Source organism: Centroberyx affinis, unplaced genomic scaffold (genome assembly GCF_046629955.1).
Source record: "Centroberyx affinis isolate AG114_WGS23_722 - 3 ecotype Tasmania unplaced genomic scaffold, CSIRO-AGI_Caff_v1 ptg002014l_1, whole genome shotgun sequence".
NCBI lineage: Eukaryota > Metazoa > Chordata > Actinopteri > Beryciformes > Berycidae > Centroberyx > Centroberyx affinis.
In genome coordinates this window covers 1-67500 of record NW_027280356.1, presented here as the reverse complement: position 1 = coordinate 67500, position 67500 = coordinate 1, and the positions used below count along the sequence as shown (strand labels likewise).

The window sequence follows — 67500 nt, the reverse complement described above, 5'->3', positions numbered from 1 at the left end:
TGCAAAGGGATTTTTTTTTTTTTGTCAGAACTGATACCGATATGTAAACTAAGCTGGGATAAGGTTTATAATCAAACATGACTTGATGAAGTGGTGCGGGACAGGTATGGATTTTTACTCGGGGGAAAAGAAAAGGCCTGATCCGACTCAGTCATCAATATTTTGACAGCTCGTCACCACGCGACCTTTCCCCCCTCTCTCTCTCCGTGGCGTTGTCTCATCCAGTCAGATATAATGGAATCACATGGTTAAGTCTGGCTGGAGATGTGAAACGACAAGATTGTTGGGAACTATAAAACTCCACCACATCTCAATCACAGTCACAGTGTAAAGAGAGAGTACAAACCCCATTTCTACACTCAAATCACAAATAATTGAATTACATATATTTGCATAATTGACTGGCTGCCATGTGTTTTTTCTTTTTTTTTGGAGCTACAGTACATGACGTTTTAATTACCGGGAACACGTTACACAGTCTTTCCTCTTGCTCTAGTCAGTTCTGCTCTCTTTTTGCATATTTTCGCTGTGACCTAATTTTGAAATTCGAGCGTAATGCAAACGGGTTTTAAATTCCAAAGCTGTCAGAATAAGAATATGCATTTTAACCAAAAAGACTCAAGACATGCTATTACTTTTCTGTCCACGTCTCATCTTGTCCTTGTTAAATCCGTGTTAAGCAGACAGAGCAGCGATGAGTCTGTATCTGTGAGTTCAGTCTCTAACCTTTAACACCCAGGATGACTGATCAGCTGCCGTGTTCAGCCGCCCAGAACAAAACAATCCTCATCCTACTTATCTTCTCCTTCATCCTCCCTCTCTCTCTCTCCCTGTCTGTCAGTTTCCTCTTCTTCTTCTTTCTCCTCCTGCTGCTCTTTTCCTCCTTCTCTCTTTCTCTGCCTTATTGCATTGTTTTTAGTTCAGTTTGCACAAATGATGTGAATGATCAAACTGTGCAGGTGAGACAAAAAAAAGAAGAGGACCATAAAAAAATCATCTCACCCCAAACGAGAAAGAGGGGAAAAAAAGTCTATCACACGCAAATGACATTAAACTAAACGAGAGGAGGAGAAGAATGGTTTTAAAACGACAAAAGTCATAAATTACATGCAAGGGAATTAAAGTAAGAAAGAGTGTGGTTTTGTCACCATGAGACAAGTGATGCAGCAGCCATCAGAGTATGTCAGATTATGTTTGTCAACTTTTTTTAAAAATACAAATTTAAAAATATAAAAAATTTACAGGTTAAATAGATTTGAAAGTTTTCCTTTTGCCAGACCGTCCAATGTTAGTAGGAAATGGCTCTTACTTGGCCTGCCTGGTTCCAGACGGAAAAAATTAAACAAATTACACTTTGAAACTATTATACACTATAAATTACTGTATCCTAATAAAACATCAAATACTGAAGTCTCAAGTAGAGTTGTGCAGTTAATTATGTCTAATTGTATGTTGTGAATGCCCACTGTAAATGTTAATAGTCAACATGTTGATTTAAGATGCAGTAAAATCATTTTGTTCCTCAGATCATCAGTATAACATGAATAATCGTGATGAATTATTGTAATTAAAATATCTTAAAAAAAATAAGCAAGATTATCATTGTAGCCATAATCCATTACTGTAAAGTCTGTAAGAGAGAGCGGAGTTCACCTAATTCACATTTACACTCAGACCCAGTTTACCATCTTCACTAGTTTGTCTGGAGAGGCTGGTAATCATTGACTGCGTGTGTGTGAGTGTGTGTGTGTGTGTGTGTGTGGCCATGGACCTGCTGTCCATCTCTGTTTAATGTCTGACTGGCTGGGTGGGGGGGGGGGGGGGGGGGGTCGTGAGAACCAGCAGTCACCCTGGGAATCCCACAGAGAAACACACCTTTCTTTGTCTGTTATAAAAGCTTCCTAGAAAACTCCCATCGGCTCGACTTCACCAACTCAGAGGAATTGGTTAATTTGTGGTTGTGCTCATTTAGTGAGGAAATGAGATTAATTACGGCTGGAGTAGAAACGCTGGCAGGGAGCCGCTGCTGAGTTTGAGGGCGAGAGCAACATCAAACATGAAACACGTCTCTCATTGGAGACAATCATTTGACTATTGCCAATACTGTGAGTAAGGCAATAGGCCAATTAAGCCGTTTACACGATTCCAGAATTTGACATCTCCCCATGTGAAAACCTGCAATTTTGGTGATTTTTGTCTTTTCTTTTTGTTTGTTTATTGTTATGCACAAATTGCCGAAGGTGTAAGCCATCTGAAATACTCTGCATTTATATAAGGGTTAAAAGGTGCATCGTTAAACTGGGTTAAATACAACGAATACTACAAATAGAAGAGATAAAAACATTGATTGAGTAAGAATATATAAAACAAAACTAGCAGCTACTGACTCAGGAATGTTCATTTATCAGCTTGGTTCTTTTCACTTCCACTGAAAGATTACATCGTCTTCTAGGGTTGAGAAAATTCTACTTAGAAACATAGAAAACCCTTTCAAACCCCTTTGGATAAACTCCAAAAAAGGCCGTCAAGCTAAAAACAAGCGTGACACAAGTTGACATTTTAGTGATTCAATTTTCGATGATATATCTGCGATTATGTTTGCTCCGACTAAGAGCATAATTGCATTAATCTAATCAGTATGCGGTGTTTACACGGCCTCTGCCTCGCTCACATTACTGTCTTAATCGCATTATAATCACATTTTTGATGTGTGTGTAAACGAGGCCGCTGCCTACTGCGTCCGCCCTGAGGAGGCTGATAGATGGCACTGTTAGCAGACCGCTGGATGGACTGGTTCCAGTTGTAAAACCCTCGCCGCCGCCAGCAGTGATTTCCGTTGCTCAGCTTAAGACACGGCTAACAATGAGCTGAAAAACCACAAGGAGTGGCAGACTGTAACCGGCTCGGAAGTGGGTTTTCATGATCGGACAGTATCGAGTGTTCTTATTGGTCGAGACTTGGGGAGTTGCCAGACGAGCAAAAGTCCATATTGAGTCGATTACAGTGTTTCTGAGGTGTGTGTGTGTGTGTGTGTGCGTGTGTGTGTGTTTAGAAAAGCTGTTTAATTAGTGGGAACGTGAGTGTTTTCTTTTCCCTCTCGCCTGTGCAGAGCCTGAGAGGAGGCAGAAGGCATTATGGGATGGCTCATGATTAATCTTTAACTGGACTGAAGGCTAAAAACGATGTTTAACTGCAGGTTAAAAGAAAAGAGACATCTATTTACAGTGTCAAGTTAATCAAAAAAAGAGAAAAGAACACCCTGTGCGGTCCAGACATCATCAAAAGCGTACTTGTAAAATATTAACTCAAACCAGTAGATAATGGGGAAAGAGTTTTTTTTCCCCAAAGACCACAACTGCAACTGCACTGAATTAAACTGAATCTACACTACCAGTCAAAAGTTTGGACACACCTGATTGAATGTACTATATTTTTCATTCTCTTGAAGCCATTTTGATCTAAAGCCTTATGCTTAAATGCTTGAAATTTGTTTCTTAGACAAATATAAATAGTGAAGTTGATCCTATGTATGAATTTCTTTCCAAAGCCTTTGCCTTTCCATCAAGGCAAAGGGCGGCTACTTTAAAGAATCTAAAATATAAGATAGTTTTGATTTGTTTAACACTTTTCTTTGGTCACCCCACAATTCCATTTGTGTTGTTTCATAGTTTTGATGTCTTTACTAAACTATTCTAAAATGTGAAAAGTAGTAAAAATAAAGAAAAATGCATGTGTCCAAACATTCCCAACCGCTCACCCCCGTCTGAACGACATAATTATGCAACTCTCGGCGAGGAAGTGATGACGTCACCGGGGTCAGGATGCGAGGAGGAAGGAAGTGACCCGCTGTAATCTGCCCATCACTCCACCCCAGTGTATCTGTCCATCCCTCCATCCTGCGCTCAGCAGATCAGATGATGGCAGGGCGGGGCCCCGGGGCCCCTGGCTGTCCGCAGATAAAGAACCACAAGTAGGCCACTGTGGGGCCGGCAGGAACACAACTGGAGATTTTCCCATTTGATAAGTCAGGAGGGGTGGGAGCCATCAGTGGCAACATATATGCACACACACACACACACACGTTTACTCACACAAACACACATACTCGTCTTTCCCTATATGTCAAGGCTTTGTCATTATAGGTTTTTTACGCCAAATAAAATCACTCTACTGTATACATAAAAGACTCTCTCTTCTTCCTTTCTTTATCTTCTCTTCTTTTTCCTTACAGTTGCAATCCTCAAGATCCTCTTTTTTTTTATTTTGGTGACATCTTTGTTGCTAAGCGCTCATCGCTGTGCACTTCCCAGAGATCAGCTGTCAATCAAACAGTGTGGGCTTGGAGGTTCTTTTGATGAAGTTTGGGTTTTTCTGTTGGTGGCTTTTCTCTTTTCTTTGTCTGCTCAGCCATGGTTGCTATCGCTGCTCATGCTAACTACCCAGTTCTTCTTCTTCTTCTGTTTATTCCAAACAAACCGGAAACGTAAAACGCATCACTTCCTTTACACCAGAGGATTTTTTCCCGGGAAAGTCCTACCAGACTCCGTGTGTGTTCGGAACAGAAAATGTAAAAGCTTTCATGAACTGGATATAGGTTGAATCACGGTTGTGTTATAGCATTCAGAGATAGAGAGTAGTAATAGTGTAATAGAAATAGTGGCTCTCTCTCACACACACACACACACACACACACACACACACACACACACACACACACACATAGATCTTCTCCTGTCATTAGGCTGGCCCTGGTTGCTCAGAGGAAACTCTGACTGACTGACCACCTCTCACTCACTCACTCTGTGATGTCTCTATTAAACGTCACGCCTCTATTTTCCCCTCTGCTAGACACATTCTTCAGCTCTTTTCCTACCGACCTACACCAGTGATGCAAACCTCCTCACTGAAAACATCTCTCCCCGCCCGGGTGCGTCCGCCACACAGTAACCTTCAGAGCGTGTGCTGTAGTGCGCCACACACACTGAGGTCAGATGCACTAACATACGGTCTCACACACACACACACACACACAGTTACACACACACTCAAATATGCTTAGACAAGGGTGTGACTGATGTTCACAAGTTTTTGAACACTAATACTGATATTTTTGGTTTGAAGGTGCCAAGCTGATATTTTGTATATTTTGTAATATTCAACATCATTAAATTTGACCATTTTCATGCCAAAAAAGACAAGTATTCAATTTCTTTCTCCAGCATTTTATTCTTGTCAGGGTAGAAAAGCCTCTGAAACAGCATTTAAACCACCATGGGCCACTAAAACTCTCCCAGTATAATGAAATTGTTTTAGTGTTAGCAGCTCTTTAAGGCAGGGAGACTCACCGCACCCATTTAATGTCAGGGGGGAAACTCTGGGAGACATTACTGCCTTTAAATGAAGAATCAATTTCCAAGAAACACCTCGAACAATTAAATGAGTCAATAAAATGTGCAAAGAAAATAAAATTTCCTTGCAGGTTTTATAGACTGTTTTTAGCTGTGTCCAGGGAGAAATCTCTATCATATCAGAGGTGGACAACACTGACTGTCTGATATTTAATAAAAGGCCAATATCTGCAAACCGATACTCTAACAGACACTCAGAGAAATACTTCACCGCTTCCCCTTTTATTGAGCTGCCGCCACCTCCACTGACTTCTAATCAGCCCACCGAAGCTGCTGAAGCCTGTATTTGCCGTCGGGTTAATGACAAGCCTCTCCCCGCAGTCACAGACACAAGCCAGCTTTCACAGGTCTTTGAACGCAACAGGCGCAAGATGTACGGAGGCGCACTCGACCTCTGGCACTTCACACGGGCCTCTGTAGTGGTCACGTATGTCCGTGTGTTTTAATTTTCCCCTCACACACACGTCAAATGTGTTCATAACAGTCTCCCGTTGACGGATACCGTAGACGCCGACCGGGAGGCTTTGAAGAGGTTGAGAGGGAGAGGGGGAAGTAAAGTAGAAAAGGTGGTACAGAGAGCAAGGAGAGGAGTTGACAGGGATGGAGAGAGAGAGAGAGAGGGAAGAAGAAGGGGAAGGGGAAGAAAAAGAGAAAGAAATCCTCAGAGGATGACATGTTGCATTACATGATCCCCCGTGATCCCTGGTGGTCTCACCCTGCGAATCATAACCATCTGCCTCTGACCTTCGGGGTGGAAGAGACCATATCCTCCCAGTGGGGGGGAGGTGAAGGGGGGAGGGGGGAGGGGGGGGTGAGAGAAGGAGGTGGGGGGTGGGGGGTGGGGGGGGGTCGGGGGGGGTCTGGCCCGGGGCCCAGAGTAATGTTGCGCAGAGCCAGTACGGATCACAGCATTCGGAGCCCGAAACCCCGGGACCGGAGGGACACTTCCTAACCCAGAAACACTTCTCTCATCTCCGCCATGGCTCTCTCTCTCTCTCTCTCTCTCTTTCTCTCTCTCTCACACACACACACACACACACAGACACACACACACACACACGCACCCTCATACATGCACACGCACACATACTTAGAACTTCATTGCTCCCAGATGTGAATCCATCCTGTGGTAGTCATGTACAGATGGTTATTGTGTGTACGTGTGCATGTCATGTGTTTGTGTGTGTGTGTGTGTGTGTGTGTGTGTGTGTGTGTGTGTGTGTGTGTGTGTGTGTGTCACAGCAGAAAGCGAGAGAGAGAGAGAGAGAAAGAGAGAGAGAGAGAGAGAGAGAGACAAACAGAGTTGGAAACAGCCAGTGTGTGTGTTCTGGTAGTTTGCTCCCCGGTGGACCAGCGATAATAGCCGCTGTGTTTACAGTACCTGCAGGTGCCCTTTTTACCTTTTTTACACACACACATACACACACACATACACACTAACACACACATTTGAAAAGCATTTTTAATGGGTAAGCCCCTTCATTTAGAGCAGAGATGGAAAACGCTGTGTAAATACTTTCTGTTTGTAAGTAGCCGATCCTCTCCTGTTGTGTTTGTGGGTCAGGACACGCAGCTCGCTCATGTGTCCCCATAGTCAAGTCATAAACAGAAGCCTATTAGTCCTTTAAACAGGGCCTAATAAAGCCTAGCCCACCCACACAGGCACAGAGCACGGTGTGTGTGTGTGTGTGTGAGAGAGTGCCTGCACGCATTTGTGTCCAAAGATAAACGCACATCTGTGTACTTTCAAACCCCGCCGCATTCCTGCTCCAGATGCTAACGCTAAAGGTGTGATGAAAACAAACAGCGCGTCGCTAGGTTTCGCTGACCTCACTTTGGACGGCGTGCACGGCGGCCGGCGGTCAGCAGCACTGCACACACACCACACACACACACACACACACACACACACACACACACACACACACCAACTGGTATCAGATAAAAAGTACAAACACTGTACAGTTGTCTTTCATCTTTATGAGAGAGAGAGAGAGAGATAGCAGCTTCTGATTTGTGGGCTAACGACAGGATTTCTTGACTTTCTTCTTCTCTCCCCCTCCGCCTTCATTTGTCCCACTCTTCCTGTTTTTCTCCTCTTCTTCTCTGTATCTACATCTTTCTCCCTTTCGTTCCTTCTTGCCCCACACACACACACACACACACACACACCACACACACACACACACCCCTGCCCCACTGTGTGGCCTCCTCCTGGGCTTTTTGTTGTAGCCAGGCAGCTCTGTGATTACAGGCTAGTGGTCCAAAATGTAAACATGATGTCAATGGAAGCCCCACTCGGCCTCGCATGGAACACCATGGCTTCCATTAGGCTGATTGGACAAAATTAAACATCCATTTAGTGACACACACATGTACACACACACACACACACACACACTCTCATTATGCTCACTGCCTACAACCACTTCTGAAAGTAACAACAGAGGTGCCAGACTGCTTGGGCTGCCTTGTGCTTTGTGTGTGTGTGTGTGTGTGTGTGTGTGTGTGTGTGTGTGTGTGTGTGTGTGTGTGACAGACAGAAACTTTGTCTATGCCACCCTAAAACACTTGAAAAACAGCTATGTACCTTGCATTTCTGTGTCCACTTTGTCATTTGGTGAAGTTTTCTTATTCTAGTGGATAACTGGCCAAACATAGAAGACATGACATCACAGTCAGATATTTCCAGCAGCTACAATAAAGTCTGATATCAGAAAATGTTTCAGCGATCTAAAACATCAGCGGTAAACGTCAGGTTTTGGTGTCAGTCCCTCAGAATCAAAGAGTGAGGGCTTCTTTCTTTGCACCGAGAGACGTTCAACAATCATACAGGGAGAAATCCATCGTAGAAGAGGAGAGAGAGACCAATTTCTCCACCCACAGGAGCAGGAGAGAGACCAGAATGCAATGCAGCTACAACAGGTTGAGTTTAGAGTAAAGGTTATGAGTCTCTCACTTTTTCTGGACTGGAAAACTCTCACTGTTATTGCCATCGTTATCACCATCGCTCTCTCCTCCAACACATAAAACCCACACATTCTCTGGGGGTCGTCAAAAGGCATTCTGGGAACTGTTGGAAATCACTAACTGATGTAGACGTAGATGAGGCAGGTTGAGAATAACGAACAGATTGATGATATATAACTGAGTAAGAGCAAGGGTGGATTTTTCCTTGAAAGCCAGCGCTGTTAAACTTTCCTTTGGATCCGAGCGAGAAGTTTAGTTTCCTTTTCTGGGACCCAGATTCATAAAAAATATATTGCCGCTCACGTCATGTGGTGACTTCCACCAGAAATAGGCTCGCGATCCCTAGTTTTCAAAACCTCGGCTTTAGAGCGATAGATTGTAGCTTACTTTTTTGGCCCGAAACGCTCATTGTAATATATCACAACGCTCAGACCAGCCATAGAAGCAAAGTATTGTTTTCATAAACTTTTCTCCCGGAGGAATTCGCCTCGTTTTTCCTCTATTCTGCTTTTGCCCCGGCCCTGTAATAGAAGTCAGGGGTCTCTCTTATGAATACCATAAGTTGTGTTTTTGGTGTTACCCTCACAGCTCCGTGCCAGGGGCCACGCCGGACTTGGAGCCGAGTGTGTGTGTTGGATGAGGGAGAGGAACGGAGTCGGCTCCATCACCACACACCAGAGCTCAGAGCCCCATAAGCCCTGCAGTTACAGACCAACCACGAAGACTCAGACCCAACCAAGCGCCACATGCCTACCGAGCGGAGAGAGGGACCGTGGAAATTAGCTGAGGGATCTTTTTCGGAGCCGTTGCAACACTGACATTCCTCAGCGCTTAGATTTCTAAAACACGAACTCAGCCTGAGATCTGAATCTCCTTATTTCTAAACTAAACGAAAAAGGGGGCCGTGTTTTTTGCGTTGGGTTTTTTTTTTTTTTTTTTTAGGAGAGGAAAGTTGGCGGGGTATTTTTTCACGATGGAAGTTATTAGGTTCCGTTTTAGCGTCACAGGAGCTCTTGAATGAAATAAACGAAACGACGAGACAAATAGGTTTTCCTTTCCCTCCCGTTTCCCTCCCCTTTCATATACGATCTGCTCTGGCAGGTTATCAGGACTCCCAGGCAAACGCAGACTTCGGTTAAGGGTTTGTTGAGCCTTCTGAGGTAGCGAGCTCCCTCAGCCTGTGAGTCATCCAAGTAGAGGAACACAGTAAAGATCAAGAGGAAGAGGAGCGCCCAGCCCAGAATACCACAAGCAGTAATGATAATAACAATTACAAGGCCAAAGGCAATAACCAAGCTTTGACTATAGGACACATCACATGGCTGCTGTAAGCTCTTATATAATGAGTACTCGACAAACCTGTTTATGCAATAGGATACTCTTAACTTTTGTCTGTATTTTCTGTTGGCATGACGCTGTTATAATAGTATTTTTACTATTTTTCACATTTTAGAATAATAGTTAAGGCATTAAAACTATGAAATAACACAAATGGAATCATGCAGTGACCAAACAAATCAAAACAAATCAAAAAATCTTATATTTTAGATTCATTAAAGTAGCCGCCCTTTGCCTTGATGGAAAGGCAAAGGCTTTGGAAAGAAATTCATACACAAGCATCAACTTCACTATTTATATTTGTCTAAGAAATAAATTTCAAGCATTTAAGCATAAGCCTTTAGATCAAAATGGCTTTAAGAGAATGAAAAACATCAGGTGTGTCCAAACCTTTGACTGGTAGTGTAAGCTTACTTGGTGGCTTAAGTCAAAATATTCTGTAACTTCACATTAAATCTTCTCATTCTCTCTATTTCAGCTCTATTCTCTCTCTTGATTTGTAAAGAAGCCTCAGTGGAGTGTGAGGTAGAAAGATAAAGAACAAAACATTATTTAGGATTTGTCGTTATTTAAAATCTCACGATAAGGTTCGGCTCGTGGTGACGGTTACCCGCAAATGGGGGGGAAACAAAGAATACAAGGGGGAGTAAAAAAAAAAAAAAAAAAAATGTCATGGCAGCAGCGGCAGAAACTTTTCCAACCCCTGCTGTAAGCCTGCAAATACCAGCGGTATGACAGTAATGCGGTTGTTGTCGCAGCGCTAAAAGGACGTTGTCTCAGCGTGGAGGAGCAGGAGGAGAGGGGGAGTCTGGTGGAGGAGGAGGAGGAGGAGGAGGAGGAGGAGGAGGCGGATGAGAGGAAATTACTTTTCTGAGGTTAATACGGCCTTGTGGTTTTCCTACAGTAGCCGCTCGCAAGACTCCCTCCCCGTCTGGTCCGACATGGTCACTCTGTCAATGCCAGTGGAGGCTAATGTCATGTTTATCTCCCTGTAATCACAGATTTAGCCCACTAATTACAAAGCCGAATCAGAAAGCCTTCAAGGCAAGCGAGGCATCATCAAAGGAATGTTACGAGAATTAGGAGAATATCGAGGGAATGTATTAATGTTTCGTAATATATAAAGGTTATTTTTTTTAATATAGAACATATGTGGGCATTTTCTAAAGCATACTCTCTGTTTAGAGTACAATTTTATTAATAGAAATCTCTCTAAATTGTCTTTCTGTATACACTGGGGCTCAAGGTTGGAACAAACATACTCTACCTAGTAAACAGACTTCATTAAACTCATATGATGTTTCGGTTGACAAAATACTGTCACATGAAATCTACACTCCTTCTAGATTGTGGTAATTTTAGTTGCTCACTTTATACAGAATGTCCTGTAGCATATGTAAGATAATTGCGTTTTAATTTCTACTCTTAATATGTTGTATTAATGTTCATGTATGCTGCCATTCACCTTTACACCATGTCTCTTTTACAACCAAGGACCACAATGGAAACAAGTATTTGACTTTATTGCGTAATCCTTGAAAATGTTCTTTTCTTTTTTCCTTTTACAACTGTTGATATAAACTAAACCAAACTCACTCTCTCTCTCTCCCTCTCTCTCCCTCTCTCTCCCTCTCTCTCTCTCTCTCTCTCTCTCTCTCTCTCTCCAGGAACCTGATGCCTCGTACGCTGGAGGGTCAGATCACCATGGAGAAAACCCCCAGCTACTTCATCACCAAAGAAGCCCCTCGCCGCGTCTTCTCCATGAGCCGCCACACCAAGCTCATCGTGGTGGTGCGCGACCCCGTGACCCGGGCCGTGTCCGACTACACCCAGACCCTGACCAAGTCCCCGGGCCTCCCGTCCTTCCAGAACCTGGCCTTCCGTAACTCCACCACGGGCCTCATCGACACGTCCTGGAGCGCCGTGCGCATCGGCATCTACGCCAAGCACCTGGAGAACTGGCTGCGCTTCTTCCCGCTATCCCGCTTCCTCTTTGTCAGCGGCGAGCGCCTGGTGACGGACCCGGCGGGCGAGATGGGCCGGGTCCAGGACTTCCTGGGGCTCAAGCGCGTGGTGACGGACAAGCACTTCTACTTCAACCAGACCAAAGGTTTCCCCTGCCTGAAGAAGCCGGAGGGGAGCAGCAGGCCTCGCTGCCTGGGGAAGTCGAAGGGCCGGCCCCATCCCCAGATCCCCTCCGAGGTCCTGCTCCGGCTCAGAGACTTCTACAGACCCTTCAACCTCAAGTTCTACCAGATGACGGGACAAGACTTCGGCTGGGACTGAATGGCTGAATCACCAAAGCTCTTAAAAGTTCAACCAGCTGACAAAACTCAATAGGGATATGTTAAGACATTCTGTGTTACCAAAGCTTTTACTGTGTGGAATATGCCTTTTCTTCATGTCCTCTGATCTATAAGCTCTGAAGCTGTTTTCCTTCCAGGTTTTCTACCAAATAACGACGCCCTTATGGTAACAACACTATGCCAACAAAGCTTTTGAGAGCTTCAAGCCCCGGTGTCCACAGCCACTGTAACAAGCAGCGCTAAACAAAAGCTTGTGGGAAGCGCTGGTCGCGGCTCCTCCTCCTCCTGCTGCTGCCGCTGAAAAGCGAAAGCCTCGTTTGAAGCGTGCTGCTTGTTTGCTTAAAGTTGAAATATTTTTAACTTCTAGCACTTGGCGCCCCGAGTGCCAAAAATACGCTAAGCTCTCAGCGCCGTCCAGAACACTCAACAGCACGACCTCTCCATTGAAAATAAAGCCGAAAAAGAAGCCAGCGATGTAAGGAGAGGTTCCTAAAGTTAAACCAAACGACGAGACGTGAGAGTAACGAGCCTTGACAGAAGGGCAAAGCTATGATAAACCAAATGACATATTGGAGCTGTGAGAAGCAGACGGGAACTACAAAAGCAACATAGAAACAGCGAAGACAGCAACAAGCAGAGATCTTTGAATTATGCACAATAGAACAATCAAAATAAAGGAAGTGTAAATATAATGATGTCTATTGTTGAGACAAAACAATTCGTCGTAATCACCACTGAGTATATTTTCTGAATCATTCTTGTTCTTTATATACGTGAAGCCCTTTTTCTCCAGTTCATTCAGTAATGCAAGCTCAAAGTCTTTTCAAGAACTCTTTTTAATTACATAAAAAGATATCTGTATATCTTATTCTGATGCAAAAAAAAAGTACCAGAATTGTAAAAACACAATCTATTATGTGCTGTAAATTTGCTGTTATTTATGTTTTGCCAGTGTAATGCTTTTATGAACTGTTATTGACAGACCATATCTGTATCTGTGATTGTTTTCTACTTCATTTGATTGATCATTGACACTCAACTTCACAAACTGTACTTCTTTTCAACTGTATATTTCTGAAAGCCTAATTTATAAGATGACAAAATATTGTCGAGATGTTTTCTCTGATACTTTTGTATTTGAACATGCCGAGATTCTGACTAAAACTTTTATTCTGAAAAGAAAGTGTTCTGTGTTTACATTCTTCTTCAAAGCGGTAATCCTCTTTTTTTTTTCTTTTCTTTTTTTTTTACATCTTTGGTGCTCAGTGTGTGTTTCTGCACTGCATTTCCCAGAGATCACCTGTGAATCAAACAGTTTTACTTTTACGTGAGATCAAGTTGTTTACTCACAAACCGTATGACTGAAAAGGTCTAAGTCATTAAGGATAAGGAATATTATCCTTTATTTACCTTTACCATAAGTGAGTGGTCAAACAGTTCAGCTGCCCCAACAGGCCCCAGTGGAAGTGTGCAGGGGGGGAATGGGGGGTAGAGTAGAGGAGAGGGGGGTCATGTGGCTGCAGGCCTCCAGGGCTAAATTTGAAGTTAACGCAGGACGCTGGTTTTTCTGATGTGTAAGCAATCAATTCAGTGGGGTGATTGGAAACCTTTTGGGGATGGCAATCTTTGACCTGCTCGCTCCCCCTTGACCTGTGAGCCTGGGCGCCATAAACTGCTGACCGCTACCGCCATACTGCTTAATGGAGTCGCCCTGCATGGGCTATACACTCTCTCACACACACACACACACACACACACACACGCAAACACAAACACACACACACATACAACAACTACCCCCTGATCCATTAATATTGCATTCTCAACCTCTGGGACCTCCACTGAAGGGAGATGGCCTGGATCAATAACTGCCTGTTTAGTTTATAGGCGGCGGGGATATGTGCTCATACGTACCATGTCTCCCTGTCACTTTGATTTAGCTCGGGGGTCGGGCCCAGGTCGCTATCACACATTTGTAAAATATTATTTAACACATGATTTATCTGCCGTACATCTCTAATCGATGCAGCGCCTGAGCAGAAATACACGAGGGCGTATTCGTGTATCCTGGACCTGGATGTGATTTTAATCTTTCCTACATAGACACTATGGGGTTTTATATATTCCATTCAGCTACTCTTTTATTTATGTTGTCGTTAAAGCTCTTATTCCGTTTCATTACAAATCAGCGATGGTATCAGTTTGATTCAATTCCCTTATTACTATTCCTCACCAGGTATATCCAAGGGTCATAAAGGAGGACAATCCCACGAGATGGGGCAAGCAGGAATCAAAATGGCTTCTGGTCTGTTACTCATGGAGAAAATGTACAGGTTTGTGTGTGGAAACGTAATAGGGTTGATGAATTAGAGGAGCAAAAATGAAACCAGCATCAGAACATCAGCAACAGCAACATAGCCTCAGGCCAGGCGAGTAAAGGCCCATTCACATATCACTATAAAGATAACTATAACTATAAAAACATTTAATGGCTTTAAGTAAATAGAAAGTCTCCCATTTCCCACTTCATCCCACTACAATAACTATAAAAACATCCAAAACCATAACAATAACTCATTTTTGGTTCAATAAAGCTGCTGAGGAATTGATCACAGATATCGTTGTAGCGTGAATGCTTGTGCAACAATGTATCATTATAGTTTCTAATTATCTTCATAGTTAGCGTTCTGTTGTGCAACAATGTATCGTTATAGTTTCTAATTATCTTCATAGTTATCATTCTGTATGTGAATGGGCCTTTTACTTTTTTATTCCAGAACTCATCAGCCACTTTCACTAATATATCAGCTGACCAGATTTTCAGAATAGAAAAGACTCTCAAAATGATGACTAGTTATTTTGCCACAGCCCAAAATTTTACTAGCATTTGAGTGGCGGCTGGTGTTAATTTTCCACCCTTCGTACTCTTCGGTCGTAGAATTTCTTGAAGTCACACAACCCCATTCATGGATGAGGAGTGCGTAAAGGGAATCAGCCAGCTATGTCGTTGAGTTTCCCCCTGGTGAAAAGTTCCCTTTATGCCTCTCTCTCTCTGCACCAGAGAGTCCTGAGACCTGAGACAGCAGCAAATCTTTCATTCATCAGCTGACTGCAGTCATTCAGGCTTGAAGGTATTGATATGCAAACAAGACGGTTCAGCCGTAGGTCTGCAGGACAGGCCTTTATCCCAAAGCCCTGGCTCCGCTCCTGATACATTTCTGTGTCGCTCGCACAATGACCCTCCTGTCAGTGGCCCGTATGAGCGTCTGGCTCCGCGAGATCCAAACACGCATGGATTAGACCGAACCCGGATACGGGGGTGAATGGGTGGATGCCACCCCTTCGGATCCTTACACCCCTAATGAAAGTGGTTGGTGACCCTTGCTGAGGAGGTCAAGTATCCTCATTCAGAGGGGAACGGCTACTTCAGGACGGCCTGCCAGTCTGCCAGCCTGCTCACATGGCACTGCGTGGGTTAAATCAGGCATGGAACAGCTGCTGGATAGGGAAGAAGTTTACTATCAGAAACCAAAACAATGACCAGGCAGTAACCCTGAATTTCCCTAAGGGGATCAATAAAGAGCTATCTTATCTTGTCTTATCTTAACTGCACTTATTGGCAATATACATGCCTATATATGCCTACTGAGAGACGCAATCAGGAATTTCTTTATATACCTCACCATTATTGATCATTAACTTGAGCATTGGCCATTATGCAGATACAGTGAATCCAAGAATAAAACACCACACTTTCACCTGCCACATCTACACATATCAAAAATGTGATTATAATGTGATTCAGGCGATTATGTGAGTAAAGCGGAGCCTATGTAAACACTGATTATATTCATGTGCTTATGCTCTTAGAGTAAGCAAAATCGCAGTAACATGAGGTATGTGGAGTCTCCAATTCTACTCGCATTAACTGAGACCAGACAGAACATGGATACACTTTAATCGCATTCCTTTAATTATGATCAAGTTGTGCGTGTGCAGTTGGTGGTGGAGTTCATCTGTCAGGGGCACCTATCACTCAAAAAGCCATTAGACGCAACAACCGCATGTTACAGCAATAAACTGGATTATTAGGGGAGGTGTCACTTGGTACAATCATGCAGACAGCTTATTTGCACTATATATATTCTTACCCAGACTAGTGGTAATAGTCGCATTATTGAGCGCATGTAAACATAGCCAATGAGAGAATACAAGTCTACTGTTCCCATTAGCAGAGCAGCCACACACAGTCCACCTCTCGTCCACATTCCCATCTAATGACTGGAACAACATCTCCTCTCTCTCCTGAAGTGACTTGAACAACTGTCCCTGCTTCCCGGTCTGCTCCGCTGCTGGGGGTCAGGATCAGCCCCGGCCACCCCAGAGGTCAGAGGTCAAAGTGCATTCCACCACCAGGGGTCACCTACGGTCATCTGACCCTTATATACCGAAGGTTATTCTCAGACTGATGAGGGGAAAGTGATTAATCTGTTACGGCCGTCATGTAATGGACTCATTTACTGTGAATGATAGAGCTAAATTGCTCATTATTGAGGAAATTGCACAGGGTGAAACCTCTCTGTGTGACATTATTATGTATGATCCCTTATGTTTTTCTGGATGGCTGCTGAGCAGGACTGTACGATGGCTTCTCTGTGGGTGGTATCACTTCAATCAGCTACAAAATAATACATCAATCTGAAATCTAGGTCGCACGATCTAGTATAAACCTCAAATGAGGCGTAGATTTAATGAAATAACTGCCTATCAGACAGATTAAACTGTTGATCATCCTGTCTCTGTAGGTGGGGTGTGTCCTGGAGGTCATGTGATAGAGGAGTCATCTGTTGCCCTTTGACCCCGGGGCAGGGGAAGTGTGAGGAGCAGGGAGAGTGTCCTGTCAGCCAGACATACCTGAGTCTGACGCTTCAACTCTATCTCTGTCTCTCAACATTCAGCCCTTTATTAACATGTAACAGCCATTTTGTCTCTATTCTTTATAATGGTAATGACATGTTTGGCTCTAAGCGCTCATTGCTGTGGTGTTTCTGCACTGCTCTTCCCAGAGATCACCTGTCAATCAAACAGTGTGGGCGGGACTGTGACGTCTGTTTCCTTGGATTTTCTGTTGATGCAGTTTGAGTTTCTCTTTTCTTTGTCTGTTCAGTCATGGCGGCTATTGCTGCGCATGCTAACTACCCAGTTCTTCTTCTGTTTATTCCAAACAAACCGGAAACTTAACGCATCACTTCCTGTGTGCCAGAGGATTTTTCCCAGGAAAGACCTACCAGACACTGGGTGTTTAGAACAGCAAATGTAAAAGCTTTCATGACTTGGGTATAGGCTGAATCGCTTTTGTGTCTATCTTTGATAGAGTAGCAAAATTTCTATTTCTATTTCTATGAACATTTCACAGATTATTACTTTAAGACAATCTACCTCTGTCACAATTCATTGGCTACCTAACCAGTGTAATTACTGAGCTAAAATCACGCATAACACAAAACACACATATCTGTTACTATGTCACTTTTAGCACAAGAGAGGCGTCATAATATGGAAAATCCAGCTCAGTTGCTACTAATCAACTGTGACACACAAAGAGATACAAGTGTACCTTGAGGTCCTGTGTTGGCTGTAAATACACAGCAAGTGAATTCAAAGCATGGTGCAGTTCTTGAGTGAAAGACTGGGGAATCTCGCTCTCCCCCTGCGAACTCAAACTTGGTCAAGTCAAAAGGGAATTGGAATCAAAGACATCAAAAAACATAAAAAAAAAATTGTCCTCCAAACTCTCAGTACTGCTGTTGTCTGTTTATCATAACAAGAGTTTGTATGAATTGATGCCAAATCATAGAGGCTATGATTGGTTTAATATGAGGCCTCGCTCTGCAGCGACGAGCCGGTCTCAAATTAAGAGAAAACACTCGGCTCTGGCTGCAAGAGCTGCATTCCTCCAGCGAAGCGGAGAGGATTTGCACCCGTGTTTCCTCTCTAATTAGCAGATCAAGGGAGGAACACAGACATGTACCATACATTAATTACAAATCACTGGGAGTAAACCCAAGATCCTGTGTTACTTGCTGGTATATTGCTGGTATTTTCCATTTGAAGGGCCTCCTGATGACAGTTTGCTTAATGAATAGGCACTCTCATTGATTCCACCATATGTTCAGCAGAGCCAGTTCAATGAGGTTTTATATTGTTTCAGATCCAAGATGTTTGGTGGTTCGCTCATTTAAGGTTTCAGAGGGAGGAAGCACTGAAGGAAGAGGGACAGAAAAAGGGGGGGGGCAGCCGGATGAACAGATTAAAGAGCTGGATTTGCTTTGTTAATGATGATAGGGAACAGGTTATCCTTTAATATGTCGAGAAAGGAGGTTGAGTAAGGAAAAGAGGGGAAAGCACAGCCGACAACTCGCCCTTGGGATCGTCATTAACACTTAATGAAGCTGACCCCACAGTGGATATCTATGGACGACCTTTGACCCTCAAAGTGCATGTCAATGATCTGCTGTCCAAATGACCAAACTCCTCAACCTGCCAAATGCTTAGAGACAAGCTAGTTGTTCTACTGGGGATATGCAGTTATTATAGATAATGAACTATGAATAAAACTCAGACTGAAACTACTGTAGGCATGAAAAAGACATCTTAGTTTAATGAAATTCTAAATTAAATGTGTGAAAAACAAAACTACTGAAATGATGCAACTGTCTCTGCTTTGAAAACTAACTGAAATATCATTAAGAATTATTTTCACTGTTAGTTTTTTGGCCAAAATGTGAGTGGAGTATAGGAGAGAACCATTTAGATAAGTAATTAGTAATTAGTAATAAGTCTCATGTGCTTCTGCATTTCCCATTTGACACTGAAACATTAAAAAACCTGAACTTGACTAAATCAGCTCAGCCAAGACAATCAACGTAGAAAAACATATAAAACATGAATAAATAAATAAAAAATAGAAAACCTTTAAAATAATGAAGCTTAACTAAAAGTTATTACCCTAAATTCAAAAGCAATTCAAAGTTGAAAATAACACCATAGTTGTTGTGAATATTTTATTTTATTTTATTTTTTAAGCACTTTTGTATTGTTACTTTTCTTCAACAAAATCACAAATGATTGTAAATTAAAAGGAACAAAACAAACACTTCACAAAAAAGAAAAAACAAAAACATAAATAAAATCAGCTCTAATAGAATCAAAGTGCCTATGTGAGTCTTCTGCAGGTAACATGAGAACCCAGGAAGACCAAACCCCCCACTACGCCTTACTAGCTTTACTTTCCTATAGTTAACTCTCCTACAGTGTTAATTAGCCTGCTGTGTGTTTGTGTGTGTGTGTGTGTGTGTGTGTGTGTGTGTGTGTGTGTGTGTGTGTGTGTGTGTGTGTGTGTGTGTGTGTGTGTGTGTGGGAGCGGCCATCACACAGCTGTTTCTGAAGCTTTACAAGTTTACTTCACACAGACCAGAGGAGACTCTTCAGTTTGAGTTTCTGTAGGTGGCTAGGATCGCTGCTCATGCTAACTACCCAGTTCTTCTTCTGTTGATTCAGAAACAAAGCAGAAACGCATCACTTCCTGTGCGCCAGAGGATTTTTCCCGGGAAAGACCGACCAGACTCCGGGTGTTTAGAACAGCAAATGGAAAAAGCTTTCATGAATTGGATATAGGTTTAATCACTGTTGTGTTATATCAACTGACAATAGTGAGCAGCAAAACTGACATTTATTTATATGAAAATGTCACAGACTATTACTTTAACTCAGATGTTTGTGCATGTGTAGGCAGTAGCAACACACACACACACACACACACACACACACACATACACACACACACACACACACCTCTATTCCCCATTCCCAGCCCCTCATTCTATCCCTCCCCTCCCCCTCCCTCCCTCCTGTCCTCCTCTCCTCTGCACCGAAAGGTAAATTAGATGCCATTCCACATAACAGATGTCTGGGGAGTCGGGTCTCCTCCTGTGTGCTGGAGTCCTTCTCTAAAGACTCACTTAGGTCTGGGTCAGATGGAGTTTCCTCTGGCTCCTGCTGAGGAGGAGGAGGAGGAGGAGGAGGAGGAGGAGGAGGAGTGGCGTCTTCGGGGACACGATCGTCTTTCAACTGCTCAGGTTCATCTAAAGGGGATGATGCAGAGAGACAAAGGAAAACTCCTGGTGATATTCAAAGGAGAACAAACATCTAGTTATTATTGTTTTACTGTAGTTGTTTGAATTTCCTTATGATATAAAGCAAACTGTTAAGTACTACAACTTGTTGGCAATGAATGATACTTCATACTAGGGTTAGACCAAGATACCTGCTTGCATATTGCATGTTGCATATTTCATATTAAATATCAGATATCGGCCAGTCATGTCGTCCATTGTTGATATGATAGAGGTTCCTCCCTGATCACAGAAAACAGTCTGCAAATTGTATTTTCTTTGCACATTTTATGCATTCATTTGTTCAATTTTGGGTTTTTGTAAATTAATTCTTCCTTTTAAAGCCTAATTTATCCCACATTTTAGGCGGGTTGGGTCAGCCTGCCTTAAAGAGCTGCTATCCCAAAAAGAATTTCATTAGTCTTCATTAGTTCAGTGGAGAGTTTTAGTGTCCCATGATGGTCTAAATGCTGTTTCAGAGGCTTTTCCACACTGACTAGAATAACATTCTGGGGGGGAAACGCTAAATCCATGTAATTTTGCCGTGAAAATTGTTTTAAATAAATTAAAAAGTTTAAATATTGAATATCAACTTTTGGCAGCTTCCATCCATGTAATCTTTGGGATTTTTTTGACATGAAAAAAGTCAAACTTAAAGATACTGAATAGCAGCTATCAGCAGCTTCAATTCTGGGGGATGACTGAATACTACATTTTGTCATGAAAACGGTCAAATTTAAAGATAATGAATATCGACATATTGACTATCGGTGACTTCAGTCTAAAGATATCTGTAAGGCTATCGGCCTTCAAACCCCACATCAGTCTAACCCGACTTCAGACCGTCTCATGCTGACTCATTGTTGTTCTCATTGAGCGTCAGCCGCTAAGTCTAAGCAAATGTTATGCTTCGGTATGAGGAGGGATCATCAGACTGTATTATCTCCAGTGATTACCGGAGCAGATCGGAGACAACGTCCTCTTCCTGTGGACTGGTGGGAGCCAGGCTGCATTTAATTCCCACATCGGAGTCCGAGATGGGAACAATATCGCATCTCAGCCCTCGGGGGCCTGACAGAGGACCGGATCACCTCCCCGACTCTCATTATTTAATATCAGAGCGCTTTGCTGAGAGGCTGCGAGGAGGTCAGAGATTTATGGTCAGCGTTCAATAAGAACCATGTCACACACACACACACACACACACACACACACACACACACACAAACATGAATACACACAATTAACAGAGGACACAAGCTTTGGAGAGAGTGCCAGCAAGAGGCAGTCAGCATTTTCTATAAAGAGTTCTCAAATGTGGCCCAACTGAAATAAATTAAAATAAAATAAAAAAGACATTGAGGTTTTTCATAAAAATGTTAAAAGCTGGCTGAAGCAAAATCAGAGCTGTATGCATGACTTGATGATATTATTGTTATTTGTTGTTATTTGTTGTTGTTTCATCTTTCCTTCCTAAATTATGCTTCATAATTGTATGTAACCTTGATATTTTCTTTCCTTTTTTCTTCTTTCTTTCTTAAGAAAAGCCTAACTAGGGACAGGAGTTGGAAACTAATAGCCATAATCTCTGTATGCAGAACATCAATTGCATCAACTTGTTTGTAACTAATTGAAGTGGCACTATGTTAAATTGCATTGTCCCTATTAAATAAACTATATAAATAAAATAGGGAGGGAGCAAAGGAAAGCGAGAGAAAGATTGATGCAGATTCAGAGACGGAGGAAGGGTTAAATGCGACAGAGAAAGAGAGGAAGAGATGGCAAGAGGAGAGAGAGAGAGCGATTAGACAAGGATGGAGAGAGAGGGAACGGGTCCAGTGTCCAGGTCAAGCCATCAGCACTGGAGAGAGAAATGAGACGGGAAGGCCCAAGAAAAACAGAGAGACTTTTCATCTTTCCTCTCCCTTCCCCTCATGATAGGAAACGCACAATCTGAGACAAAGACAGAAGATCACGCGCTGTAACTGCTAACAGATGTGATTATCATTCACAATTTGCATCATCAATAAAAAATTATATGATATCATTGCACTGACAATGTAATTATAATTATTGTTCACCCACTCCAAAATATCACATTGTTTTCCGACCGCGATGGCCATACACTATAGTTTTGATATTTATGTCACTCTGAGGCAGATGCTCTGACATCAAATTGACATTCTAGGGTTTTGGGGGATAAGACAAACCAGAAATTTAAAAAGAAAAAAATACGTATACATATTATTTTTGCCATTAATCCCAATGACTTTAAGTATCAGTCAGCAGATGCTGAAGAGGTTGGAAAGACAAACATTACCACTGATATCACCATTTTCTAGATTATATGAAACTGCAGGCCTACTGTGCTATCTAGAAATATGGCCCTGTACTCATACTGTACTCAAGCTTTTTAAATAGCAGAAATATAATAGTGATGTTGGTTTAGTAGTTAGGTTACGCAGCCGTACAAGTTTCACGATAAATTTAAAGGTTGATATTTATATTCTACGATAACTTATCCATCTTAAAGTGAACTCTCTGCGAACTCTACACTTCACTTCTTGGACACAAATAAGCCATACTCCATACCAAAGTTATAGACTGATATACCAAGCTGATATACAAAGCATTTTAATAAAAAAGCCAATCATGTTGCCCCCTGCCAATATGATATAAGCGAAGATATGAGTTTACTCAACATGTTCAGAGGTGGAAGTCTGTAAAACCTACATTTAAACCTGGCTCAGCCTGCCTTAAAGAGTTGCTAATCTTAAAAGAATGTCATTAGTCTGGGATTCAGTGGAGAGTTTTAGTGTCCCATGATGGTCTAAATGCTGTTTCAGAGGCTTTTCCACCCTGACTAGAGGAAAATTCTGGAGGAAACACTAAATCCATGTAATTTTAGCGTGAAAATCGCCAAGTTTAAATATTGAATATCAACTTTTGGCAGTTTCAATCCAAAAAATCTCACTATTATCAGCCTTTAAAAGTCTATACCAGTCCTCCACACACTCTATACAGGCAGCCTTAATGTACCTCCATATGCCATAAGCAGGCATCCATCTGCACCAGAGACACTTCACACTCCCAGGAATCAATGGGCAGCCTGGATGGCCATAATCCCCCCCTCTGTCTGACAGACTGACACTAAGACACAGGTAATAGAGCACATCGTAACCGGCACATGAACAGCCTCTACAGGCGTGATCAATACGGAGCTAAAAGAACAGGTAATATGATATTGATGGACTCAGAGGGTGAGCAGATGTATGTGTTTCTATGTCTCTCTGTGTGTGTGTGTGTGCCTCTGCGACTGCCCATGCATGCATGTGTGTCTGAGTTAATGTATCTTTTTACTACACAAATGTATCTTCACCCAACATGACATGCCATTGCATTTGTAGCAGCCACTTGCCCAGCTACAGCTTCACTGTGTTGATCAATCTGAGGCACTGGTGTAGTCATGGGGCCTAACGGAAATCAATGACATGGAGAATATGTTGTTAATATGAGAACTACACTGGCACTTATTCATAAATGGGTCTCAACAGATATATCAGGATGTGAATATTGTAACGATTTGTTGTTGAAAAAGGGAAATTTCCCAAATGATCTTTAAAACCTAAATTAGTTTCCCAGTCACTAATATGAGGAACAAATGCCTATTTTTTTTTCCATTTCCATCACAATATTCTGCAGATAAATAAGCCATCAGTGACTTTTACTGTTAATTCTCAATATCGTTATAGCACTGAGGGGCTTCCAGGGGGTCCCCAGTAAATTGATGAATTGTTAAACTTCAGCATTATTTCATTTACAAGACGTTAACACAATTAGAGAATGTAGAAGAATGACTGTTTTGATCATAGTTTCACTGTTAACTCTCTAGCTACAATATCATTGTCATGGTTCTGGACAAAATCATATCTAACAATAAAAATATTCTCAGATTTGGGTCAGAGATTTTGGTCCAAATCTCATCAAAAGGCTCTAATATGGACTAAATTAGGGGTCGTTGATATGAAAAAGGTGGAGAATCACTGGTCTAGCCTTTGTCTTGATCAAACCAGCTGACAGGACCGAGCAACAGTAAGTCATGTTTAATTCAAAGACCGTTCTCATAAAAATCTCTCTAGATGTAATTATTCTACACAGTTATGTGAGCCAAAGGCCAGAGTGAAACACCAGAAGTCCAACTTTGGTGGTCCAAAGTATAACGTCATTGACAGCGAAGGGGAAAGTGTCTCAAAGGTCGAAGTAAAAGTCCCAAAGAGAGACAGAGAGACCGAGCAAATTAGGTTAGGTGGTCTCTATTAATCCAAATATAACAGACCCATTTTAAAGTCAGACACAGACAGAGACGGTGAGTTGGCATGGAGGTCAGTATCAAGTGACCAAACATAACCCCTTACACAGCAAGCGGGTGAAGGAGAGGGCGGTGAAATTGTCAGATTTAAGCTCCCAAATAACTTGACACACAGACAGAGAGCGGCCAGATATAATGCTGCGGCCTTCGCAGACTTAAAAATCAGCAGCAGCGACTGAAACGGCGACATAAAGGTCGGATTCAGGAGGCCAAATATAACATAACAGACAGCGCACTTGTCCTGATGGAGCCATTAGGATTCCCTCCATGCTGTAGGTCTAAACTAACCTGTCAGCCCCTGTGCTGGCAGCTGATTTAGGGACAGACATGTCACTGCATACAGAGCCAGGGGTTAGGGTCTGTCCTGCCCACCCATGAAGCCCCGACACCCCACTTCCACTGCCAACGCTCTGCTCTGCTATCTTCATCTGCTCTGTCGCTCCCTTAATTGAGCTTGATTGAGTTTTAGCAACAGTATTAATGTAGGTTGACAAGGAGAAATACGGGAGCTAACTGTCCTTAACGATGATCCACACTGAGGATTGAAATCCAAGGTGGTCTCGTGGGGTTGAGACCCCCATGAGAGCTGAAATGTCAGGGTGAGGATCCCTAGAAGTGTCAAAGACAACGACGCAAAAAAAAAACCCCAAGGAGTCTGTGCATCAGGATCAGAGCCATTATTAAGGAATTAAGGAAACAGAATGTGAAGTGAATTGGAATGACAGTAAATTGAATTCCATGAAATTCCACCTCTAAGAGAGTTTGTCTTGACTTTCTAAACATTTTAGAAATCAAACATTATGAATCAAATAAAAAACAGATAAAAAACAAATCAAATACATTCAATCATCATCAAATACCACCTGAATGGTTCCATAAACATTTTAGGATATTCAGTATTGATGTGATGCATATCCTGGTTTGACAAATACAATGTCTCTTCTTTATTCATTTGATAATCATCAGTGAGATCCGTATTTTGTTTTCTCTCTCTCTCTTTGTTGCTCAGCGCTCATTGCTGTGATGTTTCTGCTCTGTACTTCCTAGAGATCACCTGTCAATCAAACAGTGTGGGTGGGACTGTGACGTCTTTTCACTGGGATTTTCTGTTGATGAAGTTTGAGTTTCTGGCTGAATCACTACCGTGTTATATCAATCGGTGATAGAGGGTAGCAAAACGTAGATTTATTTAAGTACTTTAAGTCACTAACTCGATCAATCAGTCAGTCAGCGAGTCAATCAGGCATCAAAGGCTGTTTTTTGTGTCCTTTTTCCCCAACAAATAACTATATACTCTTTCTAGTCTCTAGTTAAACACATCTGTAGCATCTTTCTGTCTTCCCGTCTCCCTCGGCTGCGTCTTCACCGTTTAATCTCCAGAGACTCCCTGTGCTCCCATTCACTCGCTCATTTAGCTGAGCACAAAATTCTCTGCTTCCATTTTAATCAGGATTCAGCCGAACATCTTTTGTCAAACTGCTGTTGACGTTCCCACTCCCTCTGGCAGGGCTTGGCTCGGCGATGCCTGCAGACTCATTCTCTCTCTGTGTGTTCTCCTCCTCCACCACAGCATCGAACCCCAAGAGCCCCGACTGGTTATTACTGGGAAGCCTGGCTCTTCCCAGTCACATTCCCCCTTCTCTCTCTGTCATTCCTCCCAGTCTCTGCTGGTCTGGAATGGCTGCCGAGGCCACGCTAATGCACTGCAGTACATGATGGCCTGGCTGGGATGGGGCCATAATTCGTTCCATTCCTTTTTATTAAACCCGTAGCCACACTGTTATTAGTGCTTGGTGAAGAGGGTTGCTCTGTAACAGCGTGATGTCTTCCATATGTGATGTTACTGCCATCCCAGAGAGAGAGAGAGAGAGCGGGGAGAGACAGATGAGACGGAGCCTGTTCCTCTAATAGCAGAGTTTGGTTTGAATAAGGCCTAAGTGACGTTGAGTAGGATATGGTCTCATAGCGGCATGGAAGAAGAGTCTAATGCATCAGTGCAGGACTTCAAGAACAGAACATTTCTCATTCTCATCACGACCATATCTGCAGCGGCAGCAATTGTAGAAGCCCTCTTTTAATGCATTTATTCTGTGTCTATTCTGAAGTAGTACTGGATACAATTTGTACTCCCATACTATACAGTTGAACCAAAATAGTCTACACTGCCAGTCAAGTTTGGACAAGCCACATTTTTCTTTATTTTTACTATTTTTCACATTTTAGAATAATAGTAAAGACATCAAAACTATGAAATAACACAAGTGGACTTATGCAGTGACCAAAAAAAGTGTTACACAAATCAAAACTATGAATGCTTTGTATGTTTTGAATATAAAAAAAGATGCAATCATTTCAAGTTTTGTTTTTGCTCTGCTATAAAATTGGAAAATGTCACTTACACCCCCTTTTGTTCTTTAACCCTCATGTTGTCCCTGTACTGTGTGTGTGTGTGTATGTAAACTACTAGTCAAGTTTGGACACACATTTCTCTTTATTTTAGAATAATAGTAAAGACATGAAACATGAAATAACACAAATGGAATTATGCAGTGACCAAAAAAGTGTTAAACAAATCAAATCGATCTTATATTTTAGATTCTTTAAAGTAGCCGCCCTTTGCCTTGATGGAAAGACAAAGGCTTTGGAAAGAAATTCATACATAGGATCAACTTCACTATTTATATTTGTCTAACAAACTAATTTGAAGCATTTAAGCAGAAGCCTTTAGATCAAAATGAAAGAGAATGAAAAATATATAACATTCAATCAGGTGTTTCCAAACTTTTGACTGGTAGTGTATTTTAACCCAAAACTATAGTGTCTCTCAAACAACACCACGTCGTTCCTTGTAGGATCTGGTGGCTTCAAAGATAGCAAATCTTTTTTTTCCAACCAGCTACTCTTGGAGATGGAGTGCAAGTGCAGCAGCAGTTCTTCAAGCTTGCAGTAAAAAAAGTAGGACTTTGACAGTGACATCTGTACCTGTATGTGCTTCCTCTCCTTCCCTTTGGTAGAAATCATGTTCTATTCTGAACGCTTGTTATATCCCCATGGTATTTCAGCACACTGGCAACCTTTTGATGGGTCACCGGAGCCTCGAGCGGATAATCTCAAAAATACAAATCAGCTTCATACAGGCTGTGATGTCTCCTGTAGATTAATGGGCTCTCTGACTGGTGTGATACATCAACCTGAGCTACAGAGAAAACCTAATGACTCTCCTCCACAACCTGTGAGGAGTGGCGTATATCGTATGCAGCCCTGACAGTAGAGAAGTCTTGCAAATGGGCAGAAATAACCGGGGAGTCTCTGTTCATGTCTGAGACACACGACGCTGCAGAAGTCAGAATATTAATGGATTCAGTTCTCTCAGCCTCTTATTTACAGCCTCAGTATTTTTAACTTCTGAGTGAATTGATCATTGCTGTGACAGTGCATCAGCGAACGCGTGAGCTAATCAAGGGGTTTGTTCCTGAATATTGCATTTTGAAAAAAATAAATGTTGGAAGTCTTGATTCACTATTTCAAAAATAAAGATAATGACAAGGGAGAGAAAACCAGAGATGCTCCACACAATAAACATAAAAAAAGGGGAGATGCACACAAACACAGAACTGTAATTCATGTTTTTTGTGTTACATTTTTAATACGAACGAGTCAGACTCACTTCTGACCGTAACACCAGTAAATTAGTGCAAAAATGTGTGTCTGTTTATCCCAGTTCAGTTTCAGTTTGTTATAAAAAACTACAGATGATTCATCAAAGCTGGTACTCGTTTGAGCGCAAAAGTCTTATGACAGTTAATAAGTCCAATAATACACCATAATGAGTTTTATTTTCAAACCATGAGTACGCATTTAACAAGACTTGATGCCATTGTTTTACAAATGGTACATATTTCATTTTATAATTAAACTCTTCTCATTTTACATGCCTTTATAAATAATAGAAAAGCAGCATAGGTCTATATGGTTTTATGTTGAGGCCACACAGTCGATACTTTGTCGTGCACTGAAAGTCAATCCCGCATTCACATACACATACCATATAAAATCAGCACATAAACAAAGCATCACTGAAATAATTTAACAATCAGCTCATGAATGACATTATTGTTATATAGCGTGAAACTGCGTGCCGCTTCGTTCCCTTCTTTCGAGGCGATGCTCCAGAATATAATGAATTCATTGTTCGGTGGAACACATGCAGAGGAGAAATGAAAGCTTCTGTTTCATATATCACTCAGCAATAATTGAACAAATGTGTTTCCCCTCTTATTTGGAGGGGGGTTGAAAAAAGCTTCAAAGGCTTCTTTTTTAATTTGGAGGGGAAAAAAAAGAAATTTGGGGTCAAATTCAGAGCAAGATATTTCTGTCAGGGCTTGTCAGAGGGGAACAACCTAAACATTCGACGTTGCGAAGACATTTCTGATAGACTGGGACAGCAGGGCGGGCTTTGATGTTGCTGAAATACGGCTCTGGGTCTTTCCACAGTAAAGATGACGAATGGATGAAAATTTCTCTGGGTAACGTTAAACTGACAGTGGCTGTATATCAAGCTGGGTTTTTGTACGAGTGGATAAAAAGTTAGAACTGAGCGATGCAAGTGCTGTCTGACTGGATACTAAAAGCTGGGCACCCACAAACACACACACACACACACACACACACACACACACACACACACACACACACATTTAAAAACACACACACACACATGCACAAACGCACACCCTCGCCACAAGTCACACACCATGCACACACGCACGCACACTGAATCAAATTCAGGATGAGTAAAACAATACCCTACTGTTGTCCATACTAAAATATCTCATACCAAACAACTTGGGATATCACACTGTCATTATAAGAGACAGGCTAACATTTCAGCATTGATTGTAGGGCTGAAACTGTATGGAATTTTCCAAATTCAGATCAGAGAGTAATGTAATATGGGGAGCTGAGGGGGGCTATTGGGCTGTTAAAAATGTAAAGTAGCCTATTATCCTTGTGAATGAGCTGTATCGATTTGAATAAAATACTTTCCTTTCTTTCCAAGTCCTGCAGCTTCTTTTCTACTGCAACCATTTTATCTGTAGCCCTGTTATGTTCAGTATGAGGTTATTTATTGCTGGCATCATAAAGCCTTGAGGCCGAACCAAATGTCCCAGAAGGCTTTCAGGTGACATAACCGCACCCTGTGGCGGCCATATTGGAGGACCTCAGCTCTTGGGCAACAGTGGCTGTGAACGGCTGATGGCATTTCCTAACTTGTCAGTCTCAACAGAATTCAATAGTCATAGTTAATTCCTGTGCTGTTTTTGACTGGGAACTGATCATTTCATCACTGATTCATCTGATAGATTTTGTGTTTAGATAATACCAGCTTGTTAGCGAGCTAATCAGCTATCAGTCCTGTTGTTAACTCATCTGATTTTCATCTTACACTCATCTGAGATCTAGTCTAGCCTTAGTAGTGGCCGGTAGTCACATGTTAACACTATCAGTTGTTTTGCTAAATTAGCACACTGGATAGTTAGCTAACTAACGATGCCAAAAACGAACTGTTTGTCCACTGAGCTGCTGCTTTTCAAGCTACAACTTGAAAAGACAAGACAGTTTATTGTGCCACCTAAATTTGGAAACGAATCTACCGCATCAGATTAGTCACTTCTACTTATAACATTACTGAACTGACCTAAACCCACATTACAACATCTTCAACCATTTTCAGGTATCTCTCGTTTTCCTTTCCTGGTTGTTACATATTTAGCCATTATTTGCACACAGCTCTTTGGACCTCCATGATGGCAGCAGATGTGGTAACTATAGGAGATTTGTGACGCAACTGCAAAGCCTCTATAACTGAACATAGTCCAGCATAGGCTTAATGAATTTTGCTGCCCATCCCCCATTACATAGTACGATCTGACTTGTGTATGTGTGGTTGTGTGCACCGCAAATTTGGAGAGAGGCCATAGCAGAGCAAGCCAGACAGTAGGAAGACAGAAAACATGCCTGGCTGGGTGTGAAGGTGGTAGTACCTGTTTTGTGTAGACGCTGACATAAAATTTCCTCCATCACAAACATCACAGCATTCATTCTCCTATTCACTCGCAGTATGGCAATGGTCAAACGTGTACAACTGAAAAGAATTTTTTTAGTCTTGTTCCAGTTAGAAAGTCAGGGAGAAATGCCACTTTCAGTTTTCCCTTTAGCTTTTAATTTTAATTTGAGCTGTAATATAATGTTTCCTGCCTAATTTTAGTCTTAGATACCTGGAAAAGAGAGAAAAACAAACTCGAAAACAGTAAAAGACGCATGAAACGGCAGTCATGGCAATACCACCACAACATGCCGCCTTATTACCTCAATACTGGGCTGTATAATTGATGGGAGGGATAGGCTGACATCATGGCGTGGCGAGGTCCCTGATTTCTTTATCCGCGCTGCTTTTCAACAGCACATTATTAACATCATTTAAGGTTTCCTCCGCAGTCGTACCCCCATCTCTCTGGACATGGGGGGGGACGGAGAGACAGGGAGCATTGTTCTACCAAAAGAGCCCCAGCTGGATCCAATGGCTTCAAGCAGACCCGGCGGTGCGGCAGCTAGCGAGTCCGTCACACAGGTGGCAGGGAAATTACAGTGTACACATACTTCTAAGTTTGGACGCCTTCCACTTCTGGAAGTCAATAAAGACTGTGGCGGCTGCTGCCAACAACTGCAAAAGCTATAGTTGAATGTTGAAGTTTGGTCCATGCCAAGATATTGCTCACTGCTCACAGAGGACAATATGTTTTAATGATCTGATTCAATAAAAAAAAAAAAATTATTCTGATTGGTTCCATTAGATCCTCACAGAATATCACGTCTTCTAGGAGGTGCAGCACTGAAGCAATGAGTTTTATTTCTAACAATAGGGCCATTGTCTCTCTCTCTCTCTCTCTCTCTGTGTGTGTGTGTGTGTGTGTGTGTTTCACCAGTAACCGAGCACCTACTGTATACTCCCTCCTGAATGACAAATTACAACACTGTACATCGCTGCCTCTTTATTACATTTTTAAAAGTAAACATAAATTCTTAGACTCCCTGATTGCACCTTTAGAGGAAACCATACAGCTCTAAATCTCAGCTCTGTTTTTAACAAAGAACACACAAACACACACACACACACACACACACACACACACACACAAAACTATACAAAACAAATGTGTAGCTGTCCCATCCTGTCAGTCCTTGTGTAAAGGACTGGGCTTGGCTTTGTGCTCTCTGAACAGTCATTGGTGTCTTTACTCCCTCTTCTATTATCATGTTTTATAGAGGCTTTGTTGTTATTTGGCTTCTTCTAGTTAGCTAGCGCGCTAATTAGATGTGTTAACACAACAGTGGTGGATAAATCAGTGGTGAAAGGATCAGTTCCCAGTCAAAAACAACACAGAAATTAACCATGTCTATTGAATCTGTTGAGAGGGCGAAGTCGTACCTTTAGAAACACAATCAGCCGTTTACAGCCACTGCTACCCGAAAGCTGAGGGTGTGTTATGCCACCTGAAAGCCCTCTGTTGTGCCAGTATCACATCACCAATCATTACAATTGATTGCAGATATTTTGCCTCATTTTACATCACAATTACATGTAATTTACTCTGGATAAACTGCGCCTGGTATCACTACCACACAGTGACCATGGTAGTGTGTCATGGCCGCTCAGGAGAACATCACACAAACAACACAGACGCATATCAGCCGTGTATTTGCACACACTTGCATCACACATGTACACAAAACAACACACACACACACACACACAAATGATTGATTATCAGCTGAGGAGCGGTCAGACCCTGCAGGCCCTCCGGGGAGCCGACCCCAGGCGGAGAGGCCACCCAATCACAGCACATTCCTTCACTGACTCTGTTTGCCGCCCGAGGCCGTACACTTCCTGCTTGACTTTGAAGAAAGTCATGTCATCAGAAGTGATGAACCAGGCTGTTTTGTGACTGCCACACATACAGAAACTCAGATGGGTATTCAAATCGCTTCAAAGACACAGTGTGTAGATAGAAACAAATTAAAATACGGGATCAAATTATGATTGATGACTGATTAACTGAGGCTATGAATTCATTATGAATAAATCATTGAACCAAAAGTAAGTTTCACTTGATTTATCAGATGTTGCTTTACTGCACTGTGATTAATGGACTCACAAACTGTAGTCTGAAAAACCTAATGAAATTAGAATTTGAAATTTTTTCCATTTGAATAGCTATAGCCACCGCTGCAAATAACAAATCGATTCCTCTGCGTAGCTAAATGTTCAATCTATTTAATCAGTCCTGTTTTACATTATACAACATTATACAAACCCCATCGATATATTGATGATACATTACACATCAGGCAGTCTGATGAGAAATAATCTCACCATGCTGAGTTCCTGTTATGAGTCACACGTGTCTGCTGAGTAAAGTGCATTTAAAACGCTTCCTACCGTTTTTTATCATAAGTTAAAACACATTGAGCGTAGAATCACATCAACAGAATTATTATTGCGTGAAAATCAACATTAGTCACAGGGATGAGATCCGATCCAAACACCCAACCACCAGGATTAGTCACTGTATAACAGGAACAAGACTGTCTAAAGCTGAATGAGGGGCTCCGGTTACACCTTTTGATTCCTGCTCAGGTGTGTATGACAGTGTCACGTGTCGGCTATACAGCTTTGTGCCATCAAACTGCCTCTGAGCAGCTGGTGAGGCGAGAAGCTGTCAAATCTGTCTCAGTAGCTGTCTGGGAGCAAATCCCTGCTGTGTATGATGAGCAGGATGGATTATCAAGGCAGTATCAAAGTCTGAGGTGCAGTTTCAGTGTGTGTGTGTGTGTGTGTGTGAGTGTGTGTGTGTGTGTGTGTGCCTCCAGTCCATCAGCTGCATTGTTCAGTCCCATTTCGCTCCATGTTTGCTCAGCTGTATAGATGTTCACTGTATTGAATGTGTGTTGATTTGTAGATTTCATGCTAGGCAACATGATGTAAAGTCTAAAAAAAAAAACATTGGGTGACTAATAGACACAGGTCTGGTTTTATTACAGTCTGCTTTAAAAATAGATGCGTTCTGTTCATGCCATAGTCGATCTCAGTTACAGGTAATAAAATCTTTTGGGGAACAAATTTGGGAGAAGTTGGTGAATATTTTATATTTTAAATGAGGAATCAGAGGATGCAAAGAAGTGGAGGTTTAGCCTAGTTCACTTGTTCGAATTGCGGAAAAATGAGAATTAGGGTCACATTATAGCCTACATTTTTTTCATGGAGGATAAAAAAAATGGATGTTTTAAAGTAGAAAATAGATAGACAGACAGACAGAGAGACAGACAGATAGATAGATAGATAGATAGATAGATAGATAGATAGATAGAATAAAAACAGGAAGAAGACAAAAAAGGGAAAATATTAAATGGCTTTCCGGTGTCTAACTCATAGACACAGGAATTTATATAGCTCCACTACCACTTCCATACTTGGGGACTCTTGCTTGTAAATGACCGGGTAGAGTAAGGGGAGGCAGACTGCAGAAACACACACATATACTCATACCATGCATGAATATACACACTCATAAATGCTAGATATAGTAACAACTGGTTTTCTTTCCTTATTTTTCCATATTAGTGCTTCGCTTTTTCATAAACGGCATCTGGTAAAGAAATATAACCCAATAAAATCTAATCTGTAAAGTTATTTCTTGGACGGCTGAATAGATAAGCTTGGGTGGCTGTAGGTATATATTGCTCGCACGCGCGCTTTTGCTGCTTTCAGGTGCCTCTCGTAAATTTCTTATTCCGAGTTCCTAATAGGCGATTTTTGGTCGGAAATAATAAGAAAGTCGAACCTGTAACAACGTAGTTTTTAATAAATGCTTCGGAGCAACTTGCAATGTGCAGACTCTGCTTTTCTTTTGTGCATTGTATTCTGTCAGCATTTGGGATGTACATTTTTTTTATTGTTTTATTTTAGAAATCAAGCACAGAACTGACAGAATGGCAAAATGAGGGGGCGAAATCCGCATCAGGCGTGTGATTGATAGGCTATTTTAATTAATTAATTTGTCCAAAGTTGTTATATTTTTGCTCTGCTAGATTTAACATCTACACTTTAAACAACGAGTGAAAATGGAACATACAATCCCATGTATTTGCACAGAAAACATAGATAACCAATACCGCTTGGTTGGGTTGTTCAAGTACGCTCAATCGTTAATTCTGATGTTTCCGACAGCACCTGAAGGCAGCATTTCCGCGGCAGTCTCGCGGAACTGCTTTGCCGCGAAAAACAAAGAATAAACTGCAAGGAAAACGTCCCAGGTAAAACGGCGAAAATTACAGTATGGTATCTGACATTAGCTTGTGTTAAATATATAATTAAGCTATATTTAACTCGATAACCAGATAAAATACCATAATATAACAGGAAAGACTCACCTGAGGTCAGTTGAGGCGTGATGATGGGGGACAGTTTAGCTAGCCTGAGTTAAATCATTAATCAACGGTAACATTTTTTTATTAGATAATAACGGCTGTCCCGGTGAATTCATAATCCTAGCCAATGTTAACTGTCTGTGTTACATTTCTCCACCTCACAGAGTCTTTAACTATCAACTGGAATAACGGTCAGACTGTGAGTAAACAACATGGCTGCCCAGAGCTATGTCGCCATCTCTGAGCTGCACCCCAACTTTTCACATCCAGTGAGTTAAGATGAGTTTCATTTCATAAACCAGCGATTTCATCTCATTTTCATCTCACAACAGGCCATAAAACACAGCATCAGAGTCTGATAGCCTTGAATATTTTTTCAAACGTAGTTATGTGCTACTCTGGCAATTTAGGCCTATGGTTCGGCATTGCTTTATGCCCAGTTTATGTAATTGGTTGCTGTTTAACATTGAATCCAGATGAGTCAATACATTACCATTGCTCTTTTGTTTTGTTTTTTCAGACGGTGGCTGGTGTCATCATTGGAAAAACTGATGTCAGGAGCTTCCCTGACAGAAAAAGTTAGTTTCAATGACATCTTTCATATTACTGCACTTAAGACTACAATTCTTTTCAAATATAAAAGGCAAATTCTTGAACCCAGCATTGCAGCACCGTGTCTTGTAACGCTACCGCCCTCTGCTGGCGAGGAGCTGAACTGCAACCCTCCATCCAAGTTTCTGTCTTTCTTCTTCTTTGGCATAGTTATCTTCAGCAGACCTAGAAAACAAAGTAAAAAAAAAAGACACATTCCTGACCCAGACACAAACTAAACCCATACATCTGGATTTCAGATGTTGGTTTTGACAGATTCACCTTCGGCTTCACCATCAAGGACTCGCCAGACTACTTCATCAACGTGACAGCCTGGGGAAACGATGGGTACATCAACGGGCTCTCCGGCAGCTTCAGCATCGGAGACTACGGTGAGGAAGTCTTTCTTGAATATCCTTTAAAGTTTATGGATTTGGGAAAAATAAAAGAAGGCCTTAATTTATTCATCAGCATGCCTCAGTCCAATGGATATTTGTGTTGAAACAGCAGCACTTTAAAATGAATGATTTTACCAGGATTTCTTGAATTGGCAAGATCATGAGCAAAAAAAAATAGGCCTCTGTGGTGTCTAATTTTGATTTTGTCATGTCTTACCACCAAATGTACCAATTTTAAGTCCTTGAATTTCAACAACAAGGTCTTGAACAAGTTATCGAAAATCCCTTAAATTTGATATCCAAGCGACTGTGGGAACCCTGCTCTCTGTTTTGAAAGCACTGGTGTCTTGTTTTGTTAAACTGGCATTTGGTGATGTATTTTTTGACTTGTATTATACACACCATCTTCACTTACTGTCTTTTTCAGTCACCATTGACAATCCTTTAGTTGTCACTAAAGACCCAGAGAAAGAGGACAGATTCTGCCCTGCAACACCAAGGTAATAAACACTTCTAATGCAGGTGTTGTAGTTTTCTGCTTTCCTGTGTGAATCGTTGCGTTCGCCCTGCATTGCTTGTAGACAGCTAGAGGGAACTGAGGAAATGTTATGTATTTGGTGATGTAATGCGGTGTAATGCCAAAGATGACAGTGTAAAGGGCTGGCTGGTTCAAAAAGGCCCGTATCCTCTCTGCTATCTCAGCTTCTTCAGGCTGCTGGTGACGGAGGCTCATTCCCAGGTGCGTCTGTGTGCTGACATGGATACCATCAACCGGCTGCTGCCTCTGATCCACCTGCCAGTGAAGGACTCCAGGGATTTCTACTCTCTGGGAGACATCGTGGCCAACGGGCAGAGCCTGGACGGCAACGTGATAAACATACTGGCTGCAGTCAGATCGGTACGGCGAGATCTGGGTTGTGTCAGATTCTTTCAGTATTAAAGGAAAAATTCAATTGTTACACTGTTAGATAGCATCAATCTGGGATTTTCAGTGTATTCCAGGAGTTATTTTGCGATGTAGTATTGTAATTCACTTTTCTGGTGAACCCACTTTCCCTCAACCTGCCTCGTCTACTTCTGCTTCAGTTAGTGATTTCCTACATCTCCCAGAATGACTTTCAACAACACTGTATACGTCTTGGTGGAGAGATTGATAGCAATAGTGATAGCGCAGTAAGTTTTTCCTGTTAAGAAAAAGTGGACAGAGAACAATGCTGTGGTTTGCCATGCACGGCCATCAAAGAGTATGTTGTATTTTACACACTACAGTAGGGCTGCAACTAACGATTATTTTCATTGTCGATTAATCTGTATTTTCTTGATTAATCGATTAGTTGTTTGGTCTATAAAATGGTGAAAAATGTCGATCAGTGTTTCCCAAAGCCCAAGATGACGTCCTCAAATGTCTTGTTTTGTCCACAACTCAAAGATATTCAGTTTACTGTCATAGAGGAGTAAAGAAACCAGAAAATATTCACATTTAAGAAGCTGGAATCAGAGAATTTTGACTTATTTTTCTTAAAAAATTACTCAAACCGATTCATCGATTATCAAAATAGTTGGCGATTAATTTAATAGTTGACAACTAAACGATTAATCGATTAATTGTTGCAGCTCTACACTACAGACGACAAATCCGCAAAGATGCAATCTGTGGCTGCATTGCATTCTGGTTAATTTTCCGCTACTGTGGATGGAGAAATTGGTCTCTCTCTCCTCTTCTACGATGGATTTCTCCCTGTATGACTGTTGAACGTCTCTTGGTGCAAAATGGCGGCTCTAGAAAGAAGAAGCCCTCGCTCTTTGATTCTGAGGGACTGACACCAAAACCTGACGTTTACCGCTGATGTTTTAGATCGCTGAAACATTTTCTGCTGTCAAACTCCATTGTAGCTGCTGGAAATGTTTGGAAATGACGTCAGATTGTCGACGTTTGGCCAGTTATCCACAGGAATAAGAAAAATACACCACCGAACAACAAAATGTTTGTCTCAAAAGTTTTAGGGGTGTTTTAGGGTGGATTTTTCCTTTAAGAGCTTGTGACTCAACGATCATTGGTTTGAAACATGGGTGGGTCAGTTGGCCAAGAGTAGAGGATTGTGGTAGTAATGGACACTTCCAAGATAAGTTTTTGTTGCTGAATCAGCCAGTCAAGGTTCCCACTGGATTATCATTTTTGAGAGGTGTATTTGAGACAGGGAAAGTCAGGGCGTTTGATAAATTCTCTGGGGAAGTCAGGGAATTTCGGGGAATTTTTCAAATGGATCGCTTTACAGGAATATACCAGAATGTATTTTCCAACTTGTTTCACACACTGATTGCATTAGTTGGTGGTTTTCAGTGTTTTTTTCCTCCACATCAAGCTCAACTGTAGTGGAAACCAGACTGATCAACTTTTCTGAGCTGAAAAACAAAATTAACAAACCGGGGAGGAATAAAGTTTTTAGGTCATGGAAGCGCTTTTATGTTATAAAAGTCGTGGAAAAGTCAAGGAATCTTCCATCAGGGTCCATGGTGGGAACGCTGATAAGCATGAAGCAGGGCGTTGTTGAGCATATATGATTAACAAATCTTCCTTGTCTAAGAAAAAGTAAAAAAAAAAAAAAGGTAAAGGTTAGTTTACTTCATATTAACACATATTATTACTTCACAAATCAAATTAAATCACCTACAAGAGTATTTTGTGTCCATATTGTTTAGTGTGGTTATAATAAAATAATAATAATAATGATAATAATGATAAGCTTTATTTATATAGCACTTTTTAAACAGAGTTACAAAGTGCTTTACAGTCAAAATAAAAGAAAGAGAGAGAAAAAGTAAAATAACAACAATAAGATGGAACAATAAAAGACAAGAACAGCATAAAACTAACATAATAAAAGGCAAAAACATCATAAAAAAAGGATTACACAGTTTTATGGTCATTGGTCTTTGTTTGCCTGTAACACATTAATGCAAAGTCCTGCCATAAGGGCCTAAAGAAACGCCTCAGAGTTCAGAATGAGGCCGGATCCTGCACTTAATGTCACTACAGTTTTTAACAGGAAAAGGAAAGATATTGTGATAGGAACTTCAGATAATTGTGTTTACGTTTTTTTCAGATTGCCGAGCCGAAGCAGTTCACCACTTCAGACGGACGCAAAGGGCAGAGGCTGGAAGTGAAGCTCTTTGATGACTCTGTCACTTCCTTCTCCTTAGTCTGGTGAGTCATTGGCATTTATTAATTTGGAAAATGAATAAAGAATCATTATTTTTTTGCCTTTGTGCCATATTCCATCTTTTGGCCCCTTGGATCGCTGCCCTGTAACTTTAGGTTACCACAAATTTAGTTTGGTGACATCCAGCTTTAGGTTGACCCCCTGAACCTCTGTACCGCATGTGTGTTTGATTTTCACCATGTTCTCCCTGGAGTAACTCCCTGACCTCTCCATCACACACAGCTGGGACAGAGAGGCCATTCAGCTCGTACAAACCCTGATACCAAAGGAGACGGGTAGGTTAACAGTGGCTGCTCCTTCTCAGCCGCAAACTGAATCTTTACTTAACCTTTATTCCTTTCTGTCATGTCCCATTAAGACAGCAAACTCTTTTTCAAGAGAAATATGCAAGTGGAAATTCGAGATTAACGTTGTGTTTATATTTGGGAAATCTTACAGTCGTTTTGCCTTTTATTCTTCACTCAAAGTGCTCTTCATCGCGGATGCAAAGATTGGTTTTGACAGCTTTCGCAACTGTATGGCAGCAACGGTTAACTCCAAAACCATTATCACTGTCAACCCTGGTAAGGAAATCACAGCGACATTTACAAATGCATAGGATCTGATGTAACTCTCCCTTGTGCTATTAAGCGAGGATAAGCTGGAAAGGTGGAAAATGATCCCAGTTAAGTTTGCCTACTCTACCTGTCACTTTGGAAGTTTACTAACCTTTGTGTGTAGGTCCCTTATTTTCATTCAAAAAATTTGATTTTTAGAACGAATTCTGGCCAACCACAGCCCACACTAGTCATGGTGTACAACAGAAGAAAAAATATCAGTTTTCTTGCCCTGGAATTAACATACATTATATTCAATGAGACGTATTCTTTGTTGCTGTCAACGTCAATTATAATCTGATCTCAGACACCAAGGAAGCCAGCCTGCTGTTCAGCTATGCCAAGCAGGTTTCTGAGTCCGGGGCTCTGGATGAAGATGAGAAGCCTGAAAATGTGCCTGGTAGGAAACAGTGAAGACTACATCATATCTTTATCCCTTGCAAAATCAATGCGGAAAAAGCGTCTTTGAAATTTTCATCATTTTAACCAATTAGTTGATTGATTTGAGTATTTTAAAATGTCCTTCATCGATCATCATTGAAGCTCTTTTGTTAAGCATTGAATTAATTCCCTGTGGCAACACGTACAGTTTTGCCATTTTGTCATTTCAATGTGATTCATGAGATCTGATAATGAAGATCAGATGACATGAGGTCACATCACTGTGTGCCAACACACGGCCCGAAAATGTCTGTTCTGCATCTCCCATTGTTCTATTAATTTAAATATGTGTCCGCATTACTTTTCCCCTCTGCCTCTCCATCTCTTTATGTTACTCATATTCACATTGTGGTTTGCTTGCATCCGTAGTATGTAGATTTTTTTCCTCTTTGACTCATTCTAATACTGTAAGTTCTTATCTTGAAGTTAAAAAAAATCCCTTGTATGTCTCATCTTAACATCTTATTTTTCTTATTTCTTTTCCTAGCATTTCTTTCACACACAATCATTCCTGGGTCACAAGAATATAGTCAGTGCACTATGGCTCTGATTTGCACTCCTTACCATTTGTTTCTTGTAATGCTAATGATCTAGGAATGGAAGTTATTCTGCTGTCAGCTGAATGCCCAAAATGTAAAATGTAGATGTAGAATTTGGATAACAATACAAGCAGGATCACTTCCATGTCTGGTTTGAAGATCTGTGGGCAATGAGCAAAAACAGAATGAGTAAAATCAGATTTTTGTGCATCCAGTCCTATCACTTAATGTTTCCCGAAGTGAAAAATTTTCAGATGGCGAAAATACTGAAATGACAAGTGCTGCCCGTCTCATAGCCTGCCTCGTCTTGACTCAGAGTTTGATAAATACAAAGCTGCAGACATCAACATGTGGTGTTGTTTTTGTCCAGTGGATTCCATCAGTGATGTTTACACAGTGAGCCAGCTGAAGAAGAAGGCCCAGGAGAGTCCTGAGGCTTTCTTTGGCATCACTTACAGCTTCATCTCCAAGCTGGACCTCGATACTTCTCTCTCAAAAGTCATCAGGACCCGCTGGTAAGTTCATCAAGAGTGGATGCATTATCAAATAGTTACTATATTAACCTCTTACACCCATTACAAATGCATGTTACAAGCCAAAGCTTTGTTCAAACCCACAGAACTTTATTTTAAATTCTAGTCAAGATCCAAAGGTTTCCAAAGATTTGACCAAATATGTCATGCTGAATTACAGGGAAATGGGTATAAAATGATGCATAAGACATCTAAATTTTTTCCATTTGATGTAATGGCACAGCCATAAAAAAATGGCATCTTGGGTTTGAATATTTCACTCAGTATGAGCGTGCTGTAACTTCAGTGACGCATTGGAACAAGCAGATTCAGAATATGTATTTGTATGTGACATTGTCATACAGTAGGGGAAAAAATCTGACTTTGAAGCTACTTAAGGGGAAATTTAAAGGGAAATCAGGGTGCAAGGGGTTAAATAAAATCATTTATATCAAAACTTTCTAATCTACTCTCGATCATGATTCAAGGTTGTGCTTAAAACAACCTCAAACACTCAAACACTGGATTTCATTTTATATAACTAGGGAGGAGAAACACAATGTGAAATTGATGTGATTTAGGAGGAGAATGGGAGGTGTTGGCAAAGGAAAGTAGATCTCTAGTAGAATCTCTCCTCTTGATCACTCGTCATAACCTCCAGCTACTAAACAATCCTTCGATCAGTCTCTTTCCTCTGCTCTCCCAGCTCCAGGTGTAAGTACCAGGTGACCGAGGACCTGCAGAGCTGCACCAACTCTCTGTGTCCGGGCGGGGAGCAGGGCGTGTCGGCGAGCACGGGCTTCGACCTGCTGGTGGACTTCACCGATCACACCGGCACCCTGCAGGCCTGCTCCCTCCGAAGCCCCGTCGCCGAGAAGACGCTCGGCTGCACTGTCAGTACACCTGCCGCACACACAGACAACTCTTTAGATATAAGTAGATAGTAACTCTTAAAAAGCACCAACCCGCTGAGCACTAGACATCATTTCAACGTTGCATCTATACTTTAGCTCTCATACAGCCCAGGATCTGTTTGGGTATGTACAGCCCAGCTTTAGACCAAATAGTAATTACATTATTACATATTTAAACAATGCATAAACACCTGTAAATATAAAAATATGCACCAGAGAAGTCCATATGTACAAGATAATGCTTTAGTTCTTGTCATTTACCCCAGAAGTCTAATATGTAAAAGTCTATACTAAACTTTCACTTTTAAACCCTCTGTAGCCTAATTTTAGCCCAGATGTCTATAACCATTTGGACATCTTTTAAACAGCTAATCAACATAAAATCACTGTGTGTTATGGGTTCAGGTGTAAGGAGTGGACAAAAGGGATTATGATTATGGTTTTGAATCATCAGTTGTCTATGCAAATATTTACAGTACATATATATATATATATATATATAGACAGAGAGCAGTATAGATCCTGACTTGTGATCACAGGATGCATAGGGCAAGATCTCTCAAAAGCCCAGCTAAGAGGCCACATGTCTGTTTTGTCACTATAGCAGTAATACTTAATTCTTCTCCCACAGCTGTATTGACTATTTACCTTTAACTCTTATATGTAAAAATGTAGGAGTGTCTGCCAAGTGCCAAGTTCAGATCTGTGCAGGTTTGGAAAGTCTGGGAAATGATTGACATGAAGAAGTGAATTTGATAATATCCAGGTCTCAATGGGTTTGGGAATAACAGAGAAATCTGGGAAATTATAAAGAAAGAATTATTTGATGTTCAGTCCTGATATACATGTGACTATATGTACATAGAATAACCTTCAGGTATAAAGTGATAAGTCCAGGAATATTGCCCAGCCACTGTCAGCATACATCATATCGAATGCTGTACAATATCTTCAAATCCAGTTAAAAACAACTGTCTTGGAACAAGTATGGAATTTTAAAATGTGTGTGTGGATATGGAAAGGTTTGTTAAACAGCATTTCCATTTCATCCGTTGTAGATAGAGGAGTTTACCAGTTTGACCGAGGAGGGGCGGACTGCAATGAAGTGGAAATTTCTTTTGGAGAGATGCAAAATATATGTGAAGGTGGGTTTCTATTCTCTACTGTACAGTTTAGCTAGAAAAAAAAAAAAAACGTTCAAAATAATACAAAATGATCATAATATTTTCTAGATCCTCCCTTCTACCAAGATGAGGACTGGGATCAAGGGGGCGGTTGTGGCTTGCTCATTGGCCGACCCAGGGGAAGTGAAACAACACATGTCCGCCCTGCTGTGATCAGAAGAAAGTAGAAAGAAGTAGAGCAGAGACCGAACAGGCAAGCAGATATGTTGTGGTTATAGTTGCCCTCTTCAACTGCTGTGATGGGGAAGAATACAAGCCTGACTGCTGAGAGCGACTGAAAAGCTGTTTCTGAAACGTTATGGTTGAGATGCACTAGCACTTGTGCCCAGGGGAATAGATTAGTCTTGATTTGGGCATATTTGTGGATAGATGTTTCTACATTTTCTGCATTATTTATTTACCTTTATTTATTCAAAAAATGTGTACTGTTAACTTGTTTGATTTTTTTTATTGTCTTTAATAAACTCTAATATATATCCATTTATAAACAGTTCAATTGTTTATTTATTAGTAGATAACAGTGGACTAAGTGACTGTCCAGATCCTGCTATAATAAAACAAGACAGTAGGTGGCGGCAGCGCACCGTTTACCGAAACGGAACTTTTGAAAACGCATCGCTCTGTTGCAAACGGACACATTACAGGGACGGACGCCACTGGTTTGTCATCAACATCCAAAGGTAATCAAAACCGTTTTTCGTCGGGTTTGCTGTGTTCTTCGATATTCTCGTAAATTATATCATACAGTGCAATATTGTTAAAGTTATGATGTGTTTTGTCACGTTAGCTTGTAAGGTAGAAGCGTTACTTGTGACAGGCCTCCATAATAGCTAGCAAGCTAACTAGCTACGTCTACAGTAGCAAGTTTATCACACAAGTTTATCACTTTTATTCCCACAGTACGCTGTTCAATAACTATATAATAATAAATAATGTCCGTCAGAAAACTACAGCAGCTGACTTTATTCAATTTCATACCTTACATATTGCATGCAGTGACATGTGTGTCTCCATCTGTCTGTTGACAGCAATCAGTCAAGCATGAATGTGAACCAGGGGACGGTGGGCAGCGACCCGGTCATTCTGGCTACGGCTGGATACGATCATACTGTCCGCTTCTGGCAGGCCCACAGCGGGATCTGCACCAGGACGGTCCAGCACCAGGACTCCGTATCCTTACTGTGTTTAACACACACTGTACACCAAGGGCCAGATTGACAAAAACCTTAATAATGGGTACAAAAACCTTTGCAATGTTCAAAGTTAGCACTAAGACTTGTGATAGGTGCAAACCCAGTGGCATAATTCAAAGGAGTTATGTCACTGGTTTTGCACATGCTAAATGTTTTTAGATGTTAATGGGATATAACTTGTTATTGATCTTCTGAAATTAGCACTTAGCCTACATAAACTACATCATTCACTTTCTTAACATATGCCCTCAGCAAGTAAATTCACTTGAAGTCACGCCTGACCGGAGTATGATTGCTGCTGCAGGTTGGCTCACAATTGTTTCTTCCTCCTTTTCCTGCTCCTGCTCCTCATCTACAACATCAGCATCATGCTAGTGACACAGTTGCGGTTGTGAAATTGATCAAAGCTGTTATACCTCATCACTGTAAGTCTTCTCTCTGCATTGCAGGCTACCAGCACATTCGCATGTATGACCTGAACTCCAACAACCCCAACCCGGTGATCAATTACGATGGCGTCAGCAAGAACATCACATCTGTGGGGTTCCATGAAGACGGACGCTGGATGTACACAGGAGGAGAGGACTGCATGGCTCGCATCTGGGACCTGAGGTACAGCATAGCAGCCTCTACAGTACATGACTGTCTGTCCATCTTTTCTCTCTGTGCGTGTTTTGTACACGTTCACTCTGATGCGTTCAACAAACCAATCTTTGACTGCTTCTGCTCCTTCTAGGTCAAGAAATCTGCAGTGTCAGAGGATCTTCCAGGTCAACGCTCCAATCAACTGCGTGTGCCTGCATCCCAACCAGGTGAGACATTAAGCCAATTCACACTATGTCTTGCAGCATTAGGTAAATGAAAAAAAAAACAGTGTTGCTAAGTTTTAAAATCATGTTACTTCACCTCTCCCACCCCCCTTAATCTCATCCCGCCCCCTTCCATGTCTTCCTCCTCTGCTCACTCTAATATGGTCTTGTCTTAAAGAAAACCCTTTCTACCTCTTTCTATTATTTCCTACCATTTCTCTGTCGTACATGATAGGGCCACAGGAATGTTATGTTACATCTGCTGTCAGAGTTTTCGGCTGATTCTAATGTCACAGTCCTTGTAAGTCAGTTTGGTGCCTAAAAATGTAAATAAACTGTTAACGTTTTATCTTTTCCAGGCAGAGCTGATTGTCGGAGACCAGAGTGGAGTGATTCATATCTGGGATCTGAAGACTGACCACAATGAACAGCTGATTCCTGAGCCAGAGGTCTCCATCAACTCAGTCCACATTGACCCAGATGCAAGTTACATGGCAGCGGTCAACAGCTCGGTCAGTACCCAGAGGCCAGGAAGGGGTGTGTCTTAGAGCAGCTTTAGTTCACTTTGTTTGGGCAGGTGAGAACAATGCCATTCAAACTGTGATCGCACCAAATAACCACACTGAGACACCTGAAAATGTCAGTCTCAGTCTTCTTCCAAGCGAACTGCGGTGCAGCTTGTTAGGACTGAGAATTTAATCCAACTACAGGAAACAACCCCGAAACACAAGGTGTTATGGGAATATAAGGAGACAGATGCTGACATCTGATAGCCAGCAGTGCCTCAGGCTTGGAGAGATTAGCGTGACTGAGGGCAAACTGCAGTCTGGACTGACTCATATTCAGCTCTTTCTTCATGTCTTCTTAACTGGTATGAACACCAGAGAAGGTAAATTACAGCAAAGTGCGCAGACAAGTCCATCATGATTAGCTAAAGTTACAGGAACTGGAATTGGATTTGTTTTTGAAAATCTCTAACTTGGCAGGATGACATGTTTCTAAAACTCTGTCTTTTTTTGACAAGGTGAGTTTGTGTGCAATTTGGCACTGTGACCCTAAATGAACCAAATGCAAAAATGGAACAAATTCAACTTTTCGGAAACGGAGCTATAGGTGTGACTGCATCCTTAGGAAATTCTTGATGAAGGAAATGTGCCAGTAGTGGCCAGACCCCACACACTAATGCAAAGCTAATGCCAGTAAAAGTTCAAATGAAAGAGTCACTTCAGTTAAAATGGCTATATATGTAATATAGATATATTTGGTCCTGTAAGAGGTTTTATGTTTCATTGTCTTAATCTAATGGTTCAGAATCGAACAATAGAACACAGTGGGACCTTAGGTCATTTCATCAAGCCAGCTGAGTCAATATTATCATGTTATTGCATTACTTCTGATTGGTGGAGCTTATGACAGCCTTGACGCTCGTGTTACATTACAGCTGCCTACAGGCTCTTGGCACGTGCAAAATGCCACCAATGTGACTTCAGGCCGCAGTTTTGGAACAAACAACAAATGCTGCATTCATTTCTTATACATATCAGTGATCAGCAAACCGCAGTCATGACGCAAGGAAAAGAAGGACAATCAGATTTACTATTTGTAGTATTTCTTTGCACGTGTTGTGTAAACCTGGTGCATGAATTGGGGTCTGCCAATGAATCTCAGTAGTGATAACTTTGTTTAAATGTAATGAATATTACCTGACTGAATCTTGTCTCCTCGCAGGGTAACTGTTATGTGTGGAACCTAGCTGGAGGCATCGGAGATGAGGTGACACAACTCATTCCCAAAACCAAGATTCCTGCACACAAACGCTACTCCCTACGCTGCAAGTTCAGCCCCGATTCCACGTGAGTGTCTTCCTCCTCTCCGTACTATAATTCATCGTCTGACTGTGAATTTTCTAATAGCAAATGATGATAATCAGTGATACATATCAAGAGAAACCATTGAGCACAAACAATCGATTCCAGAGCAACTTGCAAATTTATTAGATTGTCTTGTGAACGTTAATTTATCTCATTAATGGTGAGATTATCCAACGTTTAGCATGCCAGGTTTGACAACATCTGTAATGTGGTGAAAATTCCAATTAATATTATGGATAAGATAATTTGATGATGATCAGGGTTGGAAACTTAACACCAGTCACCCGACAAATGCAGATACATTTTGACTGGCTGGTAGGTTTGTCTATTCAATCAGCTACTTTGGCGAAATGGTATTCTATTTTAAAAGTCTAGTTGGCTAAAATAGTGAAAGTGGCGGCTGAATTTGGAGATCTACTAGCCACTGTTGCTGAAAAACAAAAAGGTTAGTTTCCTGTCATGATGATGATGATGATGATGATGATGATGATGATGATGATGTTGCTTCATCTCCAGCCTGTTGGCCACCTGCTCAGCAGACCAGACCTGTAAGATCTGGCGGACGTCCAACTTCTCGCTGATGACCGAGCTGAGCATCAAGAGCAACAACCCAGGAGAGACCTCTAGAGGCTGGATGTGGGACTGTGCTTTCTCTGGCGACTCCCAGTATATCGTCACCGGTCAGTACATTGTCAATACACCTTCATATGACACATATGACCACACATTTCCTATAGTTAGAGACCCACTGTCATTTCATATTATGATATTTGTTGTGAAGAATAATCTTGAGTGTGATGGCCTTCGTTATCAAGCTACTGTCAGGATCCATCATTTTAAACACCAACCAAAAAGTATGTAATTTTAAAATAGATTCATTCATTCAGTTGCAGATTAAGTGACTTTTAGACAATAGCAGGTGTGATAACTTATGCATGATGAAATTTAACTTTAATTGTAATACATGACTGTGGTTGTTTCTGTCTCCCAGCCTCCTCTGACAACCTGGCTCGTCTGTGGTGTGTGGAGACGGGGGAGATCAAGAGGGAGTACAGTGGCCACCAGAAGGCCGTGGTCTGTCTGGCCTTCAACGACAGCGTGCTCGGCTGAGGAAGAGGAGCAAAGAGAAGAAGAAGAGCAGCAGCAGCAGTGGAATATGGATGGAAAAAAACGATGGACTCTTTGGAGGAGATTGGCTGGTTAGCACAAAAGAAACTGAATTCCCAGAAGGGGCGCGTCCATTGGCGTCAACGGGAATTGTCCCATCTTTTATGTGGGTGATTATCATCTTCAGAAAGTGGAGGCTTGTGTCTGCTTCGGCTTAGCCTCCCTGTGTTGAGACACATTACAGTGAAGCTCAGTTGTTTGTCCCAGGTATCAAACTCTTGTGGTCTTGTCTAGAGATGCACCGATTGCAATTTTCTTGGCCGATTTCCGATTTTTTAAAAGTCTGACCTGCCGATTCTGATTTTGGCCGATTCCGATTTTCTTTCTAAGAACTATAATTGACAGCACACGCAAACATTTTTGTAACTTTTCTTTAATGGAAAATTAAAATTCAATTGTATGTTCATAATAAAACATTGACTATTAATAACTTACATTTTCTCCAAAACTGCACCAGGTTACAGGACCTTCTCTCACTCTCACTCTCACTCAAACAAATCTCAAAATAAAAAAGTGCTCAATAGCGGAGTTTTTACCGTTGTCTTAAATTTGACCGGCACAGAATCGGATATATGAGACTGATCGGCCGGTCACCGGTCATGGCCGATCAGCTGAAAACCGGCCGATTCCGGTCACCGGCCGATCGATCGGTGCATCTCTAGTCTTGTCTCCTCTGAGTTAAATACTCTGCATAGCAAGATGTGTATTCTTAATAGAGAAATCCACCCTTAAACACTTTAACACTGTTATAAAACAGCTATTGGTGATGTATCTTGCATTTCTGGGTAGATTTTGTTGTTTTTATTAATCCTGTGGATAACTGGACAAACATACGTAGATGACATTACATCATGTTAGATATTCCCAGCAGCTACAATGGAGTTTGATAGCAGAAAATGTTTCAGCGATCTAAAACATCAGCGGTAAACGTCAGGTTTTGGTGTCAGTCCCTCAGAATCAAAGGGCGAGGGCTTCTTTCTAGAGCCAATCTGCACCAAGAGACTTTCAGCCATCATACAGGGAGAAATCCATCGTAGAAGAGGAGAGAGACCAATTTCTCCACCGACAGTAGAGACCAGTAAATAGACCAGAATGCAGTGCAACCACAAGACATATTGTGTTTTGAGTAAATGGTGCGACTCCCACTTTTTCTCAGCTGGAAAAACTCGCTCTCTTTCTGCCATTGCTCTCCACCTACATGTATTAAAAGCAACAGGTTCAGGCCCGTTCTCTGGGGTTTGTCGAAATGCATTCTGGAAATGTGGGAAATCACCAACTGAATTAGAAGTAGACGAGGCAGGGTGAAGTGGGTTCACCAAAAAAATGACAACACTTCATCATGAAATAACCTCTGGAATCACAGATTGATGAGACACACATAACAATGTACAAGTATCTTTGGGTGGATTTTTCTTTTAACAACAATGCAGTCGACCTGTAATAATCCCATCACTCTCTTTTATAAACTGCACCACATATGATTAATCAGTCTGTGTCACAGTTTCAGGATGTGTGATGCAGCAGATGCATGGTAGCATTCATTCACTAGTTTGGTTTTTAACTTAGTCACTCTCTGCACACAATGGGAGATGCTTTTCAAATCTCTTTATGGCAACGTCATTTTTAATTTCCCCATCAGTAGTGATGGTGCCACCAAGAGGGATCAGGAAAAGCTTTGCTTTTATACTATATTTATCAAAAGGACCATATTATTCACATCAGCCTTGGGATGCAGCTTGTATGTGCCATGAAATGATTATCTCTTATGTGTGATATATGTATGATTTCTATTCCTAATCAAAGTTAAAAGGTTTAAGGTGATCTCTTTGAATGGTCACATTGTCGATAGAGGACTGTACAGAAAATACCTCCCCAGTAAAGACTTGTGTGCAACACTGTAGTGAAATTTATACAAATCCTCTCTGGCCTTGAGTCTTGGCAGTACCTTCCCCTCTTTCAATCTACTGAAAACAAAACAGCCCAAAATACCCAACAAGACTTTTTTTTTTTTTTATTGGACAGATCAAAACACTCCATCGCAACAGGAACGGTTACACATAATTGCTCTTCAGCAGTGCGGGGTTACAGGAAATACAACAAGAGGTGCATACAAAAAAACAAAAATGGGATCTTTCTTTTATAATCTCTGAAGTGTGCCACCAGAGAGGCTATTACACATGAAGAGAGTGACGATGGGGCTTTGGCGATAACCGTGACAGCCTGTCTCCATCTCTTCTCTCTCGGAAGGAAGGAAGGGAGGAAGGGAGGAAATGTACTAGGAGGGTTGGCTGGTTCGTTGGCTTACTGGCGGCTTTATGGCACAAGGGAAACAGTCAAAGGTGGCTTCTGTTCTGACCCCCCCGAAGGTGTGTTTTTTTGTTTTTTTTTCTAATTTTTTTTAGGGAGCGCTTGGCTTAGCGGGGAGATGAGAAGGACGGCTCTGTTTCCCTGCTGATCTTGGCCGGTGCGGGGTTAGGAGGAGAGAAGAAGAATACCTGTTCACTCGGGTAGGTAGTAGAAACACACAGACACACAGATGTTGCTGGGAAAGCAGATGTCGATGCAGAAGTAGACCAGTCTCTGTTTCCCCGGGCCTGGAGAGAGAGAGAGAGAGAGAGAGAGACACATGGACATGGAGATTACCAGACCATCGTGACTGAGTAAAAAAATCCTTGACAAGATACAGACTCTGTGAACACCGCCTGGCCATAGAAACAGGCTTTCAACTGTCGAGTGAGGCCAATATGTCAAGGATTGCTTTGGATTAATGCAAGCTTTGAGAATAAAAATAAATAAATAAAATGAACAGGCTTTCGTAGGCAGTGCTCCCAAAGAGAGGTGGAGACAGAGCGGCACTTCCTATTGTAATGTAGTAACTGTGAAGAAAGAATGGAAACCGCCCTAAATTCAAAATAGTATGTCGAAATTTTGAAAAACCTTCCCCAAATGAAAAATTACAATATTAGGAGAAAAACCCTAGTGTGCCACACTTTAAAATATGTATTTATCTGTCACAACCTCAGACAGGAAAGACATTAATAATGAAAAACAGATGCATATTGTTTGTCCTTGGATTAATTTGTCTATTGATTTAGTGATCAAATCTGGTTATAATCTGTTATTTGTTGTTTTTGCTTTGGCAGTAAGTACTAATGTATTTCATGCAAGTAAAACACATTTGAATTGAATTGGGAGAGACGGAGTCAGTCACAAAAAGATGTTGCTCACAGAGACATGATTCAAATTTTCTGCATTTACATGTTACATTTACAATTTAAATGTATATAGCTGTCTTATCAAGTCTTATCTAGAGCAGCTTGATCAGTCTGTGATATGCATCCTACTTCAGTATGGTGAGTATCTGCTGTCAGTTAACATGGTCGGAGTTTCAGCCTGTCGAAAGGTCACTGTGAGTCATAGTTTAGGATCAGGTTCCTGCCTAACGTTGCTTCTTTAAAGAGCTGCTAGCCGACTGATTTTAAAAACTACTCTCCCTCAGTCTGTGGCAGCACTAACAAATACATCCATATCTCTCCTGGGATTAATTATGACCATGTGTGTATTCTCAATTTGTAGCATAACACGTTTTTATCCAAATTGCCATATATTACCATGGGTGCCTACAGTTGGAGTGGGTTCCCCAGTGTGAAACAAGCCCTTAACCCTAACAGTGTCTAACCAAAGACAGAGACAAACAGACCACTTTGCGTGCCACAGGACCAACTTGTGTGCTATAATGTGTGAAAATCATCCACACTGTGTGCCTGGGTGTGAAAAATGTGACACCATTTCATTTCCTATCTTTTAAAGTGTCACAAAGCAGAAGCTAAAACCATGCAAAAACCCAAACTAAGGATGGGTATACACTGTGAAATTCCAACTACATTGATCCCGAATTAGATCATCAAACACAAATATACTGCTGTTGTCTTGTGAAAACCTCGTAACTCCAGTTTTTTTCTTTTGGGTTTTCGTGTTTTGGCTGCAATTGAATGATTATATATGCGGCCATCTAAGAGTTGAGGAAATTCTGCCACTCTTGTGCTTATGAAACCACTTCAAAACCAACTGGATGAACTCAAAAATACATGGTGATCAAGCTAAAACCACGTCTGTTTTTATTTTCACCTGACAGTGACAACATTTTTCTCACAGACTGTCACTTGATGTTTATATCAAAGCACTTCACTACAGTCGATGCCCACTGAGAATTTGTCTGCTCTCACCGTCGGCCCTCCTGGTCCAGTGGACGGAGCTGTCCCGGCACAGAGCCTGGAGCGGCTCCTCCAGCGTGGACACATCCACCTGACTTGCTCCCAGCACCCCCAGGAACTCCGTCTGCCTCTGGGTCTCGTTCCCAGACAGCTGGAACTGGCTCTGCTGAGGACAGAGAGAGGGAAGAGACATGTCCGGCCTGTTGGGTATCATCACATCTTGACAGAAATCCACAGAGAGGAGCAGTCTTGTTTTCAGCAGGAGAGAATGGAAACTCCTAAGCAGCGGTGTTATTCAATAAGTGTGAGAAGTCATATTCCAGTCATAATGACGAGATAAAATGACAGCAAATTGGAGTCATAACAGGGAAGATATGATGACCGAGATGACAAGCAGTCAAAATGAAACCGAGATTGCGATTGACCTGAAACTTAAGCTGCTATTAGGCTGATATCTTTTCCTATGAGGTCAGCAAGGTTGCCTATTTGCGCTCTTATTTACCACAAAGGCTGTGTGTAATTGCCCCACTTACACTGGTGATGAGCTCTGATAGTGGACCACTTAAAGTTCTGTTATGCTTGAGTGGGTCATGTAACAATCTGTTTTCCTCTGCTCTAAAAGACCCAAAAAGACTATTGTGCTGACGGGCAAAACCTCACCTCACATCTCCCCTGCACCCATACGGGCCTATCCCACCTCTCAAAGATTAAATGAGCACAATCGACGGCTAGGTTTGAATACTGAGGACTTGTCTCTATGAGATATGTGACACCATGAGAGACAGGACTCTCACGCGTCACAAAAACACTCTGAGACTCTCAACTGTTGCTTTTGTTGTGTGGAAATGGGGTATTGCACAAACAGATGATAAGACAGGGGGAACAGAACTCCCTCTCAGTTTAGCCTCCATGGTCTCACATCACTTCTCCAGTCTCGATTTACCCCATAGCCTTCGCCATTCATCTGCTCATATTGTCAAATCACAATTAAGATTGTAGATCCCACACAAATCATACCCCAGGGTAACTACTCAATTCAGAACCGACTGAGCACTTAAGCCAAGCTTTAAGAGTATGGACATCAATCATCGGACTACAAATTTAGAGATGGCAGAGATTTGGTTGTGTCCTGTCACTGTGCGGTCCAGGTATCTGCCATCGAGCGTGCAGGCCCGTCCCTGACTACCCAACGGATCAGGCTGTACTTTAATCCAACAGAGGAGCCTTAAAAGCTAAAAAGCCCTCAGACAGAGTGTCCATTGTGCGGGCTCCAGGGCTCAGGCTTGCTGCTGTAGCCTCCTGTAAGAAGATCCTGGGCACGGAGAGGGGGCTGGGAGGATCAGATGTGCTGAGGAATTCAGCCATGGAGGAGAGAGAGAGCGGGAGAGAGACTATAGGGCCCTTCAAGGTCCTGTCTGCTTCACTGCTACTACCCCTTCCTTTGTGCGGCGCGGCAGAGGAGTGAGGAAGTCATGCAAAACATATGAAATCCAGCAGGTCGTGGCTGAGTGGAGGCAGTGCTTTGGGGATAAGCTGTGAGTCACACTCAGAAACCACTAATGCCAGTTCACACATTAGTGAGTCTGACAACACAGGGGGTTTTAGAGGAGCCTGGCAAAGCTAAAAGGGCAACCCCGACTTTCTTCTGCTTAATTTGGCCAACTGCATTTTGTTGTTACACTATGTAGTCTCGAATATCCTGCACGCAGGGAGGGAGATCCTATTGTATAACATCACTTCTCACGTGTTGAAATGTCGTTGCGTTATTACCTTGTGTGCTGACTCACGGAGGAGGGAGTGCACGTTTTCATAGTCGGACTTCTCCATCTTACGCAGGAAGCAGCTCTCCTGATCGACAGGCTTGTAACATATCAAACCCTATGAAACACAACAGCAGACATTGAGACTTCTCTCCCAAAATCCACTTGTAGACCTACTAGTTTCTTTCAGCTATTACATCAATCACATTATTTCTGAACTCACTGTAAAGAAACCACATAAGACCTCACGGGGATGTGGAACACCGAAGTACAACAACACAGATGACCTGTACTCACATGTTTGATATCAAAGAGCACGGTGGACGTGTGATTTGCTGGTGAGGTCACAGAAAAGGTCACCAGGTCGTTCTGCTGGTCCACAACCGCCGACTGGTTGATCAGAGTCCCGGTCTGATCTGGAACTGTGATTCGGACAATCTGTAAAGACTACAGCAACAGGGACAGATTTAATGGACGCACTTCAGATGAATGTAATTGATTATGTCGAAAGCTTCTTGATGCAGGACAGATTTCAGATCAGAATATCAGGCGGGGCAGTCGACAGGGTAAATCGGTTGATGTTTAGCGTGCTGGATGAGGCGCGTCTCTCACCTGCGAGCGGAGCGGCGGCAGCCCAAGATGCCCCGTCAAACCGAGGGCAACGATGACCAGGAGCAGAGAGGCTGAGAGGCTGACCCAGAATGCCTTGTGTGGGAACCGGCTGGACACCGCTGGGCCCCCATCCTGACGAGACAGTATCACAGAAGAACCATCGCTCAAACTATGGCGATATATATTTGACATCCTATTGTAGTATGTATACATCAACCTCTACCAGGATAGGAAATTAACACCAGCCACCAGCCAAATTATGGTAAATTTTGACTGTGGCTGCTAGGGATGGGTCGATGTATTGAAATTCAATATGTCGCAATACAAAAATGTGACAATACGTATCGTGGGGAAGAAAAATTTATTGTGATATTAGCTCCACTTTATTCTGCTGTACTAGTAGACAATTTCACAAGCTTTACATCAAAATTAAATTATTTGCACTTTGTAATGACATTTTTAAGTTGTTTACATTCTAGCAAGACAATGTCATCGCTAGAAAGATTTGTCTCAGAAATAAACATAATTCTGCACAGTCAGACTTTGTTGTCGTTGAACTTTTATTTATTACATCGTATCGTGGTTGTATTGAATCGTGAACCCCATATCGCGTATCGACTCATATTGAGAGATAAGCGGATCGTCCCATCCCTAGTGGCGGTAACTCTAACTAACTATCTTTTGGAGGTCCATCTTATACAAATCTAGTTGGCTGGTAAAATAGAGAAAGTGGCTGGTGAATTTTTGGTAGACACTCCGACCTGTAACCAAAAAAATGTAGCTTCCAGCTCCAACTTTCCAGAGTCGATTAGCTGCTGAGCTGTGCAGAGGCATTAAAAGACACTTGCTTACCGTGCATTGCGCTTCCTCCAAACTGTTGTCTGAATGTTTCCAGCACCTCACCATCCTGTGTCCCGTGACGGCTCCTCACTCGGTCTGCTCCCTTCTCACAGCTACCGGCATGGAGCTGTGGTCATGACCAGCACTGACTGAGGCTCTGCAGTACACCTGGCCGGCTCTTCTTTGTCTCTGCGGACCTCAGACCATCCCTCCCTCCTCCTCCTCCTCCTCCACCCCCTCCTCCACCCATGGTCTCTCAGCTTCCCTCCCAAAACAGGCACCCCTTCACACAAAACTTCATCAATCTTGCCAAATTCAATTTGCAAGCTTTTGTGTCCCTGCCATCCCCTCCTACTGTGTCCCTCCCCTGCTTAAGATGGCAGCTGCTCCTCTAACCTTCTACCTGTTTCCACTGCCCCTGCGCCCACACTACTCAAACACACACACACGTGCGCGCACACACACACATACACACGTGACGGCAATTGGCCGGCTAGCCCGACCCGGACAATGGACAAAGGGGTGAGACAGGCGCAGCGTGGACGGCCTCTGTCATCACGGGAGAGGTGATACGAGGTCCTGACTGCTGCTGCGTCCAGCCGCTGACAGACCAAGGTGACTTTAAGACTTGGTGGGAAAAGGTGCTTGTGTTCACTTTAGACGTAACGCCACAGAGAGTAGACTCTGATTTAGTAAAAGTATATGTTTTATTATGATTTCACCAGTGTTTTCAGTGTTTTTGGGTCAAGAGGAATACTGTTGCCAAGGACCAAGGACAGGTTAGGAACAGTGGATGGTAAAAAAAAGAAGATTGCATTGCCCTTTAAAATGTGAATATTCTGTTAGGGATGGGCGATATAACGAAATTCAATACATCGCAATACAAAAATGTGACGATAAGTATCGTGGGGCAGAAAAATGAATCGCAATATTTTATTCTGCAATCACAAATTTGTAATGACAAATTTCATAGGCTCGCCATTGAAATTCTATTATTTGCACTAGCAGCCAATGCCATTGCTAGAAAGATTTGTGGTTCAGAAATAAATATAATTCTGCACAGTCAGACTTTGTTGTCATTGAACTTTTATTTATTATATTGTATTGTGTTTGTATCGAATCGTGAACCCCATATTGCGTATCAAATTTTGTCATGCAATAAGCAGATCGTCCCATCCCTACATTCTGTTAATGGCTGATTCAACAAGGATAACTGACATTACATAGACATAAACAACAAAAAACAAAACCGGGTATCATTGCACCAACCCATGGAGCTGAGTGTAAATACCAGCATTACACGCTGAGGGTTATAAGTAAACTGTATCAGACATAAAGACACACAAGTAAATCCTGTGTAAAGAGCTTGATGCTATATAGCTGACACTATATAGTTATTTCCTGATGAGGTATTGTCAGACCGGTCCAGTGCATCTCATCCCATTTCCCTGCCTGTTATTTACAAATACAGAAATAGAACTGTAAAGCTGAACACATGTATTACCAAATCGTTGACATTTCTTTTGCATGCTCCCCCCAGTGTTTGACTTCATTGCTTAAGGGGGCGATTGCATCACAGACAGGATAAGGGCCTTTTAAGTACACACACCTCCCTCCTTTAACCCTCCTCCTACTAACTCAAACAGTTTTAAAAGCACATTTAATCAATACTGGAAATCATTGTTCTTACATACTGAGGAGCCAATCATTCATACCGTGTCGTAATAAACGGGTTTTAATAGTGATTTAATTAATAAAGTTTTAGTTTTCTAGTCTCTGTTCCACCTTAAACCCAACAGTAAAAGACAAAGTTGATGATAAAACCTGGATAGTCTCTCTTAGAGTTCAGAGTCTTTGTCTCATCAGACAGCCACACCAGTCGGTTAAGAGTCTAGTGCTGCTCGGTTCTGACTCTTAGATGATTTTAATAAAGCTAATCTCTTTTAAAAGACAATGGAAGAGACAATGGACCCTGGCTTGCGATAGGCTAGCCAATCCTCGGGTTTATTTCAACTCGGCTACAGTCTGGATGGATTTATCCCTGCAGAGCTGGAAGCAGGTCGGCGATGCTCTCCACGTAGTAATCCGGCACCATCCCCTGCCTCTCCGCACTGCCGCTCTTCTGGTGGGCCTCGGCGTCCGCCACGGTGCTGACCCCCGTGAGCGTGAGCAGGGTCTTCAGGCCGCAGTTGGAGCCCAGCATGATGTCGGTGTCGAGGCGGTCGCCGACCATCAGGCAGCGGCTGCGGTCCAGGCCGAACCGGGACGCCACGCAGTCGAACATGAAGTGGTTGGGCTTGCCCACCGTCTGAGCCTGGCGCTGGGCCGCCGTCTCCACCGCCCGCAGCAGGCAGCCGGTACCTGGGAGGGGGAGGGGGGTGGGGGGTGGGGGGGGTCAGAAGGTGAGGAGAGCTTCATCAGTATCATCAGTTCATCATCATCATGGCTGTCTGGACCTCTCTTCATCTAGGATCAACACTTTACACTTTAAACCCTGTGCTGGATATTTGCACTGATATAGCACCCGTGTTCAGCTTTAAAATGAATGATTTCACCATTGTTTCTTGACTTGACGAGAACATAACTCAAGAAAGAGGCCTATATGATATCTAATTTTGACCAGTCATGTCTGACCCTAAAATATGCTCTCTTTGAGTCCTTGAATTTCACCAAACAAGACCTTGAAAGTCATTGAGAAGTCTTTGAATTTGATGTGGAAGTGAGTGTGGGAACACTTGTAAATTCTAATCCACTGAATTCAGTACTAAAGTATCTAGAAGTAGGGCTGCAATTAAGGATTATTTTCGTTATGGATTAGTCTATTGATTATTTTTTCAATTAATCCATTAATTGTTTAGTCTATAAAATGTCAAAAAATAATGACAAATGCCCATCACAAGTTATGAGTGCCCAAAGTGATTTTTGATTGCTTATTTATTCTGGCCAGCAGCCAAAAACAACGTATTCGTTTTATAATGATATAAAATGGATGAAAGCAGCAATTGTTTGGTATTTTTGCTTCATTAATGACTAAATTATTTATCGATTATCAAGATTATGATCGGTTACGTTTCTGTAGATCGAATAATCGTTTCAGCACTAGAAGTCCTATTAACTCTGGTGAACAGGTGTTGTACTATGATAATCTGCTTTAAACAACCAACTGTGTGATGGCACACTGTGTGTCCCTACCTGGGACAGCCTTGCCCCCCTCCAGCGGCAGCCTGGTGTCGGTGTTGGTTCCCACAAACAGGCAGCCGGGCTGGGTCAGGTACTGCAGCGCCCTGTTCATCTTCATGTAGCTGAAGTGCTCGTCAAACCCGACCAGCACCGCCTTCACCTCGGGGTCCAGGGGCACGTTGGCCCAGTCGATCTGCCCCCCTGATATGTGGTCCGGTCCCACCCCGGTCTGCTGGATCCCCACCGCCTCCAGCTCCTGCTTCAGCGCGTTGCTCCCTATGAGGTACACCTTCCCGTCCAGCTTGCACACCGTCTTCAGGTACACGGCGGAGCAGTACGCCGTCCCGAACACTTCGTCCTCCGTCACGTTGAATCCCATGCGGGCCATTTTGTCCGCGTACATCTTTCTCGTCTTGGTGCTGTTGTTGGTGACGAAAAACACCTTCTTGCCGTTCTCTTTGAGGAGGTTGATGACCTCGGCGGCCCCCGGGACGGCCTGGTCCCCTCGCCAGATGACCCCGTCGCAGTCAAACAGGACGCTGTCCACGGTGTCCAGCAGCTGTTTGACCAGCGCGCCGCTCAGCCGGGTGCATTTCGATCCAGCCATCCGGGAAGACTCGTACTGTCTGGTTCAAAAATAAATAGCTGCGGTGCTCTCTGGCTCGTGCTGCACTTTTCTTCCGTTACCGAGCAAACTCACGACAATCATAAACAATCCAGTAAACACGCCCTGCTTCAGCTTCGTGGCCAGCAACTGATTCAAGCGGCTAGCGTGGTTTTACACTTGACTAAGTACTGAAATTCAACGAGTAAAAAAAAAAACCTGACCTTCCACCACAGTTGCATCAATTCTACTGATACTTCCGCACCGGCTTAAAGGGACAGCGACACAGAGGGGACAAACAGTGCGTTCACGTGCCGGAGACAAACTCCGACATCCGGGGAACGATTTGGAATTGAAACCGATAATTGTGTATTTTGTGATGATACTGAAACTACTGATCATTTATTTTTCCGATGTATGTATTCTGAAGCTTTATGGCTTGATGTACATGACTGGCTTTACCCAAAGGCTTTTTCAACTTGAAAACTTTTCTCAAAAGGACATTGTTTATGGACTTGTCATGGACAATAGAAAAGATGACTTTCTGGTTAATAACATTCTTATTCTTGGAAAATTTTATATACACAAATCGAATTATATGAAAGTGAAAGCTAAGTTTAGTGTATTTCATTATGAGTTTCTTTCTTACATAAAAGCCCTTAAAGTCATGGAAAATAAAAATGCAATGGAACTTTTTAGTATAATAGAAGAATATGATTTACAAAAAAACCCCTAGCCCTTTAAGTTCTTCATTTTTCTTTTTGTTATACTAATATTATTCAATCTCTTGTCTGTTTTGAATTGTCTTTTTCTGTCTTTTTGGTATGCATCTGATCCTATTGGTATATTGTGAAGATTTCTAAGCCATGATGTTTGTACATGGAAATTGTTCAATAAAAAAAACAAAAAAAAAAAACTCCGGCTCAAACTCAAGCCGGCTGCTAAACCGCGAGCGTTACATAATTTTACAGCAGCAAATAAGTGATTCCAGATCCCGCCCCCCTTTCAGTCGTGACGTGAAAATGAATAAGGGTGAAAAATGATGTGTTTTGGAAAGATAGGGAGAGCTTGAATTTAGTGAAACTGTTTTAAATTTATTGACAATTAACTTAATTTTATTTATTTTTTTCTTTTGTTATCTTGATAGAATCCGAAAGCGCCAAAATGATGCAAAACACCTGAGAGGAAAAATACATTTGAGTGATATTTTGTTGGAAAGTCAAACCCAGAAGACAAACCATGAACCAACATGGAGGCTGCAGCTTAACCAGCTAATAACGAACTTGATTTAAACATATGTTCGTTATGACAGTCTGCATCTGAATACACAAAATGACACAAAACTTTTTAGATTTTCCAGCATGTTGAGAAGGTTAAAGCCCAGCAAGCCAAATTACGTCATGATAACGTTGTGATGAAGTCTTTCAGTGACGCCCAGGACTAGGCCAGATCACAGCCGATATGGGGATGATTTAGACGTCATCACCAGGATGTCATCTCGACGACTTTTTAGTGACCTAAAACAGCCTGTTCTACGGCCGGTTAGGGTCATTAAAAAGTCGTCGAGATGACGTCCTGGTGACAACGTCCTGGAAATGACGTCTAAATCATCCCCATATCGGCTGTGATCTGGCCTAGTCCTGGACATCACTGAAAGACTTCATCACAACGTCATCATGACGTAATCTGCTTGGTGCCTTGCTCCCTTTTACTAATTTGCCTTGCTAGATTAATTTATACATTACTTTAAATCCAGAGCGAGACTGAGGTGGAAAAAGTGCACTATTAACTTTGGCATTTTGCAAAAACTGGCACTGTCTAAAAATACAAGGGCAATAAATATGTGATCACAAATATAGACAACTTTTCTTCTAAAATGCTCATCTACATACTAATGTTTAACTCAGTCATTTTGCAGTACAACAGTAGATTGTGAAAATATATATTTATTAAAATTTGAACATGAATTTAACTTGAACACTTAACACATGGGGTCATGGTGATGGGGTATCTTAAGGTGTATTGTTGGCTGCACTCTTACTATACCCCCCACCACCAGACCTCCCAGGGGCATGTTTCAGATAGTCGCCAACTATGAGGGTGACACTATGGTCAGTCGCCGACCTGTCCCACCGTTTCACCGCTTCTGTAATTGAAAATAATTAACATAGTCAGAACCTCAAAACCTAACTTTTAGCTCAAAATAAAACACCTATCAATAACATTGTTGTAAGTACACGCTATTCTTCCACCTCGGTCTTAGTGGACCCAGCTGAAAGTTAACACTATAATTTAGCTCGAGCGAGCTCAGTCCCACACAGCGGGAGGCAAGGTGGATACTTTCAATGATGTGTAGCTGGCAGCAGCAGGGCTATGAGCCAGCTAACGCTAGCTACGTAGCCTAGTCCTGGACATCACTGAAAGACTACGTAGCCGACGAGCTACGTAGCCTAGTCCTGGACATCACTGAAAGACTACGTAGCCGACGAGCTAAAGGCAGCTTGCTTGCTAACATTGTTAGACATGCGATCGATTTCAGTACAACACAGCTAGCTTGCTAGTCACTAGCCTTGCTAACGCGTTAGCTAGCAAGCTACTTTGATTAAGTACATTACATATACACTTCATTGCCATAGAGTTTTCGCATGATTCAACCGTTAATTTAATTAAAGTAAGGTAACGTTGCTTACTGAAAAGTACTCGCTCGTTTGCTGCAGGCTGGAGAAACTAGTGTTCGTTGTAGCCAGTGTTGCCAGATAGTTTGGCAAAAACCCGCCCAATGTTTTCCAAAAATCGCCAAAAAGCATAAAACCGCCCAAAACGTTACATTTCAATGCTTAAACTACTTCAAGACCTAAACTACCATTTTCCATTTACCATTTTCCAGTGCATTTTTAGCCCAAAAATGCAACCAAAAGCAGTTCAATTGACCCAATCTGGCAACACTCATAGCTTCTTCGCAGAAGATGTGCAAGACGGAGCTACAACTTCAGGATTCCCCCCAAAAATGACATTGTATGATGCTTGCAACAGTGACTGAACAGTGCTTTGTGAATTGGTCACCTACGCAGATATTCTGCTGCAGTGTTATCCTCGCAATTTAAGAATAGGCTTTATGAATTTTTACGCCTCCGCGAAATCAGCTTGTAAATCAAGGCAAATGATGTTTCTGATGTTACACAAGGAACATGACAGTGCTGGTCAGATAGTCAGATTTTGGATAAGAACGCATCAGACTGAAAAATACGTTATTTGACCTCGATTACAACCATTTAGTTATCCTCGTGGAGATTTCAGTGGCAAAGTCTTTTTTCTCTAGGATTTATGTGAGTTGAAATAGGGTGATATTCTGGGCCATATCTGACTAGTCATGATATGACTTGATCTGGCCCCTATTGGGCTCTCACTGATTCGTCCGGGTCCGTCCGTGTTTGCTGGGAGGTTATTATAACGTCATAACTTGGAAAACTGCGAAAACTTTCAACTTCCCAGCTTCATTATCTGACTTTGAATGGTATTCGTGGGAGATTTCCAAGTAGGAAAGTAGTTTTTCCGATATATCCGACAGCATGTGAATGCATCATCAATTACCTCATGGTCCTCATGTGCAATAATAACTTCTTGTATGTAGGTGCAACCGTCCTGTCACACATCAATGACAGAGGGAAGGAAATTAAACTCTAGAAACTGATTAATTAAAAAAATTAATTTATTCAAATCCCCAGCTCCCCATAAAATAGAACATTACCTCATAAAAAAACATATAAAGTACAACACATTCAAGAGCAGTGTTAATGTGTCTAATGCCACAACTGCCTCAACTTGGAAACGTTCAAGTGTTTAATTCGTTGGAACGGCCACATCCAAAACATTTCTTATTTATGAATTTAAAATCATCCATAAACGAACTGCAGCAGACATTTCTCGTGAATATAACTGATAATTTAGATTTTTATTTATTGGACTGCCGACATCAGTGGATAGGACGCGGTGTGTGACACTTCCGCAACAAAATCCCACATGTCCTACTTGTAATCACCTCTAGGAACCTGGTGTGAACTGTTTTCCTGGTTGGTAAATCCATCGGGACTTGAACGCAGCATAATGCAATACAAGCCAGTGTTTTTCAGTTGTCCTTTTTATGAACGGGTCGTGGAGGGAAGAAAATCTCTCGCAGGTTTTGGACGATCCCTCTGCTGTAGTAGTGTCTTCTGGAGCGGTCGGGCGCCGGGCTGCAGAGGTGGTCCGCCGCGGCCGGGCGGCAGTGCCGGCAGACGAAGCCTCGACTCTTGTACCACTCGTTAGACGTCTGGTTGGCCAGCGCCAGGTAGGAGTGGAACAGAGCGTAACCCGCCAGCAGGAAGAAGACGAAGACCAGGAAGCCCAGCATGAAGACGATCCGGGGGAAAGTCAGGAACAGATGCTGTGGGAAGGAGAGGCGGGGGGACAGAGCGAAGACAAACACAACTATTTAAGAGTTAAAAATAAGATAAACTATTGAAAAATATGACTCCTACTCTGACAAAATGATTACTGGCATGAAAGTATGAATCATTAAACATTATTTAAGATAGGAGCTAATAAAAGCCCTTTACAAGAGGCACTGGAGCTGCCATAATCACCATGATATATTAAACATAATCAGTTATGCTAATGAGGCAATTAATTGAGCTAATTAATGCAATAATTAGCAGTCAAAATACTTGTCTTCACATAACATGGGTGGTATTAATAAGAACTCAGTATGTTAAAGCATTAAGGAGTTTTACTGTAGTAGTTTTGAGAAAATCATTTTTTTCCTCAATATGTAAATTTATGAAGCATGGTGATCATCTCTATAGGAGGAAAGTGGGATGGAGTTTCTAATATGTATATTTCTTGCTGTGTATGTGTATCGTCTGTGTCAATAAACAAACAAAAACAAAAACCCTATTCCTATTGCTATTACGATTATCATGATTTGGCGATATGGCCTTCATCAATCAGTTTAACTACCGAAAACTGATTAATGTGTGATATTATAGCCTGAAAAAAAACTATTTATGCTGTCTTGATGATTGCAACATCAGCAGGTAGTTCTCACATTATTACAACAGCATTGAGTCTCACCTGAATGACGAACAGAGGCCCCGCCTGCTGCTGCTGGCCGTGCTCGTCGAGGTAGCTGGCCCTCAGGAGCCCTGAACGCAGCACGGCGTGGAGCAGCATGTCCCCCGTCAGCAGGGCGATGTCCCCCGCCATGGCGCACACGCTGAACAGGTAGAGCAGGAAGTAGCGCGTGTTCAGGGCCCCGATGCAGTTGTTCACCCAGACGCAGTGGTGGTCAAAACGCTGGACGCACCTGTTGCACACTCCTGGAAAACAAGAGTGTGTGTTCAGACAGTCAGCTGAGATATCAAAGGGGCAATGAGTATGAGATTTCTACTGCCCCGTAGGAAAAAAACAACCATAATATATCTGGAGTAAGGGGTGATAGGGTTATTGATCAGTACCAATGACCTAATGATTACATGGCCAGGTGCTGAGATTTCTGGCTTTAAAAACTCACTTTACTCTCGTTTGGATCAAAAATTCATTCATTTCCATTTCAAGACACTCCGATGTCGGACACATTTCTTTCTTTTTACCATTGCTTTTAATTAGCTGGTGGTATTTAGTGTTTTTTTTTCTTTTTCTTCTGTGTATTTAAATTTTATCCTTTGTTGTCCTTTTTACGATTGTTTTATTTCTTTGTTTTTATGCCTTTTTATTCTGTGAAGCACTTTGTAAACAGTCTTGTTAAAACGTGCTATACAAATAAAGATATTATTATTATTATTTCAGCTACAAAGGCTAAAAATTCTTGTTTACATTCCAAAAAAAAATGACAAAGCAGTATCATCATCCAGTATTCACCATGGCGATACATCACCTCTTCACTAGACCTTTCTGTTGGATCTGTGCTCTAATTAGCGAGTCTTGCTCATCTCTAATGCACTATTGTGAAACTGAGACTTTATTGTTTGTGTTAATTACAGACCACTGCTATAATTAAGGAGTGTGGGGGGTGGGGGAGTGTGTGTGTGTGTGTGTGTGTGGGGGGGGGGGGGGTTATTATTGTAGCAAAACACTTGAGAACTTGCATATTTGAATTCACATTCACAGAAAATATTGACACACCTGTGTCCTAAATTTGAATTAACAGACAGGATTTACAAATGTTCAAGTCAATATTTGAATGAATAGAATGGAATAGAGGCTGCAACTTGTAACATCATAGTTGCTCAAATTTCTTTTTCTTCTGTAAAACATTTTTTGAGTACAAGGACAACTCAGTGATTAGGGACGGCCCTACAGTGATTGTGTAACCAATCAGAAGAGCCGTTTTAAAGCAGCATTTTCTTGTTTGTTCCAATCTAAAATCTAAAATCCAATAGTGGAAGACGACTAGGAAAATAGCCGGTGAAACAACTCAGCAAATTGAGATTTTATTGAAATTAAGTGCTGCTTAATTTCAATTAAAATTTAGCTGTGGGAAAATGGATATCCCGGGGTTTTTTAAGGACATGTACAATGTGTTGTAATGGTGTTGAAAGCAATCATGAATGCAATATTAATTTAATTTGGGGACTAGAGCAATTAATAAAACAAACGTATTCAACAATGTACTCACTGCAGTGTTTGGAGCGAGCGGGTTTGAGCAGCTGGCAGGTGGGACAGGAGACTCCGGGGTGAAACATCCTCCGGTCGTACGGATAAATCTGCAGCTGGCCGGCGACCCGCTTCTTCGTCACTGTGCCTGTCGGAGAGAGAGAGGAGAGAGGAGAGAGGAGAGAGGAGAGAGGAGAGAGGAGAGAGGAGAGAGGAGAGAGGAGGAGGAGAGAGGAGAGAGGAGAGAGGAGAGGGGGGTTCAGAGGAAATAATGCCCCGTTAAACTTTATACTAACATGACGCACATACTGTAGGAGTTAAGGACTTCTACACCTCACTCTTACTTATCAGATGAAACGCTCACTGAAACCCACATGAATGTTATTTTTTCATCCGTCAACCCACCTCCGGATCAAGTTAAATAAATTAAATTACCTGAAATTACCCACTACTGCATTAGATTAGATCAAATTTTAATGATCCTTGTGGGGAAATTAGATTGTTGCAGCGGGGGAAAAAAATACAAATCGGATACGGAACAGCACTCAAACAGACTAAATAAAAATATACAATAATGGAAATGGAAAAAAAAGAGTATATGTGTGTTTTGTTGTACTGTGGGTGACCTGGTGTGACGTGTCCGGGGATTACCAGGATCCCCCAGAAAATGATTTTACCTTCCAGATAACCGACTGAAATTACCGGCGTAAATGGGTAAAATCAAATTACGGATCTCCCCTGGTAATACTAATGACGTCCAGAGATGGCTAAAGACTTTAAAGTATAGCCGCACACTCATAACAAATAAGTCTGTGGCATCTGGGTTAGGGTAAGAGTTTGGGTTAGGATGTCAGCTGATGAACGCAGACTTCCCTTCTAAATGTCAAGGTGTACAAGTCTTACACTAATACAAGTCAGGCATTTCCCTGGCCTTTCTCATGTCATTTAATCTTACATCCCATTGCTAAGGAGCATGTGTGACAGTTAAAACCAGTTAAAAACCTGGATCTCTCTTGATGCAGAGGTAGAAGAAGAGGGACTTGACGGCCAGCAGGACGTAAGGCACAGACAGGCTGGTCAGAGTGGTGTCCATCTCCCTGCAGAAGCCGAACACCTCGTAGGTGAACTCTGCGTACACAGCGCCCTCCAGCAGGATGTGCAGGTAGATGAA

At 42.0% G+C, this 67500-nt stretch overlaps 6 protein-coding genes across 6 annotated transcripts in view; 3 read left to right on the top strand and 3 right to left on the bottom strand.

The window, feature by feature from the left end:
• The window catches only part of LOC139653961 (heparan sulfate glucosamine 3-O-sulfotransferase 6), a 20457-nt gene extending 7373 nt beyond the window's left edge, over positions 1–13084 (top strand). The window contains exon 2 of the mRNA XM_071530976.1: positions 11384–13084. Within this exon, the coding sequence (XP_071387077.1) occupies positions 11384–12002 (619 nt within the window). The 3' untranslated portion in view covers positions 12003–13084. The remainder of the gene's footprint in view (positions 1–11383) is intronic.
• Positions 13085–35265: 22181 nt separating this feature from the next.
• LOC139653975 (meiosis-specific with OB domain-containing protein-like) lies at positions 35266–43629 on the top strand. The gene is made up of 13 exons (XM_071530992.1): positions 35266–35322; positions 35574–35631; positions 35905–36036; positions 36470–36542; positions 36745–36940; positions 39147–39247; positions 39486–39538; positions 39731–39826; positions 40167–40259; positions 41210–41354; positions 42058–42244; positions 43324–43410; positions 43498–43629. Exons 1-13 carry the CDS (start codon positions 35266–35268, stop codon positions 43600–43602), a joined length of 1383 nt encoding a protein of 460 aa, XP_071387093.1. The 3' UTR covers positions 43603–43629.
• A 458-nt stretch (positions 43630–44087) lies between these two features.
• mlst8 (MTOR associated protein, LST8 homolog (S. cerevisiae)) lies at positions 44088–50367 on the top strand. Its single transcript, XM_071530985.1, has 9 exons — positions 44088–44129; positions 44478–44619; positions 44895–44946; positions 45092–45254; positions 45379–45454; positions 45811–45963; positions 47180–47304; positions 47839–48002; positions 48314–50367. Exons 2-9 carry the CDS (start codon positions 44491–44493, stop codon positions 48430–48432), a joined length of 981 nt encoding a protein of 326 aa, XP_071387086.1. The 5' UTR covers positions 44088–44129; positions 44478–44490; the 3' UTR covers positions 48433–50367.
• Positions 50368–50699: 332 nt separating this feature from the next.
• Positions 50700–55981, bottom strand: LOC139653957 (BRICHOS domain-containing protein 5-like). The gene is made up of 6 exons (XM_071530968.1): positions 55928–55981; positions 55076–55207; positions 54761–54910; positions 54474–54581; positions 52716–52869; positions 50700–51083 (listed from the first exon to the last, which is right to left on the bottom strand). Exons 1-6 carry the CDS (start codon positions 55979–55981, stop codon positions 50989–50991), a joined length of 693 nt encoding a protein of 230 aa, XP_071387069.1. The 3' UTR covers positions 50700–50988.
• A 642-nt stretch (positions 55982–56623) lies between these two features.
• Positions 56624–59928, bottom strand: LOC139653970 (glycerol-3-phosphate phosphatase-like). Its single transcript, XM_071530987.1, has 2 exons — positions 59108–59928; positions 56624–58276 (listed from the first exon to the last, which is right to left on the bottom strand). Exons 1-2 carry the CDS (start codon positions 59700–59702, stop codon positions 57951–57953), a joined length of 921 nt encoding a protein of 306 aa, XP_071387088.1. The 5' UTR covers positions 59703–59928; the 3' UTR covers positions 56624–57950.
• Positions 59929–63424: 3496 nt separating this feature from the next.
• On the bottom strand, positions 63425–67479 carry LOC139653973 (palmitoyltransferase ZDHHC4-like). The gene is made up of 4 exons (XM_071530990.1): positions 67332–67479; positions 66352–66477; positions 64809–65053; positions 63425–64122 (listed from the first exon to the last, which is right to left on the bottom strand). The coding sequence occupies exons 1-4, from the start codon at positions 67420–67422 to the stop codon at positions 63826–63828; spliced, it is 759 nt and encodes a 252-aa protein (XP_071387091.1). The 5' UTR covers positions 67423–67479; the 3' UTR covers positions 63425–63825.
• Between the last annotated feature and the right edge of the window lie 21 nt (positions 67480–67500).

Excerpts from the sequence above, each read along its gene's own strand:
- mlst8 (XM_071530985.1), top strand. The coding sequence starts at position 44,491 with ATGAATGTGAACCAGGGGACGGTGGGCAGCGACCCGGTCATTCTGGCT. Across the intron at positions 45,255-45,378 it reads GCTCGCATCTGGGACCTGAG|GTCAAGAAATCTGCAGTGTC; the intron begins GTACAGCATAGC and ends TGCTCCTTCTAG. Across the intron at positions 45,964-47,179 it reads TGGCAGCGGTCAACAGCTCG|GGTAACTGTTATGTGTGGAA; the intron begins GTCAGTACCCAG and ends GTCTCCTCGCAG.
- LOC139653975 (XM_071530992.1), top strand. The coding sequence starts at position 35,266 with ATGGCTGCCCAGAGCTATGTCGCCATCTCTGAGCTGCACCCCAACTTT. Across the intron at positions 35,323-35,573 it reads ACCCCAACTTTTCACATCCA|ACGGTGGCTGGTGTCATCAT; the intron begins GTGAGTTAAGAT and ends TTGTTTTTTCAG. Across the intron at positions 39,539-39,730 it reads CCTGATACCAAAGGAGACGG|TGCTCTTCATCGCGGATGCA; the intron begins GTAGGTTAACAG and ends CTTCACTCAAAG.
- LOC139653957 (XM_071530968.1), bottom strand. The coding sequence starts at position 55,981 with ATGGTGAGGTGCTGGAAACATTCAGACAACAGTTTGGAGGAAGCGCAA. Across the intron at positions 55,208-55,927 it reads TGGAGGAAGCGCAATGCACG|GATGGGGGCCCAGCGGTGTC; the intron begins GTAAGCAAGTGT and ends CTGTCTCGTCAG. Across the intron at positions 51,084-52,715 it reads CTGGACCAGGAGGGCCGACG|GCCCGGGGAAACAGAGACTG; the intron begins GTGAGAGCAGAC and ends CTCTCTCTCCAG.
- LOC139653970 (XM_071530987.1), bottom strand. The coding sequence starts at position 59,702 with ATGGCTGGATCGAAATGCACCCGGCTGAGCGGCGCGCTGGTCAAACAG. Across the intron at positions 58,277-59,107 it reads GGGGGGCAAGGCTGTCCCAG|GTACCGGCTGCCTGCTGCGG; the intron begins GTAGGGACACAC and ends TCCCCCTCCCAG.
- LOC139653973 (XM_071530990.1), bottom strand. The coding sequence starts at position 67,422 with ATGGACACCACTCTGACCAGCCTGTCTGTGCCTTACGTCCTGCTGGCC. Across the intron at positions 66,478-67,331 it reads CTGCATCAAGAGAGATCCAG|GCACAGTGACGAAGAAGCGG; the intron begins GTTTTTAACTGG and ends TCTCTCCGACAG. Across the intron at positions 65,054-66,351 it reads CGCTCGCTCCAAACACTGCA|GAGTGTGCAACAGGTGCGTC; the intron begins GTGAGTACATTG and ends CTTGTTTTCCAG.